This window comes from Homalodisca vitripennis, chromosome 1 (genome assembly GCF_021130785.1).
Source record: "Homalodisca vitripennis isolate AUS2020 chromosome 1, UT_GWSS_2.1, whole genome shotgun sequence".
Classification (NCBI taxonomy): domain Eukaryota; kingdom Metazoa; phylum Arthropoda; class Insecta; order Hemiptera; family Cicadellidae; genus Homalodisca; species Homalodisca vitripennis.
In genome coordinates, this window is record NC_060207.1 from 127,878,439 (window position 1) to 127,937,159 (window position 58,721).

At 32.4% G+C, this 58,721-nt stretch overlaps 1 protein-coding gene across 1 annotated transcript; it reads right to left on the reverse strand.

The window, feature by feature from the left end:
* Nucleotides 1–4,024: 4,024 nt before the first annotated feature.
* On the reverse strand, nt 4,025–55,575 carry LOC124371203 (TRAF3-interacting protein 1). The gene is made up of 12 exons (XM_046829534.1): nt 55,153–55,575; nt 49,342–49,459; nt 48,917–49,029; nt 37,675–37,752; nt 30,593–30,786; nt 25,605–25,960; nt 23,178–23,307; nt 15,959–16,072; nt 9,958–10,069; nt 5,633–5,749; nt 5,340–5,542; nt 4,025–4,975 (listed from the first exon to the last, which is right to left on the reverse strand). The coding sequence occupies exons 1-12, from the start codon at nt 55,285–55,287 to the stop codon at nt 4,810–4,812; spliced, it is 1,836 nt and encodes a 611-aa protein (XP_046685490.1). The 5' UTR covers nt 55,288–55,575; the 3' UTR covers nt 4,025–4,809.
* Nucleotides 55,576–58,721: the final 3,146 nt, after the last annotated feature.

The following is a 58,721-nucleotide window of genomic DNA, read 5'->3' on the forward strand; positions in this document are numbered from 1 at the left end:
TACTCAAACTAATGTACATGGACATTGGGAAATCCACAGAAAACATGTCAGGTGAAATGCCAGTTTGATCTCACTTGCAAAAATGGGATGACGTAAGTCAAAGAAATGAAGTAATTTATTTTTCTGATAATAAATACGGGCCTAACTCATAAAAATAATACTAAAGACTATTGGAAAGCTAACAAGTCTTGGGCCACTCCTTTTTTTTCGATTTGTCATAGTTCACTTAATAAATTCCATGTTTTATCTAAGCTCATTACCAAGTGTCAATTGTGGTATGACTGGGTATGATCCTTGCTCCAAAGTAATAAGTTTTAAGACAGCATGAATGAATCAATCAAAAGCTATTTTATAAATTCCATGTTTTATCTAAGCTCATTACCAAGTGTCAATTGTGGTATGGCTGGGTATGATCCTTGCTCCAAAGTAATAAGTTTTAAGACAGCATGAATGAATCAATCAAAAGCTATTTTATTGAAGAGCAGAATATTTCAATAACTGAACGTCTTATTGGGATGAAAAATCACTGTACGTTTATACAGCATATGCTGAATAAAAATACGAAAGATTTGGTATATTGTGGAAGGAACTTTCTAGAGGAAGTTGAAGAACCCTTTTCATATAAAGTAGATATGGATCAACTAACACAATGTTAGTTTTTGGGCAAAGGCTATCATATTTATACTTACAAAATCTATGCCAACATTTTGCTTGCCCACGAGTTGTTGATCAAAAAACTTTAATTACTGGAACAATAAATATAAATTCAATCAGGTTATGTAAAAACGTACTCAGTGATAATCTGGGAGTTAGAAAAAACATTTATTACAGGCAAGGAAACATTCTTCTAGTATGATGCAAGCAAAAGGAAAAACAAACCAGTATTTTTTATTTAAACGGGGTTGCACGCTGAGGACAAGCTTATCTGAAGTAGAAGTGGGATACAAGCTGTCAAACCTATTCTCACTAATTGTTACAAATATAACATAGATGGTGTGGATGTTTCTGATAAGTGCATGTATCATTACACGTAAGTACTGGAAGCAAATATTCACAAACCTCACTGATATGGCTTTGTACAATTCCTATATTTTGTACAAAAATAAAACTGATAAACCAATGGATAGAGCTAACTACCTGGAAAGTATTGTTGAATCTTTAGTGGAAGAGGAAACTTAGGAAAATATGCCCCAGAAGGTGATATTTCACATGCTCTTGTCCATTTACCTGGCTGTAGAGAGCGCTTATGTGAAGTTTGTTCTATTGATAACAATGTAAAAAGAAAGAAGTTATTATTGGTGTCCTGCTTGTAATTGTGGTATATATCCCACAAGCTACAGCACTATTGGAGGGCAAATAGAGGGTGGAAAAGAGCCCATGGTGATGAAGATGACAGGGAGTAGAAATATACGTTTTCACCCATCTTATTTATAGATAGGTTATTGTTCAATGTAATTTTGTTTTGGTACATAAGTCTTATAAGTAGACGTTTTCCTGCTCAAAGCAAAACACAAGACATTTTGGATTGTTAAGTTAAAAATAAAGTTATTCCTGTGGGCTGCAGAAAATAAAAAACTTTATAAAATCAAAGTTTTAACTTCAGAGCACCATACATCCATCAATGTAAAGGTAAACCCAATGTTTACTTCTCTTATAATATATTGCATTTTATTCTGAATAAAATGATGTATAACAAATTGTGTTTTGCCTAGTAACTGATTTGCAGTTAATTTTTCTTAACTCTGCACAAGTAGTGAAAATGTTATAGTGTTGTTTTGGACAAGATGTATGAGCCAAGGAAAAAAGTCACTTTTAGCAGACTCCAAAAGGTCCACGAAACAGGATCCACATCGATTTTGCTGTTCCTAATAAAGATCAAAACTATTTCATTGTAGTGGACACTTTTAAAACTGGGTCAGTCATACCAACAAGGGTCGCATCGATAGATTGGTGTGTTAAGGAATTGCGGAAACTACAAAATTTGGGACTCCCAGCTAAATTAATCTCAGATAATGCTACCCAATTCAATCTCATACTTTTAACAATTCCTGAAGGAGGTGTAATCGACAAAACTACTGCTCCTCATCATCCATCATCTAATGGCCAAACGGAGAGATTCATGCATATAGTTTATAAGTGCTATGCACAATGAGAGGGAAAACAAACAAACCTGTACTATTTCTTATGAAACAAATACAGGCTGTAAACTCAACTGGTTCATTACCATCAGCTAATGTTATGCAGACCTGTCAGAACTCATCTTGCACTGTTACACCCAATAGAACGTAACTTTTGCTAGCAGACATTTAAAAATTGGCTACAGAGTACAACCTTGAGATTGCAGCAATGCAAAATCAAAATGGAAATTTGGAAAAGTTATAGGAAGGGAAAGAAATCTTATATTCAAAATCAGCATCAAAATGTTATACTGCAAAATGTATAAAAAACATGAGAAGAGGAATGATGTGTCTTTAAAGACATGTTTATATTTTTCTAATATGATAAAATTTCTTTAGATTTTAGATTTTGACATATTTTTTTTAGTCAAGAATAAACAACACTATAAGTTTTTAATGTTTTATGAAAACTGTTAAATAAGATACAATAATTCTTTTTAAAATTGTTTAATTAACCATTTTTGGATAAGACAAAGATTTTATGTTTATGAAAAAATGTCTCTTTTGGTCCATGTTCCAAGCACTAACACGCAACTGTTGAGTTTAGCTCCATTCAATGCAGCGTCTAAAATTTTGACACTGTCACAGATTTCACTTCTGGAATTTGGAGTCCACGACCGTCTGAAGAGGTTCAAAAAATGGGTGATGACGAAAACATTAAACAAACTGAATTTTTTCTGGATTTTTAAAAAGATTCTAGGAAGTCAAGTCTGTGAGAGTGTTAGATTTCAATTTGCACTCAGTTGAAAGTGAAATGGAGCTAAACTTAATATTTACATTGACTCAACCCTTCCCACCATATAAGCTACATTATGTGTAAAACTATACATGTTATTTTTCAAGTTTTTGAAGGAAATAACAAATACCTACCTAAATATTTAATATTAACAGATCTATTTTTAAGCTTAAAAGTTTATAAGAAAAAAATTTTTAATTTTGGAAAAATAGAGGCTATTTAAAATAATATTTTTTGTCATTGAAAAAAATATTATTTTTCATAAAAAATATGTTTGATCTTAAAATATAACTTTTTTTAATTTTTCATGCAATGGTGTACATCGCAACATTTTAATGTTCTGGGGCTACAGATATGTGTAAATAAATTCAATGGTTTTATTCTAAAACACATGTTTCATCCTAGTAAAAAAGTAAATTCCACATAAAAGTGAACTGTTTATCAATTCCAAGACAATACACTTTTAAAACTTGACTCTACATTTGTGCTTCAGTAATACACCAATTCTTTGTTAGTTTAATATTGATGTTAAATGATTAGAAATGCCACATAATAACCAATATCACATAACATGGTCAGATTGAACTTTAATCATAGAATTCCTTTGTTTAACATCATTTTGTATCATTGAACGGTGGCAAATGTCTAAAATAATCCTGTTTCCTTCACAATCCTTCCATCATCAAAATGAAACTTTAAACAAAGAATTTAATTTTTTTTTAATATTTAACTTGATGTGTTTCAAATAGTCCTTCCGGCTCAATCAGAAAAAATGGTAGATTTGTGACAAGAAACATTATTGATTTATTCTCATGGGATTTACATGTACTCAATATCTGGTGCCACATTGTAATGAAAGCTTGTTTTAACCTGGCTAGTTACCTTAGCTAAGAGTTTCAAGTTATTTAGACTTTTTTGGAACAGTTATTGTTTCCACAAGCCCTGTAGTGTAGGATTTCATTGATGGATCCTCTTTTAAGTTTTAAAGGATATCAATGGTATGACTGAGGTAAAAGAAATGTATGTGACATATATAAAAATGTGATAAGAAACACAACATGTAAAATCAGGGTTTGGATCTGAGACTATAACTGATTTGCAATGATAGGAATAAGTTGTACAGTAAAATTGTTTTATTGGTTTCATGTCAATACAACCATGGCCAAATACACTCTTGCTATAAATAATTTGTGGTTTTACAGTGACCAATATAAAATTATTTTAACAAAATTGATATAAGAGAGGAGTTTTGTCCTTAAATTAACATTATAAATTTCCAAATGACTACAGTAGGATGTTTATATAGTCATCTACTTGTGAAAGACATAGAAGTATTCCTAAAAAGTACTCAATAAGATCTTGTAAATCCAAATAACATTAAAAAATCTCTGGAATGTGAAATAGAATTCCTATCAACAAACTACAGTAGATCTCAAAATGTTACAGCAAACATGATTTGATGGTCTCACCTGGTCTTGTCCAAGAACCTGCAAAAGCTATATAGTGATAATATTTGTATATAAATCATACTAGCTTTTACACACTTATACAGTGATATTTTCCACAGTAAGTATATTACAAATTCTTTTGTAATGACTTAAACAACTTTCTATTTTGGAATAAAGATAGTACTTTTTTATAAAATTAAAAATCCAATTTACAAATTTGGAACAAGAGATTATACCTAAATAATTTTGTAGGCAAACTGGACATTAGAATATAGACCTAAATAAATTTGAAGGAAAACTGGACATTAGAATATAGAAGTTTCAAGATTCAACATGGTAATCAAGATATAAAATGTGATGATGTAGATTGGCCTTTCACTGACAGTAATGGCAGGGTCAATTCGAGCACAAACTCGCAGCTTATATCCAGACTGTGCCAATTCTTGATTCAGCCCGGGAGGTGACTAGTGTTGCAATGGAGCAGCCGTGTCAGTCGCTCATCATTCCGGATTATTGCTGCCTTCACCACACTTGTCTCCTCCAGCTGCTCTTCTATAAGCTGCTCGATGTCTTCTAATTGTCTCACTAAAGGCTCTATACTCTCTTCCGTTAACCTGTAAAACAACATTTGTTCCAATAAATCGTCTTAGAAGTGCCTCAATATTGATGGCAATTATGAAGAAAAGTAGATAAAAGTGTCGACTTTCATATAAAAATGAAATTGTTACAAAAAGTTTATTTGATTTTTTGATATATCAAAATTGAAGTTGCTTAAAAAACATGCCTTGTTATTAATTGAATAGGGAGATTAGCTTGTTGCGTGAACTTAATTTTTCATTTATTATTATTCCGTATAAATACTAAATGGCATTAGTTTGTTCATTGCTAGAACTGCTTACACAAGTGATCTCTTTCGCCAAATCTTCGATTATCTGAAAACATGCAAGAAATACATTCAGAGAGATTATAATAACTCACCTCTCCTCTCCTTGAAGCTGAGTAGCCAGTTGTTTGTTGTTAGCCACCCAAGTCTCCAGTTCCCCCTGCATCGACTCCACATCTTCTTGTAGGAAGTCTATCAGCTTGCCCAAGGGGTTGGCCGCTCTAGTCAAGGCTTGTATCGCAGATCGTAACTTGTCTACCTCTCGAATTACAGCTTCTTGTCGTCCACTACCCCATGTCTAATAATCACACATAATACATAAATGTTTAAAACCAAAGGGTAATTTCAATAACAAGACAACTGATTGAGTTTGTTACTGATGACTTACAATGTCAACTCTTTGAGATGCTTCCTTGATGGCATTCAAAGGTGTGGTGTCTTCCAGCTCTTTCTGAGTTTCCAGTATTTGAGAGACGAGGTGACCTTGATCAGATGCATCCACCACCTATTTAACAGTAAAGTGACTAAGAGTTTGGTAGTGGTTCAATACACACGCACAAAATTTGTACCGTATATTACATATATTTCTAAATTAGTTTTTATTACATTTTACCTGAAAAACAAAAAATAATTTACCTATAAGGGAACTATTATTTGTAATTACAATATAATCTGCTAAAAAATCAAAAGAATTTAAAGAAAATTTATTGAAGTATGAAGAAAATGTACAATTGTGCAAGAAGCAAAACTATCATATAACTACCTGCAAGCACCCATATTTTGTCAGCGAACGTACATTATAGGTGGATGAGTCTATATTGTCAGTGGTTGAAGAAGACTGTCTAAAATCATTATTTACAATATGTACATTACAGAATCATAATTACATACACTTTTAACAATCTTGGAAAAACTATTTTTGTTTTGGAAACTTTCTCATGCTTTATTTTAGAATGTTACGTAGTACAAACAATACTTAACAAAACTAACTTGACACATTTGGATAGCATCCTTTTCTGCAGTTATAACACACAGACTGAGATCTCCTATCCTTCATCTCATTTTCTGTTACGTAGTACAATACTTAACAAAACTAACTTGACACATTTGGATAGCATCCTTTTCTGCAGTTATAACACACAGACTGAGATCTCCTATCCTTCATCTCATTTTCTGTTACGTAGTACAATACTTAACAAAACTAACTTGACACATTTGGATAGCATCCTTTTCTGCAGTTATAACACACAGACTGAGATCTCCTATCCTTCATCTCATTTTCTTTATGCCCTTCTTTTCCAGAACAAGTCCACAAGATTTCCTCTCTCTTTCCAGGGGATTTTTTCAAGTTTTGGTTTACCTGGGTTGTCATCACCCGCAAGGACCTCATCTCAACCAATCCAATTTACTCAATAATTTTGTTATATATTATAACACAACCAATGAACAGAGGTTCATGGGTTTAATTATTTTTGTTTGCATTTTAAGCCATAAACTATATAACAATAAAGAAGTATCCCAGAAAATAAATTAAACTATACCTTTTTTTCTAACATTAAAATATCTCCTCTGTCAAGTTAAATTTACAGCATCATGTTGAAAAATTCAATGCCTCCCATATATCTATTATAATCTGCAATAAAAGCTGGTATTCCTACCATAGTTACTCTTGCACACCTTTTTATAATTACTTATTTATTTTTGACAGTAGTTTTAGTAAATAGCAACAAAACTGGAGTTTTTTTAGATTGTTTTCGCCGATAACCAAGATATAGCAATTCACTTTTTTGCATATACTTTCTCATCCTCATTGAACTTCTTTTTTACACTCTCTGGCTAGAGGTATGCTGGTAAAAAATGATAAGTAAATAAATAAGAGCTTTTTCCAAATAGTTAAATTCTGTCATCAGTACAGCTATGTAGTAGGCCTACCTTTCTTGTCTACTCTCTGCCTTCATTTGAATGTTTACTTCAGTAACAAAGTAATTTACTGGGATATTTGGTGATGGAATTGCATTATATTCAAAACTTGACTCCTCCTTCGACGATGATGTTTATTAGGAAGATATTGCAAGAATTTTGTTTCATTTCTTTTTTATATACCAATCAGTAGACTTATCAATAGTAATAGCTGATAAGCTTTATCTTGAGTGGAAAGATCTAGGTATAATGTAATAATGATCAAATATTTGTTGGCATGTGGCTCAGGGATCTTCCACAGGTTTACTCGCTTTTGCTAGGAGCATATTATTATTGTCTAGCCTAAACTGGGAGCGTAACTGTTTATTAAACACAGATCGAGGCCTATTTGATCATAATGCTCTTCTGATTTCTTTGCCAATAATTAAACACCACTAGAAAACCACTAAAAAAAAATTATTGTGAAGAAAATTCTGTCCAATTTAAAAAAAGTCTAGAACGGAAACTAAAACGTTTTCTTTTTTCAGACTCTGTTGAGTTAAACTAAACATGTTTTATTGAGAAATGTTTGCTTTGTGTGACTGAATATTTACCTTTAAAACAGTAAAGGTAGACAAAGTTAAAAAAAAATGAATTGGATAACAGAAGGAATAAAGGTTTGGATCTTTTCCGTTATGTGTCAGCAATTTCTAAAAATTATTTCTATGTCTTTGTAATAAAACAAATACCACATACCTTTATTCTGGAGGCCAGTAGGCGACAATATCACTAATGGGTCAGATCACGCGATGCTTGCCCGCTGCGCAGCGCTTCGCGCTGCTTGCTCTTTTAGAAAAAAAATTTACTCGAGCTTGCAAACTCCAAGCCCAGATCAAGCGGCGCGCGTTTATCACTGATATTTAATTACGATCTTTGTGAATGCGGGGACATATTAGTTTGCAAGTTTGCTCAAAATAAAATATTGACTAAACAGGACAACAATACACGCACAGGCAAGAGCAGGAACTGACTGCACCGCTACCGTGGCTCCGTTATCGCGCCGCCTCGTTATCTTGTCCAGACGGGCAAAGTCCAACCGGTTATAACTACTGTCGGCAGTTTGTATTATCTAAAAATACCTATTCTTCCATTACAAAGTGAATTCCACTCAGTTTTGCCTCATAGACAATAAATAGAAATTGCTGACACATAACGGAAAAGATCCAAAGGTTTCCTCACAAAGGAAACATCAACTTCATATAACAGAAAAAATTAAAGATTTAAATTTTTTAAACTACGTAAAAAATTATAACCAAGTGTTTAAAAAAAAAGCAGCTAAAGCTGAAATTATGACAAATGACAGTTTCGTATTCAATGCAAAAAATAAATCCAAAGCTACATGGGCCATTGTTAAAAGAAAGCTTGGTGTTCTGAATAATAAAAATGAAAAAATTGTATTGATATAAATGGTAGTAAAATTAGTGACCCTCAGAAACTTGTTTATCATTTTAATACTCACTTTGTTGGTGTTGTGGATGAATTGATCATACCCAAAGTTGTAATGAAAAACAATACTAATATTAGAGCAAGTGTTCCAACACCAGAGTTAAATTTGTTTCAGTTTGTAACAGTAGATGAAGTAGAAAAAATAATTCTTAATTTAAATAACAGTAGGGCATGTGGTTGGGATGGTATTCCTATATCAGTATTAAAACTGTCTGTTAAAGAAGTAAGCCCAATTTTAGCCAGTATAATAAAGCAATAATTTAATCACGGACACATTCCGAGTAAACTTAAATTATCAGAAGTAATTTCTGTATTAAAAAAGAATCACCTATTAAAATATCTAATATTATAGACCCATCTCGGTACTGAGCAATATTTCAAAGATTTTTGAGAAAGCAATAAATTATAGGATAACAACATTTTTAGAATCGATTAGTGTTTTTCCTTGATCTTATGCGCAGTTTGCCACATTCTCTTTTGTGCTGGAGATTCTACCAGTTCTACTTGTGCCGGCACTTAACGATCTAATGACTTAATCTGAAATCATATAATGTCTTCTTCGGTCTGTACATGTTGTGTAAGGCGTGGGCATTCAACAATACCTACCTACCTATCTACCTGTGGAATTAAGAAGTATAGACAATATTAAATTATTTAAGAAAAAATTAAAAAGTTATTTCATAAACAACCCACTATATAAATTTGATGAACTTTGACAACCATCCTTAATTTATGTTGAATCTGGTAGTAGGTGTAGTTTGATTTGTTATGGAGAAAACTGTAAATACTGTTACTTAGATGCAGCTAGTTTAATTTAACATAACGACGCCATTCAATGTATACCACTGTATATTATATGAATAAAGATGTTTTCAATTCAATTCAATAACATTTGTGTAACATAGATGACAATTTGTTTTTGAATCGCATCGACTTTCTGTCACAGGGGTAGTAACTGAGCATTTGATCAGCTCTATCAACTCCAGCAGGATCCATTATGTTATATTAAATATGTCAATAAACACCAGTACAATTAAATAACGTACTAATACTTCCACAAAACAAAAATGGCGAACAACTATAGTAAGGGTTTACCAGAGGTATTTGAAACTAAGGCCTACTACAGTTGTTCTGTTAGTTCCGCTCCGTTCCTCCACGGTGTAGCGCACCACTTGTCAGACCCAGTTTGATCAAACCACAAAATAGGGTTATAAGTGTGAGCATCCATTTAATGTGTGTGAGTATAATCCACATAATGAAGGCCTATAGAGCATCATGAACACTGGACAACTTGTAATTATACAATACCTGATCTGTAGTGATATCTGCTACTGACGCTTCCACAGTGACCAGAGTTTCATCATCGTCCTTGGGCAAATCCTTGGAGTCAACGATCAAGTTGACAGGTTCATTCACCACCCTGCAACATGTTTCAATAAGTAAATCATCCCTTATCTGTCTACTGAGAATTTCACAAACATAGTGGTAAACATTAGTCATCCTCATCTCTATGGAGCTGTCTCCAACATTAACTCTACAAAATTTTTGTTCTCTAAGCAGTGCTAAGCAGACAATTCTAGCTAGCTATTGCCATAACATAAAATAACATTGGAAATTAAAAAGTCAGTGAGACAAAGTGACTAAGAATAAAATCTATTTTTCAATGAAATTGTACTAATTTGTTTCCAAATATTCTAGGTTTTATTAATTTTTTTAAGACCAATTGAATGAGCCCTTTGTCTTGAAATCGGACATAAAAGTCATTTTGTAAAGCCCACCTTCAACATCAATGCGTACTACAGTTTTTGACATTTTATTTAGTAGTTTCTGGTATTCCAATATGATATATATTTTTAATTTTATATGTGAAATCATTAAAAAAGTACTTCAGTAGTTTTTTCAATCTGTTAATAATTACAAAACTTAGCAATTTCAAAATATTTTATGAATTTCTCTGGTTGGAATGAAAAAATTCCTATTACTCCGAGATGAAAAGATAAAAAAACAGCTTTGAATAAACATATCTCAAATATATATATATATATATATATAATATATAAAATATATTTTCCTGTATCCTTTTACATAATATCTCATCATAGGATTGTAAGAAAGAACTTGATCATGTCTGTTCCCTGCAAGCATGCCATTCATACAATCTACAATGGCCCGAGCCTTCATCATTTCAGTACGAGGTTGTTAAGGTGTTTCCCACGTATAATTTCCAGTTTCATAACATCTGCATTATAGATAACGAAAACTTCCTTCCTGTCCATCCACCTCAATACTAAAAGGTCCATTCCACTATGGTGTTTACAAAGTATTACAGTCCCAGTCTAACAACATATGCAATACTCACTCTACAATAAACTGTGTAGTTGGTTGTTGTTTACAGGTTATTTATATTATGGAAACATGGTAAGTTCCAACACCACTGCTTATTTATTTGTTTATAAGCTTTATTGTGGTGCATTTACAAGAAATAAAACCATACTTAACAATAATTTTAACCGCAACATCTCAAACTACAAATATAAACTTAAAAATAAAATAATTATGCATGTTTGTAATATTTTTTGTGAATTAATCAAAACTAATAACATCAACTTACAATTACACTTTATAAATTACAACACATTAAAAACTTTAACAATATTGTTTAAAAAAAAATAATAAAAGAAACATAAGAATGCATTGCAAATTACACTGCAACCAGTCGCTCTCAAGAAAATCCAATTACAAGGGGAGCTGTTGATAAATTAAAAAAGAATAAATGCCAATCCTTCCAGTTACGAAAAATTGTTCTAACACTACCCAGAATCAACGTCCTGCGAGCTCTACCACAATGCATTGGCACGTGTCACGGCACGAGGGTCAGCATCTCTGCATCATCGATGGATCTGATCATCACAACTCTCAAATGAGCCACTTTCCACTTCAGTCAACTTCAGTCACTTTCCAACCTATCAAACCCAAATAAATTTTGCAGAAAACTATATCTAGACAAACGTGTTAGTATTGTTGAATAGTTCATGTTTGTACATGTGATGAAGCGTAACATCTTGTAAGCATTGCTGACAATGTTCCTTACATGGTTTTTAAATTTAAAGTCACTCATCATAAATATGCCCAGATCACGAAATTGTGGTCGCTCCAACAAAAAATGACAAGGATCCGTCTTGACCCAACTCGTACAGACCTATTAGCCTAACATCCTTCATGGAAAAAACTATGAACAAAATAATTAATTAATATGTCTAATATAAGGGACAAAACCTTACTGGTAAACCCAGGTTATATAAACATGACTATACTCACAACGTGTTCGTTAGATTATAGTCTTGGACTATGAAACAACATGACATAAGGCTCCTTACACATGTTGGACTATTTGGTTTGAACAGTTCGGATCGTCACGTCAACTGATTGGAAAACTGACGAGATTTCCAGCCATCGTCAAACAAATCCGGCTCTGACGACGAAACTAACGTGCGTGGTTGATTCGGTCGGCTGCCTGTCTGCTGTCTGTAGACTGGCAACAATATTGAGTTGCGTTTACACTGGCAAGTAAAGTTGCGAGAGAATTTGTACTACAGTAAAAGCCCGCTAATCCGGCATCCAATGGTTCAGCACTTTCATTCATCCAGCACCGTCTTAAAAAAATCGCGTAAATGAGATATTTTAACCGCACTGTGAAACGTACAGTTTGCAAGAGCGCTCGGAAAGGTTCGTGCTCAGTCGGAAGGGATCGTATGTGACGCAGCAGCTGTGTGTGAGGGGGTTCAGGGCCACTTGTCGAGTGTCCGCCGTTACGTGTTTGTCTAGTGTCTAGCGTCTGCCTCAGTCTCAGTCACTGTCAGTTCGTACTCGAGTGCAGTCGTGAGTGTTGTGCTCGTTCATTTTGTGTTTTAACTTTCTCAAAGTTGTGCCCTATGTTTTCCAAGCCCGGCTCATCCACCAGCAAAGTTGGAAATAAACGTAAGCATGTCACACTTACCATTCAACAAAAGCTAGAAATTATAAGACGTGTAGAAAAAGGTGAGAGTAGATTGAAGCTAATGGAAGAATTCAACATTGGTTCATCAACAATGTATGACATCAAGAAGAATAAAGAAAAGTTACTTAAATTTAAGTTTCAAACTACAAATGTCAAAGACATGCAGTCTCGACAAACTTTAAAAAAATCTAAACTTGACGACCTTGACGAAATTTTATTCAAATGGTTTAGCGCTAAGCGGTCTGAAGGGAAGCCTGTGACTGGGCCCATTATCATGGAAAAAGCTAAACAGTTCCGTGAGGAATTAAAAATAGATGAGAAAGAATGTGCCTTTTCTGATGGTTGGCTGCACCGATTTAAAAATCGACACGGAATACGGAAGCTTGATGTAGCTGGGGAGCTCCGATCAGCCGACCAAAATGCGGCTGAAGAATATAAAGCTGAATTTGAAAATCTAGTTGAAGACTACGATTTGTCAGCATGCCGGATTTACAACGCTGATGAAACTGGCCTACTTTGGCGTTGTTTGCCTAATTCGACTTTGGCAGCAGGGGATGAGAAATGTGCCAAAGGCTTTAAAAAAAACAAAGACCGTTTGACAATTTTGCTCTGTGGCAATGCCTCAGGGGACCACATGTTGACGCCTTTCGTCATCGGAAAAGCAAAAAAGCCAAGACCTCTGAAAGGCATTACCCACCTACCCGTAATATACGATGCTCAATTCAATGCGTGGATGAACTCCGATTTATTTAGAAATTGGTTTTTCCACCACTTCGTCCCATCTGTAAAAGACAATCTGAAAAACTGTGGCTTACCTGAAGACAGCAAGGTTGTGCTCATCCTAGACAATTGCAGAGCTCACCCTGCAGCGTCTGAGTTGATATCGGGAAATATTTTTACTGCATACCTCCCGGCAAATGTCACGTCCTTGATTCAGCCAATGGATCAAGGAGTGATTCAGAACTTTAAATGTTTTTACAGAGCGTCCTTTCTTCAAGGACTGATAAACTCAGAGTGTATGGTGGTTGATTTTCAGAAAAAATTCAACATAAAAGATGCAATTTTCGGAATCGCCTTGGCATGGAAAAAGGTCAAGCCCACCACTCTACAGAAATCTTGGCAAAAACTATGGCCAGCTGCCTACCAAGAAGAGGACATTGCTGTTTCAGTCGGCAATGAAGCAATACTGGACTTAGTGGCCCACAGTTCCCAAGACGAAATAAGGAAAGTGCCACAAGAAGAAATCTTGGAGTGGATACACATTGATTGCGACGAGCCAGTTGAAGAAGAAATTACTGATGAACTGCTCATCAAAAGTGTACTTAGACCTCAGTCAGAGCCTCATCCTGTGGAGTCCGAATCAGATGATGAAGAGGGAGCAGATGATGATCCAACACCCGTGCCTACGTGGAGTGAAGCAAGTGCCACTATCGACACGTTTATACGATTTGCCGAACGCAGCAGCTCCTACAATGCTTCAGAGCTTGTAAATTTATATGTTCTGAGAAATGACTTTTTAAAGAAGAAACATGATACAAAAAAACAAACAGACATTAGGTCTTTTTTCAAATAAAATACTGTACACAAAAATTATGTTTACCATAATATTTATTACATAATGTACGCACTAGTTAGCCTACATCTAAGTTAACCTAAGTTTAGAAATGTTTTTCTAGGCATTAAATGTTCATTTTGTGTTCAAACTAATGTTTGTTCAATTTTATTTATCTCCTTAGTAATTCTTTAATTGTGTACACGTAAAGAGTGATTTTTTTAAAGCCACACTCTGAAACTTAGACGACGATTTTTAGCCCGCTATCATCGCTAAAGTAGAAAAAGTAAAATCAAGCTACTGTACATTATCTCTTTGGGACTGAAAACCCAGCCACTATTTTTAAAGAGTGATTGTATTTTGGCTGGGTTTTCAGCTTTTCTGAGTTAATATCACTTGATTTCACTCCTTTTACTTTAGTGTGATACGATTTTAGCGGCTAAAAACCGAATTTTCCGGCATTTTCATATGACGCTCGGTAATCCGGAATTTTCAATAATCCGGAACACTTTGATCCCCGAAAGTGCCGAATTAGCGGGCTTTTACTGTACTACTGTCGCATAATATGAATGAGATAAGCAATTTTACTCACGAGAACTGTCGCAAGTACTTGCTACAGTTGTATCGCTGGTTGTTCCAGGAGTCAATACGAAGTCTGACTCTGTTCACACACGGCAGTGATGTCTCGGTAATGTTTATAATTGAAATTTTAATAGTCGAGACTGATCTCAAGATTTTGCAAACACTGGTCGTGGCAACGCTCGGGAGAGCTCTTGCACCCGTTGAGACACAATTTGCGTGTGCGAGGAGCAATCATTCATAGACCAACCGAGGTCTCGGCCGCGATACGAGTGGTAAGTGGTGGGCGGTGAGCGCTGGATTGAGCATCGACTTACAATTTATGTTGTACATATGGGTAACACTCGACACTAGCCATGACAGACGTGAGTGGCAGTGCGGTACCACACGATGCCGCTTAATCTAGACAGTAAATGTTCTACTGCCGCTCATCCCTCAGCTAATGCTGACATTGCTGTGCAACATGTTGGACGCAAACGTGCCTTTCTTGGCGTTACTTATTATAGCTTACCCATTATTTACTTCTCCAAAAGGTATTTTATCAGGCCTGGTAAAAGTCCAACTGAAATTCTGGTGTACTAAAAAAACCTGGTATGTCAAATCGTAAAACATATTATATTATTCAACGAACCGAACTATTAAGCCTGTTTATAGCTCCAATTCGACGACTGAATAATACTTAAATACATAAAACCCGTTTGTATCGCGGTCACTGCCGCTCTGCCGTTTAATGCGTACCACTCGTTTAGTGCCGAAGTCCGGAACGGTCGGCCGATTTTAAATTGTCCAATGCTTTGATTGTTACGTATTTTTCGGGGGGAGGGGACTTGCCGCGGCACAAGATAAACTCCACTACACTAGTGGAGGCAACTCTACGATGAAACTCGCGAACATATGTCGATCTTCATTCACAATTTCACGATCCACGTCGCATATAATACAATGTTTCGAGATTAATACATTCTTGATTTAAGAAGCTGTCAAATTATGTCTTGATTGTATATATTGTATATATTGATTGTTCTTGGAGACAGAAGGTTCCAAAGAATAATTCAATTGCAGAAGAACAATTCAAAGTGCAGACAAGTCTCTAGAATATACCATCATAGTTATCACACTAAAAGTTTTAAATATCTCCTTCAAAACCAGAAGGCGCTTATTTGTAAACTACAGTTACTTACTTGGGGTCAGTCTCGGTAAGTAGTACAGTGCCGCGGTCACGCACACGGGGAGCTCCTGGCCGTGCACTGGCTGGTCTAGCAGCTGTCCTTGGTCTCTTAGTCATTGTTGGTTCACTGGAGAACAATTATTTATTACATAGGTGTCAGTTTATTACATAATACAACTGATTCATTGCCAGTTCTCATTTAAATGACTCATATAATTTAATAAGTAACGTTTCATGTACTTGAATTTTAATGCAATTAGTGTTACAGAAAGTGATCATTACATTCGCCGTTATATCCCAGCAAATTTTAAAAAGTAAAAAAATTAAACCTAGGAAATTTTTCTTAATAAAGAGGTTTTTTGTGGATATTGATAATTTTACGGGCAGACCAAGAAGAGAGTGTGGTTTTTCCTAATTTATAACTTTAAAGTAACAGTTTCTTCTTTTTTGTGGTATATTGATAAGGAATGCATAACAAGCCAAATCTGCGCTCTATATCTTTATTTATTTTTAAAGTTTTTGAGATTTTCAAAGTCAAAATTTTGCCCATACACAAATTCTTAAGTCCTGTTTAACATTTAGAACGATATGAACTGTCATGAGTGCCTGAGCTAAACAGTTCAACAAATATTCCTAAATGAAAAATACAGGGCAACTGTGAAATCACTCCAAAATGGACTTTTTACCAAAACGGAAACACCAAAAGACCTGCAATCCTGCAGATTCTTTATTGTTTTCAATTCTTTAAAAATTAACCTTCCCAAAGTTTAAGTGAAATTTGTACAGTGAAAGTAAATATAATATATATTATCATAGGCTAGCAAACAATAAAAACAATAAGTAAAAATATAAAAAATGTTATAAAACAAAACATGATAATACAACAAGATGTCAGTAATATGTGTTATTATTTTTAAAAGGTAAGCATTTATCAGTGTTTCTTGTAAAAAAATAAAGATACCAAATTTAAACAATTCGGTAAAAAAAGAAATTTACTATAAATAAGAAATCACAGCAAGTACCAGACAATCAGTGGTGTAGTGGAACTGGTTTTGACCGTTTTGGGCAGATAAACAAATGGCCAATGTTTTGCTGAAAATTAATTTGGAATAACATTATTTATGTCAATAATAAAATAACATTTTTACAAAAAATTGTAAACTAGAAAACGATAGGCATTGATCAATTTTTCTTTATTCAATAATAATATGAATTACTATCTGATTTTAAAAATATCCTCTCTTGTACTGTAAACTGTGCATAGAATATTGATATCCGCGAGACGGGTGTTCGCCAGCTGGTTTTACCCTCTCTCATTGCTTCTCTAATCCCCCACCCCCACTGATCGTCACCGGGCTGTCTATCACTCATATAGCATTCCAGCGATGTGGTGAAGAGTCTGTGTGTCTATTTTCATTGTATTGCCTTTGTGCATTAGGTTAGTATTGTGCTTTACGTTGTTGATAACTATTCAACTGATTATATTATGGTATCGTCCAAGATAAATGAGAAAACACTTCTGTCATTCTTCACTAAATAAAATAAAGACATAAGAAAACAACTAAAAAAGAGATAAAAGTGAAACATCTGTCTCAGGGAAGACTTCTAGTCCTGTGCCTTCAGATGATGAAAGTGTTTAGCAGGCAAAAACTGTAAGTTCTAATAATTCTTAATCTTTAGTAGGCTAACACCTTTATTTGCAGATTAAACAAAAAATTGGTTGTATTTTGGGCACAAGGTAGGTATCCAGTTCCTTCAAAACAGTAATGGTCGTTTGGTATGGCTATCAAGCATTGTACCCCCATTTTAAGAAGGCCCTAGAAGACAAGAACAGAACCACTACAGAACAAGTGATGTCTAGAGGATTAATCAAACACCTGACATCAACTCAATTTCTGTCAGATTTGGCAATCATGTACAACATATTAGCAAGAAAAGTTGTTGATGATTTCAGAATGTCTTCAAAACAAGGAAACAACTATAGTTACTATAGTCTATACAGACAAATCATACGAAAGGCAATTCATTACATTATTTGCTTTCTTTTAATTGTTTTTTAATTTAATTCAATTAATTGTTTTATTTCTCTCTTTGTGATTTTTGGTATATATGTTTAATTTTATTAAAGAGGTTATGATAGTAAAGTTAGTTGAATCTTCATAACAAATTTTAATAACGTTTAATAATGTATTGTGAAATAAATAATTTAAATCTATATTATATCTATATAAAAATAAGATTACTATTTCTTTATTTTTAGTTCTATTATTTTCTATATAAGTTAACATAGACTTCCTGAAGGCTCAGCATTATTCCAGATTAGATACATTCAATTTTATGCTCGTAACTGTTGTAGGCATTCTATGAAATCATACAAATTTCCTTATAATTTGTCAAATGAACCTAGCATTCCCACACTGAAAAGTTTGCCACTAGACCACTGTAGACAATATTAACGTATCAAAATTTGGCTATTCATAAATGGTAACTTGTAATTAGTATTTCATTTATAGCATTTATTTTTAAACAAAGAGGATACAACCTATTGATAAATACGAGGGCCGTTCAAAAAGTATCAGACTTTTGTTGATTAAAAGTCTCCTTGGTGATGCACACACTTCTCCCAGCACTTCTGCCACTGTCTAAAATATTTCTGAAAGACATATTTTAGAATGCTGTTAAGCTTGGCCGTCATATTCTGCTAAATGTCATCTCTTTCTTGAAATTGAGTTCCTTTCAGGGGCATTTCCAGCTTAGGGAATAGCCAGAAGTCGCAGGGAGCCAAGCTGGACGAGCACGAAGCTTGGTGAACCAGAGGTGTTGTTTTTAGCGAGAAAACTCTGAATTAGATGTTCAGATTAGGCAGGTGCATTGTTGTGATGGAGCTGCCAAGTTTTTGTTGCCCACAGATTTGGCCGTTTCCGCCACATAGTATCATGTAGGCGACAAAGAACCTCAAGATAGTATTCTTTTGGGATGGTGCATCATGAGTGGTGCATAATCATGATGCACCACTCCACTGGGGTCAAAGAAAACTGTCAACATGACCTTGACTTGGCTGCAAACTTGCCATGCTTTTTTTGGTCTTGGAGATGTGTGTTTCCACTGCAATTATTACATCTTGGTTTCTGGGTCATATCCATAAATCCAGGATTCATTACCAGTGATCACTGTGTTCAGGAAGTCAGAGTTACTGTTTGCGCTGTCCAGCATGTCTTGTGCAATTTCAATGCGAAGTTGTTTTTCTCCATTGTCAGCAACTTTGGAACAATTTTTGTGGACACTTCTCATTTTCAAATCCTTGATTACAATTGAATTTCTTCTACTAGTTCTTAGACTGTAAGACGACGGTCCTCATTGACTAAATGTCACACTTGTTCAATAACATTCTCATGTGACTATTTTTTAATTGATGAACCACTCTTTTAATCGAGTACTGCTCATGGCAGACTCCCCAAAAGCCTGTTGAATCTTGCCAATTGTTTCCACTTGCGGATCACCAAGCTTCTCGCAAATTTAATGCAGTAACTCTGTTTAAGTTTTTCTGTCATTTTATAGCTTGATAAAAACTGCCGAGCACAACAGAGAGATCTACACTACTAGGCTGACTGCTGGCGACTGAAGCTTTGACATGATACAAAACAGTGCATGCGCATGCATGACAGTCCCCTACACATCCCCACTAAGCTTGGCCACAGCGCTTCGTTTGTTTAAGCGGGAGGATAGAAGGTCCGATACTTTTTGAACAGCCCTCATATGCATTGAAATCTCCTCTTTTGATTGGTACCAAAAGTTTCTATTACTCTTTTTTTAAATCGTTAATTATCGAGTGAGTGAGCATGTTGCTTCACCAAAACTACGATTAACTATCTTCATTAGTCATATGACCCGGGACATATGAAAAGAAAGTATATTTATTTTTACTTCTTTTTATTAACAGAATAACCTTATGAAAACAGGTTCTCCTGTGCAGTGACATTGCTTGGGTTCATTTTCTCCAGTCTGGACTTCATGCAGTTTGTCAGATATGACATCATAATTATTTTAACTTTGCCGCATTTTTTAAATTTTACTGTTTTAATAAAGACTTTTGTACACCTGAAGAAGAATGTAAATTTCAATCTTCAAAACATAGTGTTATACTTTTTATAATATATAACGATGGCAAATATCCAAAATCCTATAATTCTTTCAAACCTCCCATCATCATCAATCATTTCGCCTCAATAAACAAGTCTTTCTATTAAGTCATAAGTCATAAGTTCTTTATTGTCATTAAACATTACAAAAATGTGATAGACATAGTCAATTTGTAACAATAAGTTAGGCTATTACAATAATTTAAATGTATGAAACATAAGTAGCCTAAAATAATAGTCTATATAACAAGTAGGCCCTAGTTAAATTATAATATTATCAAACTTTAAAAAATCTTTTAAGTCATAAAAAGGGTTAGCAATTAAACCATTTGTGAAATCTGACCTTAAATAGACTAAGAGGTAAGGACTTGGATGCAATATGTGTAGTTTATTGTACAACTTGAGGCCAACAACATTGTAACTATTTGTACTCTTACTTAATCTGCAAAGTGGGATTACTGCCTTAGACTGATTGCGAGTGTCATGATTGTGAACATCACTATGTACGGAAACTAAATTTGAGTTATTTTTCACATTTACCACACAGACAAATATATACAGGTTTATCACAGTTAAAATTCTACTATCTACAAAAAGGGGTTTGCAATGAGCTTTGACTAGAGATTTGGTAACAATCCTAATGGCCTTCTTTTGGAGCAATAAAATATTATTTACATGACTGCTGTTTCCCCACAGGAGAACACCATAACATATCACAGAATGAAAAAAGGCAAAATAAACTATACGTAAATATTGTAATGGTAACATGGAAGAAAAGACTCTTGAGCAAGTAAATTACTTTGGCTAACTTTGTGCACATTGATTCTATTTGGGGAGTCCAAGTTAACTTATTATCTACTATTATTCCTAATATTTTAATTTCTGTGATGGATTCAATATGGGCCTAGGCTTACACTATTTTTTTAAGCTACATAAAAGATTTTGGGTTTTGCCCTGATTCAGTGTTAAAACTGTTTGCTGCAAACCAATCTACTGCTTGCTTCATGGTGTTTTCTACTACTAATGAAAGACTATTTACATCACTGTCAACACTTAAAAAAAGTAGTGTCGTCCGCAAACATAGCGGTAAAGGATCGACTAATATTATTTGGCAGATCATTCATAATCAAAAGAAACAATGTTTGGGGCCTAATATAGATCCCTGAGGCACACCTTCATTTACCTCAACTTTTTAGATTGATCCTTACCATTATCTACATATTGCGACCTTCCAAGTAAGTACGATTTTAAAGAAATCTAATTGGTGACCACAAACACCATAATAATTAAGTTTCTCCAAAAGAATCTGGTGGTCAATACAGTCAAACGCCTTACTCAGATCACAAGCTGTGATCTGAGCAAGGCGTCTGTCTTCGAAAGCCTGTAACATTTTTGAAATTAAGGACTCAAGGGCATCAACTGTCGATCTATTTTTACGGAAACCAAATTGTGAGTTTGAAAAAATATCATTCTCACTTAAAAAGGTACACAATTGCCTATGTACAACATGTTTCTATGATTTTACCAATACAAGGCACAAGAGATACAGGACGGTAGTTACAGACCTGGTTTCTGTCATTCTTCTTGAACACCGGCACAACTCTGGACACTTTTCTGTGAAGTAGGAAACACACCCTCTTTAAGGCAAGCGTTTATGCACAGCATAAGAGGCAGCATTATTTCACTAATCACCATTTTCAAAATATAACTAGACAGGCCCATATACATCTTTGCTTTTGGTGCACTTCATTTTTATTCACTTGTACACAACAAGTCTTTTTCAGATACAGTTTCCCAATGAAGTTGCTGCTGATGGTTGCACGATGTTCCGCAGAAAGTGGCTTGAAGTCGCAACAGGTTGTGACTCCGCAGCCTTGGTAGCGTGTACTGACTCGATGAAGAAGTTGTTGAACTCATCAGCGGGAAATGTTTGTTGTCTCGTTTACGGCTGGGGATGTCTTCTTTTTTTATAAGAGACCAGGCTGCCTGACAAGGGGTTGCTCGCAGACTCAATAAAGTTGACATTGGCTACTAGTTTGGCTTGATTTACTGATTTCCTGTACCGACATCTGATCTCCTTATAGGCCCTAAGAGCCTGTTCGCTCCCAGTAGTTTTGAAAACTGTTCGGTAACCCATCACCCTCTTCCTTAAAATTTCCAGCTCCGGAGTATTACCACGCAAGATGTGATTTAATAGACCGTTTCTTCACGGTATGAGCTTTAGCTTTTACATACTTCAAAGGGCAACAATCATTGAATATTTCTAAAAACTTGTTGAAGAACTGGACAAACATGGTTTTCTGCTGTCATTGTTTTGCACTTGAGAAGTTCTAGCCAGTTCATTTCACTTAAGCAAAATTTTAAAATACAAAATGCTTATTTACAGAAATGTTTCTAACCATTTTTACTGCAGGAGTTTCTTTGGGCGCAACTTCCAGCAAACAATTACCTTTTATTTCCATCTCGACACCCTCATGATCTGCTATGTCAGGGCATACAACTTTGTACTCATAAGCAGATGTCTCAATATCTGTTTATTCTAGTCTATGATCAATAATAAACTTTTAAACAAAGAATTGGCTACAGGATGTAAAATGTCCTAGTTCATAGGCAATAGTGCCACTGAATCTTAATTATTTAATTCATGTGTACATTTCTCACAAACCTTTGTGTACACTTCAAAATAATCAAAATTATAATATTTAAAATTACCTAAATTTTATAAATTATTTCTTGTTGAGCAAGCTCATCTTGTTTTTTATTATTTTTTAAAGGAATGAGTAGATAGAAAGATCCGATTTCCACAACTCCTACAAAATATTGGTAATCAAGCAATAAATGGGCTAATACTTTTCTACAGATATTGCAAAAAATTATAATAGTTAACATTGAAAAACGTTACATTTTTAAATTTGTAAGAAAAATCTAAGCAAATTTAGATGTATGTGGTCATAATAAAAAAGATATGAATTTTTATGTAAAACTTTGCAATAACAGGTCTGGCAAACTGAAAACGTTTTCGGTAAAAGGCCTGACAATTTGGGAATATGCATTAACCAAATTGTCTAGTTGGTAGCTAAAGGGTTAAATTACCTTGGTGTATGATTTGGATTTACTGGTTTCTTTTCTGTGGCTTCCTTTGGCTTTGTCACTGATTCCAACTCATCTCTACTTTCACTGACTTTACTGGGGCTTCTAGTGGTGGTGTCAGAGCTTGGCTTTCCTACAAATCAATGAAAAACACTAAGTTTTTACTCTACACTTATATTTAACCCTCCAGCTGGTATGAAACGAATTTTCGTCGCCAAAGGCCCGTTCGATTTGGCAAGGACGAATATTCGTCGCCAAAGTAGACATGTACAGTTACTGAAATTTTAGGCAATTAAGGTCATATAAATGATTTTGATTTGATATATTCTGGAAGAGCATTAACTATAGTACCGATTTACTGTTCTTACTTCGATTATTGTCTTCTTTGTTTACCGTAAACCATCGTTCTCTATGGACAGCTGACGTGAACGTAGGACGGGTCAACCACATTGTTGTGAAACTGTAAACAACCGGGTTTTGTGTTTGAGGTTACGATCCAATAGTATTTGTGGAAATTGTATTTTATAGTGTTTTAGTGTTGTTATTATTGTTTTAGCTTTCTTAGGTTATAGTTTTCAAATTTTTTCAAATGTTCTTAGAGAGCTTGCAGGGCGGGATGTAGTGATGCTGAGTGAAAAATGAAACTTTGTATATATTGTACATATGTAAATAAGGTAAGATTAAAATTTATTATTTTATTTTAGTTTTGTTTTATCTGTCATACTTACATAAGTATAAATGCAGTCATGAGATTATGTTTACCCATGAACAGTAATATTTATTTAGAAATCGATGCATTTTTGAAAATAAGAAAATACGCGTGCTTTTTCATACAAAGCCCTGTAACACATACGTTTTGAGGTAGGAGTTACAATAATTGTATATTTTTGGAATCAGCACAAAATTGTGAATAAATTATACATTTACAGTTTTGATGTAAAGCTTATTGCTAAGCAGTTACACAACGGAATATCTACAAAAATAATGTTCAAAAAACATTTTTCTTACATTTAGTAAAAAAAACCAAAAATATGTTTCCATGGAAACATTAAGATATTGTTATTATAATGATCTCCATATAATTGTGAATACATTGACATATAATAGTTTATATTTGGACTAACAGTTATGAAATGTGATACATTATAAGAAACGTCTGCGAGGCTGTTGAAATAGAGCCGCCAGTACAGAGTGACACCATTGCCAGTTCTAGGGTTAAACTATATTTATTTATCATACATATGCAAACTTATACTATGATCTAGTACAATGGTCTCCAAACTGCGTCCTGCGGGCCAGTTCTGGCCTGTGAGAAGATCTCAACCAGCCCCCACGGCCAGTCAGAAAAGATTAATTTTCTCATTAGCAAAGCAACAATGGATTTTGACTTAGTACTATGAGTGAGAGATTCGCAACAATTAGACTGTCTATCTTAACTCTATTCATTAGTAGAGTTTGTCTTGTAAATAATATATCCAATATACGTTATTATATCAATAAACAATTCTAATTAATTCAATTTAATTCTAATACACTCCAGTGTATTCTACTTAGATATTAGATAAATGCCAATAGCCTAACCTAGCTTTATGTTTTCACTTTCAGTGTGCAGTACCAGTTTCCGCACTGTTATTGACAGGGATTAAACCTGCTTCTGCAGTTTTCAGCAAATAGTTTGTTTTGTTTGTGACACTCTTTAGTTATGTCTTCATCAAAAAAGAGGAAGGTTGATAGTGAGTGATTGCATGTAATGATAAGTGGTGAGGCAACTACTTTATGGTTGAAAACAACAACGCTGTTTTTTATTTCATTTATACAGAAAAATATCTGTTTTGAAACAGTAGAGATGAAAAAAATCTGTGAAAAAGTAAAATCTTTGAAAAAATCGATGCAATATCAAAATGACATTTTTACTAAAAGTTAACAGAAAGAAGTGCAGTTTGTAAAAGTTTCAAAATATGTTACACATTAGTTAAGACTGGTAAGCCTTTTTCTGACAACAATTTAGTAAAAACATGCATTGTAAGTGTCATTGAGGAGTTATGTCCCCAAAACCAGTAAATATTTAATTGATTAAAAGCTTGTCTTCAAATCCATTTATGCACTCAATTATGCTTATTCCATAGAAGATAATGTTAATGGTACAGATATTGCTCTGAAGGTAATATAAAGTACTTATAAACTCTTAACTTGATCTAACAAATCTTAGGGGAATAACTAGATATAGAGGTAAATATTTGTGGTTTAAATCAGGTTTAGTAAGATATGTTTGAAATGCAGTTCAAAATGCTGGAGGTGAAAAACCCATGGAATTCCTTTGTATTATTTACCCACAAGCCATGGAAAGTAAAAAGGAGGTGATGCAGGTTTATATTAAGACAGCCATGCTTAGAAACGTCTTCAATTTAGCATTTAGAAGTAAATACTTACTGACAGGCTTCTTCCTATGGATGGCTCTTGCAGATTGGGGTCTTTTCAACTCCTCCTCAGATTTGAGAACATTCTCTTTTTTATCCTCTTGCTTTGAATTATTAGATTCTTGCTTTGAAATATCTTCAAAGGGCTTTTCTGTCTCTGATTCTAGGGCTTCAGCTTTCTCTTGCGTCACGGGATCTAGTCTATCCTCATTCTCTATGAAGACCAGAGCTGGTTCTGTATCAAGTTTGGTCTCTGCCTCTGGATTATCTTTGCTTGTAGTGAGTTCCACTTCACCCTTTGCGTGGGGCTCAGGTGGTACTGCTTCTTGTTGAGGGATAACATCATCTTTAATTGAATCAACAGGAGTTCTAAAATCACAATAATTATTACTGAAAATTAGTAAACAAAGTTTTTGTAAGTATAAAATTTATTATACAACTGCAAATTAGGGTATAAGTTGATTCCATTCTAAAATTGAAATAAAATCAAATAGAACATAAAAAAGTAAATTCCTCTCTTTTATTTAATATTGTTGTATAGTACTTTAAAAATATTTGCAGTTGCATGAACTATTTGCGAAATTGGGCACAGAACCGTTAAGTAAACTCAACATAGTGTTATGTTAGAAATTTATTGTTGTAAATAAACCGATGAATTATAACGTGTTTGTAACTAACAGTTACTGATGCAGCATGTGATGTGTCTCACAACATTTGGTAGTCAAAAGTGTTAACTGTATTACTCTGCCTATCTCATTGTTATACTTTCTACTATATTGATGTAAGATTTGCCATGCAAATAATTATAAGGCTATTTGGAAAAGAAGCTAACCCTGTTAGACCAACTGCCAATGTATGGAAGTTCATAATTGTAGCAAGTACAGCAAACTTCTGATACATCTAAAATGATGTAATGAATGGTTTGAAATTATTTCAAACAAATTTTTATTATTTGTTTGTTCAAAATTGTAGATGCATAAACAAAATATAAAAATATTGGTTCTCTAACAAAATATTTGAACTAAGTTCATATACTCTATGTCTATGATGTTCATGCTGCATGACAACAGCTAAACATGTATATGACACTTGTGTGTACATGCATACAAATATATCTTCTATAAAAATACAGTTAGGTGAATCAATATTCGATCAAAGTTTTCAGTATATTTGATATCTCTCAAATAAAAATAACAAGTGTATTCAAAATCAAATCAAAATCAAATCATTTATTGTCAGGACACTACAATAGTGTATAACAACGTCAACAAGTTATAACATGTGAAACTAGTTAAAGAAGCATACTATTACTAGCATTGTAAAATTCATTTACACTATATATACACTTCTTAAGCAACATGTTTTTTATGGAGGTTTCAACCCTAGGCCTAGATAATATTTTTATATGTTCAGGTAAAGCATTGTACAATTTGATTCCCAGATACCTAAAGCTACTTTGCGTGCTTGTGTATTTACACTTCATCAGCAACAGATCATTCCTATTTCTCGTAAAATAGTTATGGTTATCACTTAGGCTAACAAGGTCATTCAAGTTATCTTTAACATACATCAAAACACTTAATACATAAACAGATGGCAGGGTTAAAATATTAAACTTTGCAAACCAAGCTTTACAGTGATCTCTGTTAGATACACCGGCAATCAATCTAACAGCCCTTTTTTGCAGAATAAAAAGTTTTGTTGCATACTGTGTATTGCCCCATAAGGTGATTCCATAAGTGATAAAGCTATGAACATAAGCATAGTATACAAACAATAAATAATCAGTTGAAATTGTGTTCTTTAATGCCCTAATTAAGAAAACACCTTTAGCAGCTCGAGAGGCTATATAGTTAATATGATCATGCCACTTTCGACTGAACATATATTCCAAGAAACTTAATACTATTTACACTACTTTTACTGTACAAATTAAGAGGTAGGTCCTGAACTTTTCCAATATTTATGCAAAGTTTATTTGCAGAACACCAATCCAAGACAGTAGAATTCTTATCGCTAAGTTTATTTACATTGTCCAAGGCTGATTCAGTACTAACCAACAGCCCCAAGTCATCTGCAAAGAGATAAGTATTTACACAGCTGTCATTTAGATTTCCTGGGAGATCATTAATATAAAGAATAAATAATGTTGGCCCCAGTATTGAGCCTTGCGGCACTCCAAAGTTAACAGGTTTAGTTACTGAATATGAGCCATTTAAATATACACATTGTGACCTATTTGTCAGATAAGAGTTAAAAAAATCTAAAACTAATTGATTAAAACCATAAAATTTCAATTTATTGACTAGAATACTATGTTCAACAGTATCAAAGGCCTTTGAAAGGTCATAACTTCTAAAATTAACAACATTTTTTTGTTCAAGGCCATCAAAACAAACACTTACAAGAGCCTGTACCGCTTTTATGGTACTGCGATTAGAACGGAAACCAAACTGACAGTCACTGAATAACTTATTTTACTCTAAATAAGCCACAATCTGCCCATGTACCAACCGCTCAAAGACCTTCGACACAGCTGGAATAATAGAAATAGGTCTATAGTTGCAATGCTTGTCCATAGGACCTTTCTTATGAACAGGAATAACCTTACTAATCCTAAATATATCAGGATAAGTTCCACTATTAATACATTCATTAAACAAGTAAGTCAAGACCTCACAAATATGTTCGGCAGCAGCTTTTAGTACATGTGCATTGATACCAAAAACATCCAAACATGTGCTATTGCTTAGGCTAAGAATAGCTCCATAGGTTTCCTCCACCTTAATTTCCTTAAAACTAAAGTTAAAATTTATAGTCTCTGAGTTACAGGACTTGTCAAGATAATAAAAATAATCATAGGTACTATTACCAATGTTTTTACAAGTATCTTCCACAGAAGAGACAAAAAAATCATTAAAAGTGTCAGGACTGAGAAAATGAGACTTGGGAACTGGCCTGCTGTTGACTTTGGCTGACTTTTTTATTATGCCCCAAGCAGCTTTGCTTTTATTTTTGGATCTATCTATTACACTATTGTTATGACAAAGTTTAGCTCTGTTTATCTCACGTTTGTACACTGCTTTGAGACTTCTATATTTTGCCATTACATCCTTCTTATCCTTAATTGTATTTTGAGTAATAAAATATAACCTATCCAGCTCAGACTTAAGTATATGACGTCTTTCTTAAAATATCTTGTTCATATCTCCTCTGTCACCAGAACATTTTTTTATCACTACAGTTCTTTACATAATGTGTTGTCTGTCCTCTTTATTCTGTCTGATAAGATCTTCGCACAAGTCTGTAACAACTGGAAAAGCCACAATAAAGCTAAAAGAATATCGACCTCTTCTCAAAAAAAGTTCAATCAGGTAGATAAAAATGGAAATTTCCTATTTTTAGAAATTTGGTGTAACGTTATAAGTAAAGAGCAGATTTTCAGCTTAATCTTAAAACAAACAATAGTTTTAAATCAAATACAGGTATCCATAATAAATATTCAAACATTCCAGAAATTAAATTATAGTATTGTTTTAAGACCCTTTTAGTCTTAATGTATCATACTATATGTATCATACCTAATGCATTAGCAAAACTCTTTCACTGTCTCTGCTTATTTCACATAATAAAATATGATTCCTATTATATTATGTTATATGGAGATCATGAGAAAAAAAAAGAAAGTGATGAAAAATCAACAAAATATAAAAGCTAGGCCTAGGGTGAGTTTGTTATAAATAAAACAAGGTTTTACAAGTGATATAAACATTCCAAAGATGACCATGAAGACATTGAAGATGACAAATGCTCCAGACACTCCAACTCATCTACAACCTGTGATAAAAGTGGAAGAATTGATTATGAACGATCGCCGTATTACAATCAGAGGAGTTGCTGATGATGTTGGCATATCAATTAGCTCATGCAATTAAATTTGTTCTAATGTTTTGGGTGTGAAACCTGTAACAGCAAAATTTGAACCAAAATTGTTGAATTTCAAACAAAAGCAGCAGTGAATAGAAGTTGCTCAGGAACCACTGAATGAAGTCAACGACGATACAGAATAACTGAAACATGTTATAACAGGTAATGAATCATGGATTTATAGATATAACACCGAAACTAAGGCTTGATCATTCAAGTGGAGGTATTCTGGATCAACAAGACAGAAAAGGCTCGAAAGTGGTCAAACGTGAAGGTCATGCTCACTGTGTTCATATGAACTCTTGCCACAAGGTCAAACAGCCAATAAGGAGTACTATTTGCTAGTTCAACACCGTTTGCATGAAGCAATTATAAAAAACAAACGGGTTTGTGGCAATACAATGCATAGTTTTTGCACCATGACAATACACCTGCTCATGTACTCCATTGCGTTTGTGAATTTTTAGGCAAAACAGCACTGTATCGATGCCCTAGCCTCAATATTCTCCAGACATGGCTCCAGGTGATTTTTTTTAAATTTCCAAAATAAAGAGAACCTTAAAAGGCTGTCGATTTACAAGCATAGATGACATTAAAAGTGCATCTCTGAAAGAGCTAAAGACTATCCCAAAGATCGAGTTTGAGAAATGTTTCGAGGATTGGAAAAAGCGCTGCCACAATTGCATAATATCAAATGGTGGTTATTTTATAGGTCATAATGAACAAAAATAAGTATATTTCTCAACAAAATTAATATTCCTGTTACTTTTTAAACATATCTTGTATATATCATTTTTTGCAACTTTACTGTTTTAAGCAATGATTTTGTGAAAGACAAATAACCAAACATATACATATAAAATGTAAAGAATGTAATTGCTAGAATATGAACAAACTATACCAAGTAACAATGTAGAGTCCCTGGTATACATTAAGAAAATACACAATAGGTCTTGCTCCAATACTGGCAAAACACTGAGTCAATGTCCTCAATACTGCAAAGCAGAATCAAACAAACAAATATTCTTTGAAATATATATTTCTTTAGTTATTATTTGACAAATAAATACTCACTCTACAAGTATTGGTGCTTTGGCAACTTTAGTTGGAGATTCCTCCTTCTTCGTTCTTGCTCTTCTCGGCTCTGGCTTCTCCACATTTTTCACCTTGTCTTTAGTTTTCCTCTTTAAAGAGTCGCTATTGCGAGCTTCTCGGTTCTTGGCTTCAACTGTTTTCACCTCCTTAGCTGCTTTATTTTTAGAACTTTCCTGTTAATAATATTACATAAGTAAAAAAGGTTTGCATATTTAAATACAAGTAAATATTATATAAAATCTTCTTGTAAATTGGCAATAAACCAACCAGCTCATCTTCTCAAATCGACCCCACTATTATTGTATTAAACATGAAATATTGTTTCTAAAACTTGGTAATTATCGTATAAAGAACTACAGTTGTATCTTATTTGTTTGACGAAACAAATGATTGTCTAACCAAATCAAATTTTTGAAAAGTTCACGAAAGTGTTCCCCGAGTTCTGTTCTTGGACCTTTCTTGTTTGTTGTTGCAGTTAATGACTTTTCTTTTAATATACCTTGTATGTAAATGATACTACTCTTTTAAATTCAATAAAGACACAAGAACTCTGAGAGTTGAAGAAGAAAGTTCTATGAAAATTATTTTGGAATGGTTTGATGCAAATAGTCTAGTAGTTAAATCATAGTAAAACTGAACACATAACACTTTTTCTGATCAAAAGTAGTAACGATTTTGTTAAATTACTGAGAGTGAATCTAGACAACAAATTGAGCTAGGATTTTCATGTAAATTATTTATGTGCAAATTTATCTAGAGTTATCTTAAAAAAACTGTATTAGTTAGGAAATTTTGATTACTGCGTGTTATGCTTTTTTCAATTCTCATTTAAAATATGATTTGATTATTTGGGAGAACAGCACGAACTCAATAAAAGGCTTTGATAATCATAAAGAATGTTTCTAAAATTGTGAATAATGTGTGCCGTTATTTAGACTTTAAAATTATGACATTACCAAGCCTGTAAATGTTTTGTTTATTACTACAAGTAAAACAAAATTTGAATAACTTTATAAATTTGAAAAAAAAAATATATTCATAGGATCACACAAGGAATAAATACCTGTTAAACTTGTTCTCAGTTAGTTTAAATACAATTTAAAATAGTCATATGTGTTTAAGAATAAAACTATTTAACAAGTTACCAGAAAGCATGAATTCCAGTCAATAAATTTAAAGTTACTATGTAAAAATGGGTGAAATGCAAGGCCTTTTACTCAGTTCATGATTACCCGACCTGTGATATTAGCTCATTAGTTTAAATATTGAGTTTAGTTGCAGTTCACCTTCCTTTTATTGCAGCGTCTGGAATCTGGAGTCATGTTTATTTGATGAGATCTAAACAAAGTCGCCGATGAAGAAGCTCAAAACTAACCTTTACATCATTTCAACATCAAAGACACCTATAAATAGGTGAAATGGCAGAATCGTTGTCTCATCAGGTGCACAATTGAGTGCACTACGATGTTACTGACACGGTGGAGCAACCGAGTTTTCTACACATAACGTAGCTATGGTAGGAAGGGTTGACTCAATTTGAATGTTGAGTTTAACTCCAGTTCACCATCCTTTTATTGCAGCGTCTGGTATCTGACAGAGACAGCATCAGATAATAATATAATCTAAGTAAAAGTTTCACGCGTAAAATATTGTATAACACAAGTATTATATTCATAGTTCGATATGCTTCATATGCTTAGCCTAATTGAGAAGATTTTGTTTCCTTTGTATAATGTGAATAATTTAGGGTCAGTGTCCCTATTATTTTGAACAACTAGCTATTTTTAACTTTGTTTTACAAAATAAGCTGGTAAAAATGGCAAATTATGATCAGATAATCTGAATGGCTGTAATAGTGGTAGTAAGTTGACTATTTCCCACAACGGGCAGTATGCAATCTTCTGAAAATCATCACAATGAAGAGTCAATACCAAATAATGTTAGGAAGAATAAAATGGAATAATAAAACGATAAAATGAAAACATATGACTCTAATATATTACATTCTTCCCCTTTAGTATAGAAAGTAGTCAGCCAAGTATGTTAGTGATCTTTTAGCACAAGTGCTTCTTCTCAACACATCAGAACTTCGCATGTAGAAACATGTGCATACTACGAGTTAGCTTCAATAAAATCTACCTCCTGAACTAATGAATGGGTAATATTTACTTCTTCGATTTTGCTTTTTGAGTAGTATAGGTCCAGGGTTAACTTGCCAAGCAGGAAGTGAGATATCAATAGTCGATCTTAAGGAATGGAAAAACATCCGTTCATAAAGAGTGGCATTGATAGTTGTACAAAGCAGAGATCTTATGCTATGTAGACCAGCACGTAGCACAATCGCTCAGTTCTTAGCTTATTATCTTCTTGAATTCAGAGCAAGATTAATTTGTATTCAATATAATTCCGTTGTAATGTTCAAACTGACCATTTCTTCTTGGATTGTATGGTGTAGTACAGTAGCAACTCCAAAATTGTGCAAAAAAATCTTTAAATCATCTGAAATCAATGCGATTCCCTGATCAGAATGAACATACACAGGAAGTCAAAATAAAGAAAACAAATTGCATAAATGTCTTCATATTGTCAATGAAGACACCTACCTGAACAAGGTAACGCAAAAGAAAACCACGAGTAATAAAAATCCACAATTATTAGCATGTAATAAATTGTTGTTTGTCGTAGAAGGAAGAGGCCCTTAAAATCAGTGTTGAAAGACAGTTACAAGGTGAAGTTGCCTTTATTAAGTGTCCCATTTTCCTTTTTGTAAATCCTAGGTTTCACTTCTGCATAGACGTTTCAAGATGAAATTATAGTCAATTCCTCAGGAGAGAAAGGTAGGTTCTTGGCCTGTACATAATGTAACATCCTCACAACAAACACCTGGATGACACAATCTTTCATGCTAATCAAGAAGGCTTTGGTTTTGAGTAGAGGCACTTACTCATAAACAAGAACAACAAAAGGAAAACATATGACTCTAATGTATCACATTAGTTTTAATTACAGTTGCAGTGGAAAAACTAGTTTTTTTGTTTTTACTGTGTATAAACTTTAAACTTTTTTTGTGTGAAACCTGCAATCGGATTACATTCTAATTAAAACACATAGTTAATAATATTGACTTTCTATAAGTAAAAATGTTATGTCTTTAAAAAAATAGTTATTGCACATTTTCAAAAGGAACTTCTTTTTTCCTATGTGTGGTAATAAAATTAATTTTTTGTTATCTTCTTAATCGTTCAGGAATTTGAAGTCACACATTATTGTTATAAACATTAATGAATCCTATATTTGTAAAGTGGTTTGTGTTTGTACTAGTCCGGATCCACTGGACCTCCCCATCCCTCTTATCTACACCACTACATTTGACAGAAGTATAAAGGGGACAGGGCTAGGAGTGGATCCCTGCAGTACAGCTCTCTTTAAAGGTATGGGTTTTTAAGTTATACAATAAGTTGTCTCCCTAAAGTCATGCTTAACTTCTATCACTTGTTTTCACCCCACAAGATATTAGCCTGGCCTTTGATACCTACTTTCTCAAGTTCAACACTTTATCCAACTAGCTCCTAGCTTAATTCCCAACTCTTCAATATGAGTAACTCAATATTTTTATTACAACAAATTTGAACAGAATGTACATTATGGTGGTTTTGATCAATATTATTAGCAGTACAAAGTTAAAACAATACTTTTCTATAAATGCCCTGATTTTGGGTGTTTAAAATTGCTTTGGACAAATGCCCGTATAAATGCCCATTTATAAATGTCCTGCCCAATGGGTATTTTTTTATCCAACCCACTTCACTAGTCTATGGTCATAGTTTCATACAAGAATTTTGGTATGAAAATATCTCCGTCCAAATTGCTCACTGTTAAGCAATTGTCCGCTTTGATTCTCCCTCCCCCATATGTTTGATGTTTTCAAGGGTTTACATTGATGAAGGCTGACCAGAACATGAATTACTTTCAACCGAATCGACCAATTTTTAAAACAGTTGGATCTCAAACTCGAGGAAGTCATGGATATGATTTCCTCCTAAAAGGTTTGCTGGATCATTTAAGTAATCTCTGCACGTGTTTTCAAGAATTTTAAACAAAACTTAAGGCTGATCTTCACATCCCGTAATTATTGAGGGAAAAAATCTGAGAAATAGTTAAGAAATAGACACATTGAAGACCGAATGACAACTGACTTAGTAACGGTATGAATGAGAGCTATGCAAGCGGGAAGGGGGGTACATAGATCGTGCATGCGGAAACTGAAAATAGTAGCTGCCATAAATAAGAAGTAATCATCAAATATTGGATACTTTCCAGACAGCCCATGTATATATAAGATATGTACAATTCAATATTGGTAATTTCAATGTAAAAAATGTAAAATATGAAGAAGAGTGAATTCTGTATGGTTGTTTGATTTAAATTATGCAATTTCATATTAATAATTTATTTATAATTAGTATTTTCAGTTTAGTGTTATCTAATTATAAGGTATTAATAAAAATGTTACTGATAAATAATGTAAGTGAAACATGTTTCACATAAAATAGCTAGATCAAATAAAATCTATTGTCCATTTGTCAGTGTGTTACCATAGAAACATACAGCAGAGCCCGTTATTGATTGCCACAAGGAGGTCATTTGACTTAATGACAGCCATGAATATTCAACTAAACATCGACCCAAGTTGTGACCTAAGGTCAGTTGACCTTTAGTGTCTTGCAGTGATAGACTTCACACAGTGTAACTTTATTTTATATGACTTCAGTGTTTATTAACATTAAACATGGTGCAATAAAATGATTATATTACTCTAACAAAACACATTTATGAACCTACTATACTGGCAATCATCTTGATTTCAGTCCTATAAAGACAATTTTAAACTTCAAACATGACCTTATTGTTAGTTGTACACTTGTAGACTTATTGATTGATTATAGCCTACAATGTTTAGTGCTCATCCAAATTCTTGTTTTATTATTCTATATTTTTATTGGTTATTCCATAAAAAAATTTCAAACTGTTTTTGTATTTCATTGTTTTCTGAAAAAGTTACTTTACAAGAAAAACTAAAAGTGTTTGGATGTGTATTAACCATATATTGAAAATGAGAAATCTTCCATAACCTTGTGACTAAAATTAAGGATGTAAAAGTGATTGAAGTTTAATATTGCTCTTTGATAAAACTCAAGGTCACTTCACTGCTCTCAACTCTGTGTATTATAATTAGACTACTCTATTGACTGCACATACTACATGGCGAATTCATTGTACAGGAGCTTGCCTCCAGTGATAAGGGACCTGCGCCGAATCAACCAGTCTGTTTGTTTATTTGTTGATTCCTGACACATATCAGTTTTGAGTTAACACATCCAGACCTCAATGATGCTATGATGACTTCTTAAATATGTAACTTTATTTATGATGCCAAAATCTCCACAATCTATAACTATATCTTTCTCATTGTCACGAAACACAATTTCTAAGAACACTCAACATTCAACCTTGGTACTGGTGATCATTTTTTCTAAAATTCCATGGGATTTTCTCCACTATTGCCTATTTCTTTTTTCAAACATTCATTAAAAATACAAGTAATTTGATATACCCATAACAATGACTGGTATGACCGTGAAGTTACATCGCGTCATTAATGATACAGATTTATATGAGATATGATGATAAATTGAAATTTATATAGTTACACTCTTATTTCTATAGTACTTGTATAATATTGTAAATTAATATTTTGAAATATGTACAAATCAGTTCCTTTGAATAAAGTTCTTTGACAATATTTTTGTTTTAATAGTCCATCATTGGCAATCATATGTACACTAACCATAGCGATGATGCCAACATATTTTAAACACAAACCGCTTTTACAGTAAAATGAATTTTTCCTCAAAGTTCAACAACTATTTACACTTGATTAATTTTAAATTAACAATACAATTTGTATTAATATGTTTAAGAAAATAATAGGCCTCCAAGGGTTTGGAAATTCCATCATGGTATTATACTGAAATATATACAAGAATCCAGCAACAGAAAAACAAAATTAAAAGTCAACTTCTAGCTCTGTAAACATAAACAAAGCAAAAAGATCAATAATTAAATTTTAATTGTGCCGTACAATGTACAATAAAATTACTACTTGCATAAAAATGTGATGAAAGTGTATGTAAGGGTTGTGTATAATTTTTATTGTGTGATGACTAGTAGAGTAGTTTGTGGAGAGAATTTCTTATGTATAGAATGGGTAATTTACTCTTCTTATAAAACTGGTAGTTCTGGATAAAACTGGTTTGTTTATTTTTAAGGATACACTTAGATTATAACTTTCATATTGTGTAGGATGTTAGTTCATTTTAACAACTCAAGAATCAATTTTAATTCTATAACACATCACTGAACTGATAGTGCCATGGTGGAGTATTAGTTTTATTCATGTAAATGAAGAAAATGGATCAACAAAACTGATCATACTCATAATAATTTAGAACTAAATAAATTAATTAAACAGCACTGTTAGGAATATGGATGGTAAACACCTACATCTTATTCTTCAATATGTGTTCCAAAATTCAGGTATTTACTGCCCATTTATAAAATCTATTTGCATATCAAGTTTGATAAGGTGTACTCTTTCAAATTTAGTTGAAAAAATATACTTGTTATATTTTCCTAAACAAAACTTACAAGAATATGTTTTTCTTGAAAAAAAATTGTATTACATTTAAAGTATGTTGAAATTGTCCTGTATCCTGGCCCAAGACCTATTCTTATGATTCAATTTCATATCATAGCTCCCAGCAACACTTCGAGTAACCATGTAAATCAGTGTCCACCTGGATACTTTGGTAATAACTTGATAAACAAACCTGGTTTTAGCAGCAAAAAGTAACTACTATAACTTAATACAACTACTGGCACTACATTCCACTAAACTTACATATGGTCATGAAAACTATAAAAAATTTAGTATTTAGTACAGAGTATAGTATAGTATTTAGTATAGAGTATTCAACCAAATTCTCTTCTGATCTGAATACCTTTTTAGCAGGATTCTGCTGGATGGCTCCTTTACTCTTTTTACTTAACACCTGCTCAACTGCTTTTGCACTGTCAACCTGAAAAAATCAAATAAAAATGTTAAATGGAAAGTTTTAAAATTAAAATTGTACTATTATGTTGTAAAACACCAACCACAAATGAGATTTGGTCAAATTTTAAATAGTTTTAACCTTTATCAGCCAATTAATATTTTCTATTATGGCAGGGTACTTTTTCATGTTTTGAAAACATTTTTTTAAAGTAATAAATAAATGATTACACTCAAGCCATCAATTAATTGCTGTTGTCTTGACAAAATACTAAATTTATTTAAATGAAAGTAATTTGTTCCAAAAAATGCATGCATTCGTATATAACTATTATATATACAAATAGTCAGACCACCCTTCCACAATGTATAATGGCTGAACTAAGAAACCTACCTTCTTTGTTTTAATAAAAAAACCACATATTTCGATCACAAAGAATTCAGAAAAATAATTTTTAACACCCAAAAATACCCCAAAAGGGGTCATTTTTTAAAGAATTTTAAATGTAAAAGTGGGAGATTTTTATATGCAAAGGTAAGTCAAGCCGTACCTTATTTTAAAGGTCTCTATTCACTGATCATTTTGAAAAAAGTTTTAATTTATTTCGCTTCTTGTATGCAGGGTGGTCCATAACCAAAGTTGTACGGTTTTACAGTTCTTTGTTTACTGTCACCTGATTACAAATTTTTATCCAAGGTTAAAAGAAGTACTTTTTCTAAAAATATGTTAAAGTTGTCACTTCCCAGCACATTTCCAATTTTTTTTTTCAAATAGTTCAAATTTAGGATATTTGAAACTTGTAAAACCTAAAATATTCCAAAAGCAAGGTATGACTTTCATTACACTTATCAATAGCTCTCAAAAAAACTAAAATATTTGTTATATAAAGTTTGCCTTTATCTTGGATGGTTGATAAATGGCACCAAAATTCTGATCTTCATGATATTTTGTTTCATTACAGCATTTTAAACTCCTGTATTTGTTGTAAATTCTTAGTAAATTAATTTTTTTACCTGCTTTAAAATATTTTCTCTGTTAGATGCTGTAATTTACGTAGTTCTACCCTAGAACTGAAGTTTTCTATAGCCCTTTAGACCTCTTTTCCATTTATTGATTGAATATCAGCCCTGATTTACTGCATCATGTTCTCTCAAGTCATTTGCCTTGACGTTTACCAAGTCTTTTAACCTTCCCCGCAAGTAGTAGTCCATGCATATTAAATTAATCTAGGCTGGGTAGTTGATTGATCCACCTCTCTCAATCCATTTTTAAGAATATTCCTCATCTAGAATTCATCATACTGTTTCAGAGTATTGGGCTGGCGCCTCATCATGCATGAACCACATTTCTTAAAAAGTTTCCTCAGAAATATTAAAACATAAATTAGGCAAGTAATTCACAAGGAAGTAGTATATATTTTTGACCAAATGACCTTCAAAAAAGATAACCGGCCAACAATTTGGTTAACAATAATAGTGCAACAAGTATTGAGGGTCCAGTACCTTTGGATGCTACCTCTCACATTCAGTGGGAATTCTCAAAAGCTCAGACCATTATGTTATGAAGTTTCACTTCTCCACTGTTCTGGAAGGTTGCTTTAAACACTCCTTAAAACCTTGGAAAAAATATTCATCTTCGTGAATTTTATCATAGGCCCACAAACAAAAGTTCACTCTTGGAAGGTAGTCATCTCCATTCAGTTATTGATATAGTGTATTCCGGCATGGGTGCATTTTATAGTCCTCAAGTATCCTGAGTGATAGTTGGCTAATTCCTGCATCAGTAGCCACTCTTGTGAATGAGTCACATGAATTGATCTGAACCTCCGCCAAAACAACTGTTACCTTATCATCCTTTACAGGCCTAGTGAGCTGTTTCTCTTTGTTCTGATCTGGTTGTACTTTTTCAGTTACACGGACACAACTAGCAAGTCTTTCAAAAAACCTTTCAAGAATGATGTTTATGATCCGAGCGTGTAAATGTTGAGCATCCAGAGCAGCTGTGTAGCTCTGTAAACATTCACCTAATACCATCAACATAAAGAAAGCTTCCTCAGTGGTGAATAACATATTTGACAGACAGCAATACACATCTTCACGGACACAGTACAAAACCGACTAACTAAAAGAAATAAAATCTGATAAGACATAATTATCATCTCTTATAATTTCTCCCAAACTTGTTCAAAAAAGTTCAATAGTTTTAGAAGTAAACTTGTCCAAACTGGTAGAAAGTAACTGAACCTTCAAACACGTGGTTAGATTAATTAAAATCAGGTTTTTAACATAGCTGGTATTGCTGTTTGATTTGTTATCAAACAAATTCATCACAGTTCACTGATAGATAAATCTTAATCAACGTTTAAATTTGATGGGAATTCCCACTTTTAGTATACAGTACCTCTCATTATATGTAAAGTGTTTTTAAAACAATTTTAAGTCATAGACACTTTTGAAAACCCTAAGACCTATTTGTGTACAACTAATGCCAAGATAAAACTAAACGATAAAAAACAAGATAAAAAAAAGAGAATGATTGGTCAAAATTTAAGAAAATGCTCAAAGAATATATAATAAATTTAGCAGTTTATTCATTAGATGAGTTTTCCACCTCCCATAGTTAGCTGTAGTTGCACAACATTTCTGTATGTAGTATGTATTATTTAATGTTTTAGGATTATATTTAATTTTGACACTATTCACTGTACCACCAATTTACATGATACATGAATAAAGACGTTTAACTGTTGACTAAACTTTAAATTTAAAAAATTTGTTTTTAAGAGAGCTATGGATAGGTGTAGTAAATGTCACATGCTGCTATTTAATTTTTTGAGTTTGAAATATTCAAAATTTGAACTATTTTTGAAAATTGGAAACATGCTGAACAGTAAAATTGTAACATATTTTTAAAAAAGTACTTCTTTGTTAACCTTTGATAAAAATTTGAATTTGTTAACATTTTTAATGAGGGTAACAGTAAAAAAGAACTACTTGGACATTTTTAACCACCTATAAACAAAAATCAAAATAAACATTTTTTTCAAAATTATCAGTGAATAGAGAAGATCTTTAAAATAAGGTATGGCTCAACCTACTTTGATATTTGAAAATCTTTCAAAAATGACCTTTACCTCTCAAAAATGCCATTTTTGGGTATTTTTTTGTATTAAATATTATTGTCCTGGATTCTCTAGAGTTGAAACATGGAGGTTTTCATTAAAACAATGAGATAAGTTTCTCAGGTTCAGCTGCTGTACATTGCGGATGGGTGGTTTGTCCCACTCTTTATAAGTTATTATAATATGGCGTTCCTAGACCACTTTTAGAGCTACATGAAAATCAATGTACAATCTCTGTCTAATCTCTATAAATAAATCTATGCAAAATACAGACTCTTACTCTTTTACTGTCAAAATTCTCCATACCTACAAAAAATTAATGAAACATCTCAAACCATATTATTGTGAACTTCTATATTTCTAATAAAAAATCTCATAATGAAAAAAGTAAGAAAATACTGATAAAACAACATCATGAACATTTGAAAAATAAATTTAAAATCTGTAGAAAATGAATAAAAATTCTGGTTTGAATAATGAAAATCTCTTGAAAATTAAAAATATTTCTCTTAAAAATGAGTGCAGAATCTATGAAATTTAAAGTGTCTTTTACAAAAAAACATATTGATTTATATGAATTTTCTTTTAATTCACTCATTAGTTATCTAATATTAAAATTATTAAATACAAATTATTACGATGCTGATAATTGATTTGTTGTATATTAAACAAAAAGATAAATCTTATTATATTTTATAACAGACTTAAATAAACTTGTATTCTCTCAATTATCCAGACATGGATTCAAATGTAGATGACATTTGTAATTTTTATAAATACAGTGATTTAGCAGATCATTTAGAAATATGCAAAATTTTATGAAGTTTGCAAACTCGCATATGCTATTTCCTGGTCAAACGACAAAGTTTTTCTAGTACTAAAAGAAATGTTCTCATCTTTATGTAATTTATATGGATTTTGGAAGTATTTTAGAAGAAATTCTAACTTGTAACCATACTCTTAAAAATTCAATAACCAATAAAATTCAGAAGAATTCCTTATGGTTTTACATTATATCTAGTTTCAAATTTAACAAATAAAATGTAAAAATCTATACATTATAAAGCAAAATCTCAAGAAAATTTACAGAGTTTCCAACATAATTATTTGAAGAGAGAGTCTTAACCAATTGTCAAATATATAGCAAAAAAAATGTTTAAATAAAAAACCTTTGAAAATAAGAAAAACTTAAACTTCTAAAAAAAAACTACTAAATTACTTCTAAATTGAAATGACTAAACAAACTTCTAATCATTGTCATATTTGAGACCAAACATGAAATTTAAAAAATGTTATTCAATTGTTAAATAACATTTTAATGAACCAAATAAAAAAAAAAAACGGAATTTGATATTTATTTATAAAAATAACTTTTGCACTTCTACATATTAATTTTATATTTATGGTACTTTCACAAAACAAGATGGTCAAGCATACCTTGCAAGAGATAATGTTACATTCATTGATAAATATATAGCATTTTTATTTTCTAAAATAGAAGTAAGAAAAAACGATAAATTGATAGAAGAAATTGAAAATTATATTCAATTACATACAATTGAAGAACCATTTATTAATCTAAAGGTGATGTTTCTCAAATTTTAATATATTTGAATCGAGTTTTAAATTTGGACAGTTTGAAGCAGTTGAAACCTATCTCATTTTGGATTAGAATTTTTTTTGAAAATGTTAATTTAATCTATAGATGTGAATTTTATATTATTTTTATAAAATGATAAGATAGGATGATGATGCAATATTAAAAACACAAACTGACCTATTGATAGAAAAATAACAACTAAAGAATATTTCATTAGAGTTCCAATTATTGGTTAGAAAACGAAAACTCAAAATCAATTAATTAATATACTCCAAAGGCTGAAACTAATATGTTTAATTTTCTACATTTGGGATTGTACTGAAACAGAAAAGAATTTCTGGAACAACTTATTCATTCAATAATAAAAACATTTATCGAAATATATTTAACCTTAAGTTCGTAACAAACAAATGAAAAACAAATTACAAATTTGGAACGGTTTTCAAAGAGATAAACAAAACCATCAAGAAAAGAGTCCTTCAAAATTTGATTGTTTAAATGTAAAAAATATTAGAGTAAAACTGAATGGTTTTTATTTTATATATATATATATATTACTAAATTAAACATTTCTTGTGATCTTTTCAAAATTATATATCAGATGTATCAAGGTTTTAAGAAATAAGATGCTGTAACAAATTCAAACTGCTATGCTGTTGTTTTTGACAAGTTTTTAGTGTATGATGTGATTAAAAATTATATTAAGGAAATTCAAAAAATGTTTGAAATATTTCATAAACTTGGTTAAATATTTTTATCTATTTTATAAAAATTTTAAGGACTCTGAAAGAAGTTTTTATTTTCAATATTTTGTATCTCAAACAATGGCGAGGATATAAAGAAATATCTGTTTCAAAATCATTCACACTGGAAGTGATGGTTTTTAAAAATTCTTAAATATTTACTGATTCTTTATATTAAATTTCATCAAAGAAAGCTCTAAGAGGTCACAAGATATGAGTTTTAAGATAAGGGATAGTTGGGGTAGAATTTGAAAGTTTTGTTATTTTCATGGAATTGCTTGTTTTGGAAGTTTAAGAATTTTTTTATAACTGTGTTTATTTTTCTATGAATATTAAGAAATGGGGGATGATTTTACCCTCATGGATAAGTTAAGTCATAACAGGTAAGTATTTACTATATGTGTACAAAATTTGATCAAAATTGGTTGTGGTCTTTTTACCTGCAAGTTTGAAAAAATTATTAATATTCACTTGTTTCATATACACATTATATACAAGTATCATAACAATTGGAGGGAATTGAAAAACTTAATTTTAGAATGTAGGTAGCACTACGTGTAACATACATAAATTTCCTTGTAGATGAAATGGGTGAGGATTTTCAATAACTTCATAATGTTTTCTCATAATTCAAGAAAAAAAGGATTTAATTGCAACATGAAGAAAGAAGAAATTAACATTATAATGCAAGAAGATTGTATTAAAAGTTAAGTGAAGTGTTCAATTATCGTACACATATTAAAGTGTTTTACACTAATTTATTTGTATAATTGTGTTAAATAATAAGTTTTGTGATATATTCTTATAGATCTTATTAGTGAAATAGTTATAAAATATTCAAAACTCTGAAGAAGGGTAAAAAGTCTGAGGTTGAGTGTTAGTAAATATGATGTGCATTTCTGTTCAAAGTTCAAAGTCAGCTGTCTCAGGGGGAATATATTATGTACAGCAAAATTTGGTTTCAAACTAATATGATTATTTAATTGTAGTGCTTGAATACGTTCTCTAAATGTTGACTTCAAATTTCAACTGGTTTTACCAGCGTAAAATTGATCACATTCACTTTGTTTTTAATTTGTAAATTCCTGGTTTTAAAAATTTGTCCAATTCCTAATTAAAACTTTTATCTTTAGTACATTTTTGGAATAATTTGAAACTAATGTTCCTAGTTTTATAACACAATTTGAATTTTGATGCCAATGATCCAGGCATTCCTTTCCTTTCCTCTTGATGTCTTTATTAACCATTGCATCCTTTTATATTGCTGTTAATGTAAACTAAAATTTATTTCTAATATCCTAATAATAATACTATAGATTTTGAATATTATTGCTTCAGTTAAGATAGATATTATCATCTCAGCAAAATTTAATGCATTCAACGAAGCTATGGTTGGAAGGTTTTGATTCAATGCGAATGTGGAGTTTAGCTCCATTTCACCTCCATTTTGGTGTGGTGTCTGAAATCTGATACTGTAAACCAGAATAACCATTTTGTAGTCTAGGTCAGGGGTTCTCAACCTTTTTGAACCTTCAACCCCCCTTTTTGTGTCTTAAATTTTGACGACCCACAATCGCAAATTGCAAATGGGGGCGAGGCATTCAACACCACTATAGGGCTTGTACCCTGTAAAATGCTGTGGTTTTATCATATGGTATTCCCTCATTAAATATTTGATAAAAACTAATTTACAACCAATAATACGTAACATGAAACTAAATCAAAATATAATATTTTTATTATGTTATAAAGCCTGTGGATGATCACTATCTGTCTGTGCTGCTGGCTACCTGTGGGAGAATTTATGAACTAACTCAGGGTGCCGATGACTAGATCTTTTGGCTGCTTGATCTAAACTGGAAGTTTTTTACTCTTCAAGTGTTTATTTTACTATTTTCAGTTAGTTCAACATTGTAATGGATACATTTTTAAAAAGTGCTTCCAAGGAAATAAGCTGCAGTGTGTCTTGTGTGGTGAAGTACTATCCGCTGAATCAATGAAACCATATAAAATGTTACGTCATCTGGAAACAAAATATCATACTAAACTGGTAAGCTTTTTGAATAAAAATGTCAGGCTCTGAAGAATCAAATAGGAAATATAACTAAAATGAGAAATACCAACCAAAATGCTCTTCATGTTTCATATGATGTAGCATTAAAAATTGCCTAAAGCACCAAACCTCATACAATAGCAGAAGAATTGATACATCCTGCTACTAATCATAGGGTTTCAAGGGTATTAAGTCTCCAACAAGCTTTTTAAGTTAAAAAAACATCCTACTGACATATGACTTGGTAGCATGAAGTCAGTTCAATATGGCTAAAAAAATTAAGGAGCATTAAGGCACAAACTAAATATAATTGAAATTTTTTTCAATACAGATTGCCAAATCGACTGCATTGCAGTTGTTCATAAATTTTGTGTTTTGTTTGATATGAAACAGGTGAAGCAATCGAAGAGAAGATTCTATTTTGCTAACTGCTCCCATATCACACAACAGAAGAATGCATGTATGATCTGTACATTAAACCTTTAAAATAAATTGGAGAAAATGTGTTTAAATATGCAATGATGATGATGCTGCTCTAATACAGTGTAAATACAGTGAGTTGATTGCAAGATTGAAAACTATCAGCAGTAATGCAAAATGGGTTCACTGTTTTTTACATAAACAAGCTCTAGCATGAAAACAAATGCTGATAGAAATTTTTCAATCATGATACAGAGAAAATTGTTAATTTTGTTTAAGCTCATCCATTGCAAAAACGTCTTTTTCTGCTCTGTGTAAAGAGATGGGCTCTTTACATAAATATTATTGTGTGAAGTAGACTGTATGAATTAAGATCAGAAATGTTGGTTTTCCTTCGGGATACTAATGTCCAGCTTGCAAAACATTTTGCTGATTAAGAGTGATTAATCCAACTTGCATATTTGGCCGATAACTGGGTTGCAAAAAACTATAACTTTGGATAAAATGAGTAAAGGAAACGAATTTTGAAAACTACTTTGACGCTTGAATTATTAGAATTTGTTTCTGGTATACAAGATGATTCTCTTGACCTCACTTTTTTTTGCTGCTCATGTCTTATCACCTGGAAGCTTATAAAAACCCAGTTTTTGGACTATATTCAAAATGAGGATACTTTTGGTTAACAATGAGTTTTATATCCATTCAGTGAGAAGTTGGTGGAAAAGCAAAATTCGTTGCTGTGCTACATGACAAACTTAAAGAGTTATCAATGGACCAATTAAAAAGTCTGTTGTACGAGAACAACAGGTTTTGGCTAGGTATACAAAAATTTAGTTTCTGGATTTGGTGTCTCAAGCTTTGAAACTACTGATTCCATTTGCAATGTCTTATTTATGTGAATCTGGGATTTCAAGAGTGGTTAAAACTAAAACAAAAAATAAATATCATTTGAAAATGATATAATTATGTGCATAACATATATTCACCCAGACATTTTAAAGATAGTCAAGGCTAGACAAGCTCAGGATTTATATTGAAAGTAGGCCTATTCAACTTTTTGTGAAAACTAATGAATAATGTTTAAATGTTAATGTTAAACAAGAATTTTTGTTCATTTTATTATAATAAAATCTACGTTATTTACAGCATTTAAAAGTGTTTAATTTTCTAAATTATTAAGGATGAATGAAAGTAGCCTTTTGTCGATTTCAGTGAAGGCTATTTTAACAGTTCTTAAATCCTGACAAACTGATATATAATTGTTATTTTTATTGCTAAGTACAGTGGGAATATTTTAGTTTATTCTGGGAGGAGGTGCGGTGAATGTGTCACAGTGCAGCTGTCATGTCAGAAGAGGAGCAGAGTGGCGATGAGACGAAGCCGACACCATGAACGTCCCTTGCACTTGTTGTTAGCTCAGTGATTCCATCAACCATTTAAAAATGTATCGATTAATTTATACAATGGTTAATTTATTTACTGGTTTATGAATTAATTTACAGAAATATTTTAGTGTAAAAAACAAAATAATTTTAACCGAAACTGTCATACTTGGATAACATTATCTTACAAAATTTGAGCCGATTGTATGGAAAAACGACCTTTTTTTCTTCTCCGAATACTGACACGCCCTTTCACGACCCCCAGGTTGAGAACTCCTGGTATAGGACTGTGATGTCAAAATTATGCAGAGTTCAGATTTCAGACACTGCACCAAGCGTTGAAATGGAGCTAAACCCAACATTCGCATTGAATCAACCACATCAGATAGCATTTGTAAATTAAGTGACATGAAGTCAGAATTATCCGACCTTGCCACTGACTGCAATTAACATTTTAGATTGGATATTTCCAACCTTGCTACTTGAAGGGTTAACAGAGAAAGAAACAAAGCTGCAAGTATATGAAACCCTCTTCATATTATTGATTGAAAACATTTTATTTATATATTATTTTTTTAAACATTAGAATTACTGGGTTAGGAGATCCAGCAAACTTGTTAAGCCTTCCTTATGAGCTATTCCACCAGATAGCAAATTCAGACCAGGTGTAGAACATATCTGGACAGATTGAAGGATTTGTAGTAAGAGAAATGTGTTTGAACTAGGTCAGTGGGCCAGTGAACTAACACCGAAATTGATACACAACCAACTAGGCCTGTCAAACTCACAATCAATAGGGAGGTCCATCTATGACTTTGTAGCATCCAAAGTAGTACATAGGGTTTTTAAATGACTAGCCAGCTATAGGATTGAGCTTGATAATACAGGGACTTGAGAAAAGAATGCCAGGCCTTTGAACGAAAACTATTCAAGGTAACGATTTAAATGTTATACTGAATGGAAAATAACATAACAAAAAAACCACTCTGCCAGACAGTAGGTAGTTCCTACCTTGGTTATACTGAAAATCTACACATCCAGGATAAAAAAATCTACTTAAAAATGTTCAGGTTCCTTAAATCACGTGGTAAACCTTTTACATTTAACCATTTTTTCAGCCCAAAAAAACCAAGGCATATTTTTTTTATTTAAGAAATCCAGTTCAACCTAAATGACCATACTTAAATTTTACTCAAATCTTATTTCTTTAGTATTTCAAAAAGTTTGTATTTATTTCTAAAACCCTTATGTAAGGAAAAATACGAGCCCCTTTCAAATGTATATTTTGTAACCAGGTTGTTTCCTGACAGCATGCAAAATGTTAAAGACTTAACCAAACATACAGTGTAAGTATCAAGCTTACTGTGTAGAATTAAATGCTGTTTACGGTACATACAAAATGTTAAAACTACCAAGTATTTCTTGCATAAAAAGATCACAATGCAAGAACCACAAAAGTGTAGCACATACTCGTATAATAGTATAACAAGTTATTTCATGTAATTCCAAAGGATAATTATAGTGTTAGAAGTAAAAAATTAAGTGAGCAATCCGATATATTAGACGTACCATGAAAGGAATTAAAATAAAATTATTTATTTAGACATGCAGAGTTACAACCACATGAACCTCTCTTACACTACTTGCTTCTTATTCAACATTAATTTTACATAAGTTTATGAATCAGACTCATATTTAAACATTCTCTAGTATTAATAATAATAATGTATGAAAAATTTGAAAAGATCTAGGGATAAGAATAAATGTTACTCTGAACAACTACAAAAGCTGTCCACCACTGGTTTAATGACTCTGCCTGTAGCAAAAGTTATCTTATCTGTTCTATTTATTTAAACTCCGTTTTCCACTTACCTTCTTCTCCAAAGCCTTTGCAATGGCCTGTAGTAGCTCATTAGTCTTTGCGACATCCAGCCCCGCCACTATCTTATTAGGTCTTGCTGTAACGTTGATACCACTCGATAGGTCTACAACATCATATAATTTCTTACAAACTGTTTCTGTTGGACTGTTACTTACTATATAACAAATAAGATCACTAGTCAGATGTTTATAGTGACTAAGAGGACTTCAAAGCTACAAAACTCTAAAGTTGTACATTAGTAGAATTCAGATTAATTTGTTATACTATTTCTATAACATACACAAATATATCACCAAAGCAATATAATCTTAAATTTTTAGCATTAACAAAATGGTGTAGTTGAATTTAATTCCAATTGCATTACTAGTGTTGGATGCACACATACTTATTCATATTATATTAGATATGAACTTACTGACTGCTGCAATCAGTTTCTCCAGAAAGGCAATTTTAGACTCTCTATCCTTAATGTTCTCAGGGTTAAGCTCATCCTGAGAGTAGAGCCCTTGCAGATAACCTGTCTCTCTCATTACCTGAAACAACAACACAACTCTCTGTAAAGTTTAGTTATATTTAATAATCAACTTAAAATCACAACAGAATTAATATTGTTCTTGTTATTTTAATCCAACTTTATATAACACTTGAAAAATAACAATAACTTAAATAAAAAATACCACACAGAATTAGTACCTATAATTCTATGCATTTAAAAACTCAATTATTGTTCATGCACAGGGCTAAACAACCACAACTATCTATCTAATACTATTTATGATTTTGAACATGTTCATTCTGATGTATGAAACAAAGTTACTTAAAATTGCACAAACAACTCTTTTTTATTATTTAAAAGAGCCAACTGAACGGAGAGGTTTATAAAGACTAATTTGAGTTGTGTTTCAGAAATATTTACAAAAGGGTTACTCCACATCAAATCATCCAGAAAATGTTGGATTTGTCACAAATTCAAATTCTTTATTGCCAGAACATCTTTACAATGTATAGCAGTATCAGAAACAAATTCAGCATGAACTATCATCTTTGATATACATTGCCTAGGCCTAATAACAAGTTTCTATCCTATTACATCAAAATAATCACTGATGTCATACGGGTTGATATTAATTGATAGCTTTTATACACTTTTCTTGAAACAATTAATTTCAAAAGATTTAAGATGAGAAGGAAGTGAGTTGTAGAGTTTAATGCGGTTCAGCAAAACAATTTAAAGTGGTTTTAAGACTACATTGAGATATTCTAAGACAATTTGAGTTCCTAGTCAAATGGTTATGTACAGATCTATTTGTAGGTACGGCATGTAAATTTCTTTTTGTATACAATAGGTAATCTAAAATATAAAATGCAGGTACTGTAAGAATACCATACTTTTTAAATAAAGGTTTACAGTGAGTCCTTGTGTTTACATTAGCTATAATCTTAATAGCACGTTTTTGTAAAATTAATAATTTTTTTGCGTTACAATCATTGCCCCATACAACAATTCCATAAGATAAGAAACTATGAAGTTAGGCATAGTAGACAGTAATTAGGATGTTTGTAGTTACAATATATCTTAGCTTAATTAATATAAAAATACCCCTAGACACTTTATTGCATAACATTTCAACGTGCCTATCCCATTTGATGTTACTCTGAAGAATAACTCCTAAGAAATTAACTTAGTCAACGTTCTGTTGTCTAGACGGTTTAAACAAAATGTCTGGGTTTTATCTTTATTAGGACAGAGTGAATTGGCAGCTGACCAGTCCTCGATAGTGTCACTAATATTAGAAAGAACATTATTAGCAAAGAAAATATTATTACATTTAACTTGTACAGCCAGGTCATCAGCAAGCATAAAAGAGCTTGCATGGTTAGTAGCAATACTACCAGGTAAATCATTTATGTCATTAATAAAAAATACTGGGCCCAGGATTGAGCCCTGTGGGATACCCGTTCTTACATTTAAGTATTGTGAAAAGTAGCCTTCATAATAAACTGCTTGTAGCCTTTCAGACAAGTAAGACCGTACAAACTTAACTGCAAAACTATCAAAACCATAAAATTTAAATTTATTTAGCAGTTTGTCATGTGAGATTGTGTCAAATGTTTTTGGCATGTCATAAAAGGCACCAATTACTTTATTCTTTCTGTCCAGACCATAAATACAGCCCTTCAAATATTCATAAATGGCTAGACTAGTTCCTTTTTGACGTAAAGCCAAACTGAGTCAGTAAAAATAAAATTTTTTCAAAATATTCAACAATTTGTTTGTTTAAAATAATTTCAAATACCTTAAATATTATCAGTATTATCGATACAGGTTGATAATTGTTGTAGTCATTGGTATAACCTTAACTAATTTCAAACATTGAGGGAAAACACCACTTTCAATACAACAGTTAAATAAATTGGCTAAAATCTCAGAGATATGAGGTGCAGCAATTTTTAGCAGACCAGAGTTCAGGCAATAAACATCCAGACTCTTACTACAGCTCAAGGAATTGATAGCATTGTAGACTTGCTCAACGCTCACACATTTCAAAGAAAAATTGAGCGCTTGAGGTAAACTCTGCTTAACCTTATCTAAATAAATAAAAAAAAAAACACTAATTTGAATTAGGAACATTACCAACAATACTACTTACACTACTGGTGAAAAAATCATTACATCCAGCAGAGGTAAAACTTCTTTTACTATTACTACATTTTACCCACCATCTCAGATTTTGATGAAACTTAACACTTTTAATCCTTCCATATAAATAAGGAAATATACCAAATTTTTACATTACTACCTCAACTCGTTTTTGTTTTATAGGTAGTTAAAGTTTGGGCAAAATAAGGGTTTTTACATATCCTGAGAACTTTGGACGAGTTTGTACTTTCATTTAAACAAATTTGTATCTTATTTATAGCCTAAATGTTAGAAAATGTACAATACTATAATTAACAAAACTGAGCTGATTTCAGAAAAAAATTATTGCAGTTTTTGTATTGTGCTGCACTTTGAATTTGGGGAAATGTTTTACTTAAAAATTCAGCGACTATTTTTTGAGTTTCATAAACTAGCACCGTGTTGTTAATGACCAAATAAGTTAAATGTGTTTTGTTAAACTTGCAAATACAGTGTCTATGATTTCTGTATAGTTGAAGCAACAAATGGTGCTTGGCCTAGGTAATAATAATAATTTGAGATTATTTTTTTTACTGTGAGTAATATATTAGGCTACATTAAAATGTCTACATCTGTAAAAATATGTTGTTAGTGTTGTATTTAACGTTTTAATCTTAACTAACCAAAGTTATTAATTGTTTTATTAAACTATAATTATGTTAAAACCTCCAAACTTAAAACAATTGTACATTAATTTTTTGTGTGTGGTTCTGTGCTTATATATATATATATATATATATATATATATATATATATATATACACGAGGGGTATTAGAAAAATAAGGTTCCCTATGCCGCCGAGACAGAATGCGATATGTTGGGAGAAATCTGGCTACACTGTCTTACTCATCAGCTGTCCCTCTCTCTCTATCCATACCACTCGCGCCTCGCTACGTCCAACAGTGCCGGCCTAGCTGCCTTCGAAGATGGAGCTCCCTATCGTTGTTACCGCCAGATGCGAAATTCGTGCTGAGATACGTTTTTTTAATGCAAAACAGATTTCACCTATTGAAATTCATCGTCAGTTAATCGAAGTTTATGGGGAAACATTGAGACACATTAAGAAAACTGAGACGCGCGATCCAGAACCACCGGAGAGGAAGACTGTCCAGTGGTGTGAGGCTTCTCCATGACAACGCTCGACCTCATGTCTCACGTCAAACTCAAAAACTGCTCACAAATTTTGGCTGGAATATTGTGCTCCATCCCCCCTCTACAGCCCAGACCTAGCCCCAAGTGATTATCACCTATTCCCAAAATTAAAGGAACACTTGGGTGGCCAACGCTTCAGTACCGATGATGAAGTCAAGGAAGAGGTTACTCGATTCCTGAAAGGATTAGCGGCAGAATCCTACAATATGGTAAAAGAAAAGTTGGAGCATCGTCTACAAAAGTGTTTGGACAGAAACGGTGATTATGTGGAAAAATCGCTTAACTTTTAAGTTTTAAATTGATGTATAACACAAAGTACAAATATAGAGCTGTCTATTTTAAAAAATCATGGGAACCTTATTTTTCTAAATAACCCTTGTGTATATATATATATATATATATATATATATACAAGGGTTATTTAGAAAAATAAGGTTCCCATGATATATATATATATATATATATATATATATATATATATATATATATATATATATATATATTTTAACTAGCACAGTTCTTAGTAATACTTTTAATTTTCTTCACATTATTACACTATACACTATAAATAATGAAGCTATACAAATTTTTTAAATGAAAGTGCAAACTTGTCCGAAGTTCTCGGAATATGTAAAACGCTCATTTTGCCCAAACTTTAACTGCCTATAAAACAAAAACAAGTTGATAGGAATGTAAAATTGCCTCATCTGTATGTAAGGATTAAAAATGTAAAGTTTCATAAAACTTTGAGCTGGTGGGTTACATGGCCTGGATGATTTGATGTGGAATTACCCAAAAGCACAGACATTTTATAATAAAATTGGCAACTAAAAACAACATTTTTTACATTTCACATTAACCCAGTTCACTCAAGAGTCAAGTTAATGATGTTGACTAAATAGGCTATAAATATATTACAAATTATATGGCTGCAGGATAGTAAGCAGCTACCACCACAATTGAATTAGGGTACCAAATTATCAATTAGAAATACATAAACTATCAAATACAAAAATTCTAATTCTAGTTATTTATAATTAATTATTTCCAGCTCTTTTTTATGTATTAAGTTATAACAATATTGTTATGAACTAATTATAAAACAGTGTTTGTGAAAACAAAGTAAAAATCATTTGTATGGTATTTGAGTAATAGGCACAAGTAAAATGGCAATGTACATGTGTCATTTGTGTCACAAGCTGCCAGATACTTTTATGCTTCAAAATAGTAAAAAGTAAATGCATTCCCCCAACGTTAAAAAAAAATTAAATGTTACACTATTTTGTTTGTTGTATTTTATAAATACACATGTCCTAGATAATTTTAAATAATTACTGTTTTACATATAAAAACAGGTGAACCATGCTGTAATTTGAAATACCATTAATGTAATTCAGTTTGACATCTTGGTCCTGTAATTTAGATAATCATGAATATAATTACTGAACCCATAATTACAGTTGTAATAATCTCAAAATAACCAATAATTATATATGGCAGGCTAATAACAAGAAGTTAAGCTAATACATTTATTAGATACTATAGGATTTAGTTTATAAAACTGTGTGGACTTTTCTTTTAAGGAACATATTATTTAAGATGATTGTATTTTAGTTGTGTGAGACTCGACTCTTTTATCATATTCTACTAATAAAGCCTTGAGGCTTTTTCTGAATCATTTGTGTGAAGGAAACATTTTATGCAATTGTTTATAATCAATTTATAAAAAGCACAATTATATTGGGGAGACTTTAATAAGTAGCCTACACTCGTTATTCGAATTCTATTATCAAACAATTCAATAAATTATCCATCTTCAATATTTATGTAAAAATGGTATACAATAAGAGTTATAATAAATTACTGTAACAAGAAGAATCTTGTACATTACAATTTTAAATACATCAATTTTACAATATTACAAAACATCAAAACCAAATTTGGCCAAGACTTACATATCAAAGAAACCTTACAGTATTTATAGCTTGTCCAGCTTGATATCAATAAGTAGCCGCTTTTGTAAAATGGAGGAAAGAATTCTACCCATGTGTTACCAGGAGCCAAATCCACATGTTGAAGCCACTTAAAAAAATCTCGTCACTTGTGAGAAATATCTCACATATTTTCCTCAAATTCATTGCCATTTTCAAAGTCTCGAAATATTAATTACTTCTTGTTGTTTATTGTTTGCATTAAAATTACTATAACTAATAAGTTGAAATCATATGCTAAGTTAAATATATTGTAATATCGAATTATCCTTTGGATAAAAACAATTAAACCATTCCATAATAGCAATTGAACGAGTGCTATTAAAATCTACCCATTATATTTATATTTTATATGTATCTAAATGGGAGTTCATAGAATATCTGCAAAACAATGTAACTTACAGAAGTTGTTATATCATGTAGATATCTGAAAGGTGGTTTTCTCAGGAGCTTTTCCGTGAGAGGAGGTTTTTTAATGTATCTTGAAAGCGAATCTTGAGTCGTCCTAATGACTTCCAATTTAACGTCCTCACTCATGTTGTAACTACATTATGAAGCCTTCAAAATTCATTGTACTCTTTGGAATCTCTAACCAAGTAAATGGGGTATAAGAACAAGATAGGCTATATCAAACTTTCAATTCTATTTATAATTTACTAATGAAAGGTAAAATTCAGTCGATATTTTGGTTTGGCATTAAGTTAGAAAACGTGATTACACAATAAACACGAATAATTCACAGCTAGTTTTAATCAGTCTAACTGCTCTTTCACTGTGTAGTAACTTTACTTTGTAAGCGTTAGCATACGCTTCTGTAACCATGGCAACTAATCGAAATATGTACACACAATATGTTTTGTTAGTAAACACAGCTGTTATAAGAAGGTTTTTTTTATCCTACTTTTTTTATTAATTTCACTTTGGTAAGGACTACGAGTAATTTGGCTTTTGGTTATGTATCAGTCCACAAAAAGTATACAAAATAATATCATTTTATAAGAAAATAGTGTAACCAATGCTAAATTCTGTTACCTCTTAATTAATGTGGTTGTGTGCTGTCTACACATTTCAAACGAAGGAAACATTGATTATTGGCTGAGTTTTAGTGAAGTCTATCACTGGTGGGGCTGGAAAATTAAATTTCTGTCTATTCTACGATATCTCGAAAACGAACTGACCTATAGACTTACAATTTTGTACTGAATTCGATGATCGTGCACACCACTTCATGATAATCGTTAGTGAATATTTTAAAATTGGACTTGTGGGTAACCATGGTGGCAAAGAGAACAAGATAGGAGTATTCCACACCAACAAACATTTTAAATATTTTCATAATTATTATAAGTTTGAAATAGATTAATCTCTGTACACAGTATTTAAAATAGTATCATCCTAGCGTTGCCAATGCTTTAATAACCAGAACTAGCTTTAACAAACGAAATTTCTGCCACACAATACCCATATGAATGCAAGGTCTATTATCTGGAGCAAACGTTAAAGCTTTCCCAAAAGCGGTATTACAAGCAGACGCTTGTAGCGTTATAAGGTGACGTGCATTCTAATGGAAATGTCACATGACAGCAGCAAAATGCAGCACTACAAGATTTTGTTCTTGGTTATCCGCGCACATACAAGTGGGGAGGGAGAACATTACTACTCCCCTACCCCGAATGTGTTCAGTAAGTGCAAAATGAATACAGCTAAAACGTATGTGTGTTTCAGTGCGAAACCGATGGACTTTTAGCGTTGTTAGGGGCAAATGTAGCTCTGGATGCTGCTTTTCCTAATATAAAAAAGAAACGTAAGTGGAAAAACAAATGACACAAACCTGTAAACGTTTCGTTTCTACGCACCACGTTTAATGTTCGTGTGCATGTTGCCAAAATCTCAAAACAATACGATGTTCATCAGCATACTGTTAGCAGCTTCCACACGAAATTTTTAATACATTAAACGAGCAACTTATAGTACTACATATTGATATCACCATGTAGTACTACAAGCTACGTATAATAACGGCCTAATGACAAAATGCAAGTTTGTTCATCAATGTTTTTCTCAGAAATACCAAATCTTTATTGTCGTTGACATTTTACAAAATGCATAATAGTCGTCAATTCGCAACTTAAATATAAATTTAAGGAAATAGTGTAGCTGTTACACCTGTAATATTATACAGTGATTTATTCAATAAAACTTCCTTAAGTGCTATATTAAAACTTTGAGATGTTGGAGTTTTTAATTTTCTAGGTAATGCATTGTACATTTTATTCCCTTGATACATAAAGCTTTGTTGAGTCTTGTGTGTGCTATATTATATCTTTTTCTTTTTATATAGTTATGTATATCCCTAACTTAAGTTGTGCTTTGCAAGTTCTACTTTATATACATATGAACTGAAAAAACATACATAGACGATAGAGTAAGGATATCTAGCCTTAAAAAAATGGTTTGCAATGAGCCTGCCAGTCAGCGCCACAGATAAGACGTTTTTTTGTAACACAAATAATTTGTGAGCTTAACAACAATTCGCCCAAGTGAAGTTCCATAAGACAAGTGGCTATGTACATGCCAATAGTAGATGCAAGGAAGACCATCAGGAGACACATTCACTCTCAACGATCTAATCATAAATAGACCCTTTAGAATTTTTGTGGCCAGATTGTCAATGTGCTAGTGCCATTTAGGTTGGACTGAAGATGGAAGCCCTAGAAAGTGAAGGAAGCCAATATTTCTGTACCAGAACGAAGGCAAAGTTGTATGTCCCCTGAACCTTATTCCCATTCAATCTCAGCGTATTAATATTACACCAGTCATGTATTACATCTGATTTAGAGATAATCATATATTTAGCTGTCTGCGGACTAATACCCTGGACGCACATTGCCAGATCATCTGCAAACATAAAACATTTTACATGTTACTACATGATGTTTTTTGGAAGATCATTTATTTAAATTATTAACAAGGACGGACGAAGTATAGTCTCTTGTGATACGTCTGTAAATTATTGGGAAAAGAGCCATTTGAATATACAGATCTATTTTCCAAGTAAGATAAAAAAGAATAGCAACACTGTCAAACGAGTAAAAATACAGCTTATCCAGCAACACATGTGTTACAGTGTCGAAGACCTTGGACATATCATAATATGATCTAAATAGAACACTCCTTTTAGCCTCCAGACCTATAAAACACTTTGTAATTAGAATTTGTGTGGCTGCAACTGTGCTACGATTAGGCCTAAAACCGTGTTGATATTCTGATAAAAGATTATTTCGTTCTCGGAGGATTATCATCTAACTATGTATGAGACGTTCCAAGACCTTCGACACCGTGGGCACAATGGATATTGGTCTATAGTTTGAACATAAATCTTTATGACGTTTCTTATGTATTGGTATCACGTCAGTTTGTTTAAGTTTGTCAGAATAATAGTTCCGTGTGGTGCATACGTTAAATAAGTATGCTCAGCTCTCACTTATGTGCTTAGAAGCTGTTTTTAAGTGTAAAGGATTTATTCCATAAATAACTAGACAAGAGCTATTTCTTAGTTTGTTTATGGCTCCTTCAACACTCCTTCAACGGTAAATTCTTTTACAGTAAAAGTTTCACCTAGAGGCATTTAACTTGTTATATTTCTCCTTAAGAAAAGATTGTGGTCATTTGAGCAAGTAGTTGGTACATTTTTACTGGCATCCTCAATACTATTAATAAAATAAGAATTAAAAATATCCGCAGCCAGACAATCTGGTATGTACAAGAGCTTACCATTTACATTTCTACCTTCATTAATAACTGCCCATGAAGCCTTTAACTTATTCAATGATCCAGCAATAAAATTATTGTTATAGTTTAGTTTGGCTATCGTAATTTCACGTTTATATTTTGCCTTTACTGATTAGTATTTTTCCCTAATTACATTGTTGTTTGAGGTACTGCAAAATAAAGCTTACTCAACTCTTTTT

What these genes read in the sequence shown, in the direction of transcription:
- LOC124371203 (XM_046829534.1), bottom strand. Translation starts at nt 55,287, where the DNA reads ATGAGTGAGGACGTTAAATTGGAAGTCATTAGGACGACTCAAGATTCG. An exon ending in CAGATATCACTACAGATCAG is followed by an intron (nt 5,750 to 9,957) that starts GTATTGTATAAT and finishes ACTGTTAAATAG; the next exon opens with GTGGTGGATGCATCTGATCA. An exon ending in CATCTCAAAGAGTTGACATT is followed by an intron (nt 5,543 to 5,632) that starts GTAAGTCATCAG and finishes TGTGATTATTAG; the next exon opens with ACATGGGGTAGTGGACGACA.